The 62,824-nt window shown below is 34.5% G+C and overlaps 1 pseudogene; it reads left to right on the top strand.

The window, feature by feature from the left end:
* Positions 1-8,563: 8,563 nt before the first annotated feature.
* Positions 8,564-62,336, top strand: LOC139859968 (fructose-bisphosphate aldolase 2, chloroplastic-like; annotated as a pseudogene).
* The last annotated feature ends 488 nt before the right edge of the window (positions 62,337-62,824 follow it).

Here is a 62,824-nt window from a genome sequence, read left to right as displayed (position 1 = left end):
CACGAACCATTGTTGTAAATAAAGATGTATATATAAATTTGAAGATAAGTATATACATAATAATGTGAAATAATAAAATACAAATTTAATCATTAAAATAAAAAGATAAGATAATATATAGAATAGTTAAGTTGCTAGTAGAATGAATATATATATATATATATATATATATATATATATATATATATATATATATATATATATATATATATATATATATATATATATATTGTCGTGTGAATACACAGGATTTCTATGCACAATTATTGATTATATGTATATATTAAAATTTATATGTATTAAATAAGCAATTACCTAGTATATATTAGATAATCATCAGATATTACATAATTAATAGAATATAATATTAACAAAGTAAATTTGATTACAAATCAAAATCTAGTTATTAAAATAATAGAATTATTATCTTCACTATTATTATTAATACAAATATCAATGTTTGTATCCTTACTGTTAAAATTGTAAATATTAAAAATATAATAAATTTAAGGTTAGGATTCTCAAAATAAAGATTTTGAAGATAAATATATTAGCATAAGAATGATAAGAATTATAATTTAATTGTAATTCAAATACTATTAGTTATTATTATTAATACCATTGTTCTTATTAATAATATTATTTTTATGATTACTATTCACATAAAAAAATCATTGTTATAATTGTAAGTTATCATTGTTATTAAATTATCATTTACAATACTAGTATCATTTTTTTTATGTAATATTATAATTAGTATTAATATTTATTAAAATCATTATTATAAGTATTGTTAATTATATTAAGATACAACTTATCACTTTTATCATTAGTGTTATTATCAATATCAATTGTTGTTATTATATTATTATTATTATTTTTAATTATAATATTAAAGGTAATATTATTAGTAATATATTTTAATTATTAATATTAATTATATAAAAAAAAGAAAAGAAATCATACAGATTCCAATTCTGTTGTGCATCGCTATCTCCTTTTGTAGAATTGTCTGCTAGATTTAACAGGTTGATTCCATAATCAGTAAAAACCAAAATTTTGTTAGAAATCTCGATCAACTGTTTTATTTATTTATTTTTCTATTTTATTTATTTGGTTCCTGCCAAAAAAATCCTTGTCGATTACAAACTTGATATATATTGATCGAATTCAGTTGATATGGAAAACATTCAACTTACCACTACTTTTATCAATCATACAAAATCATTTACAGCTTTTAAATTTATCAAAATTATCAAATAAAATAAAGGAACACAGGTTCCTGCCCTGCTCGAACAGCTTTTCAACTAAAATTCGAATTCGAAATAATTTTTAGAAAGTAAAAATACAGTTATATTAGGAATTAATTAGTCAATCTTTCTTCAAAGCCTCATCCTCCAATTCTTGCTAATGAATTACAATTTTCGAGTCAAAGTTAAACATTAAAAAGTCAAACGATCGTTCCTCATCAAAATTTGGTTTTGATATTGTGTTTCATATTAAATTGAAGGTTCAGAAAGTTTTTAGGAGAGTATTGAAACCTAAATCATGTAGAAAGTTAGAGCTAAAACGATCTTAAATTTGAAAACTAAGTTTGAGTTCTTATTTTTTTTTTTTAAAACCGAACAACGACTGTGTTGTTCATTTTTTTTTATTTTTCGTGACTATTATTGAATACTACAATTATTATTAGTTGTTGTTTCATAATAAATCCTAACACTAAATAAAGTACGTGATGATAACTTGGTTTGAATCCTCTGGTCGATTGAAGTTATGGAGAAGAAGAAAGGTAAAACAGAAAACGGTTTAAAGGAATTTAAATGGGTTGTAGGTCATGAAAACGAATTGGATCAGTTGGTCTGTTGGAGGAGTAGAGTAACGAGAGGTCGGGGTTTCAATCCTGGGCAAGGGCATTCTTTTTGTTTTAAAGCTATTTTGAGGTAGCTGATTATTTAATTATTTATATATTATCATTGCCATTATTATGATTATTATTGTTAATGTTAGGATTATTATTGTTATAAGTAATTGAATTATAAGTATTATTAGTGTTATTATTATTAGTATAAGAATCACTTATCAATTATTATTATTATTGTTAATACTAATGTCATTATCATTTTAAAATAAAATTGTATCATTTTATTACTAAGTATAAATATTATTATCATTGTTACGATTATGATTATTATTATCATTATTAGTATGAAAATAATTTAATCTATTATTATTTTCATTAATAATAGCATTAGTATTAATCTATGATTATTAATAATAGTATTAATATCAATGTAAGTATTACTATTTTTGACATAAGTAGTAATACTATCATTAGTATTATAAATGTTAATAACAGTATTGTTATTGAAGATCATTATAACTAATATTAAAAATATTATTACTTATTTATCATTTTTATTAAAATTATTATTATTAATATCATTATTAATATTGTTATAAGTATTATTATCATTATTAACCTCATTAATGGAATCATACACATTATTATCATTAATATTAAGTATTAACATTATTATTATTTTATCATTTCAAATATTATTTTAGTATTACTATAAATACTATTTTTAACAAACAAATGATATATATATATATTTATATAAAAATATATTTAAAACATATAACATAATAAAATTACCAGTTTTATATACAAAATAAATATATGAGACGTATATATGTTATTAATAAAGAAAAAAATGATATAAATAGTAAATCATATATACATAAACTTATTCGATTACGATTATATGTTTTAATATACATATATGAATGATATAGGTTCGTGAATCCGAGGCCAACCCTACACTTGTTCAATATTGTTATATGTATTTTTACTACAAAATACATTAGGTGAGTTTCATTTGCTCCCTTTTTAAATGCTTTTGCAATATATATATTTTTGGGACTGAGAATACATGCGCTGCTTTTATAAATGCTTTACGAAATAGACACAAGTGATCGAAACTACATTCTATGGTTGAATTATCAAAGTCGAATATGCCCCTTTTATTTAAGTCTGGTAATCTAAGTATTAGGGAACAGACACCCTAATTGACGCGAATCCTAAAGATAGATCTATTGGGCCTAACAAGCCCCATCCAAAGTACCGGATGCTTTAGTACTTCAAAATTTATATCATGTCCGAAGGAGGATCCCGGAATGATGGGGATATTCTTATATGCATCTTGTTAATGTCGGTTACCAGGTGTTCATCCATATGAATGATATTTTGTCTCTATGCATGGGATGTTATTTATGAGAAAAATGAAAATCTTGTGGTCTATTAAAATGATGGAAATGATTATTTATGTTAAACTAATGAACTCATCAACCTTTTGGTTGACACTTTAAAGCATGTTTATTCTCAGGTATGAAAGAAATCTTCCGCTGTACATTTTCTCATCTTAGAGATATTACTTGGAGTCATTCATGACATATTTCAAAAGACGTTGTATTCGAGTCATTGAGGTCGTCAAGAATAATATCAAGTCATTTATAGTTTAGATATATTATGAAATGGTTTGCATGCCGTCAACTTTCGATGTAAAGAAAGACTGTCTTTTAAAACGAATGAAATGTTTATAAAATGTATCATATAGAGGTCAAGTACCTCGTGATGTAATCAACTGTTGTGAATCGTTTATAATCGATATGGACGCTGTCCGGATGGATTAGGACGGGTCTCTACATAGAGTACTCTTGTAGTTGGGGTTCGAGTTGGTATTCGGATTGAGATTTCCACCGTTGTTGTTTCCTTTGAAACCCTCATGTCGCTTTGCTGGGTTTTGATCATAGGCTCTACCCTTGTTGTTATCCCACTTTCGCTTATCACTACTACCCGCTTCGGACTTAGCCTTTTCCGGTTCATCGATGATGATTTGGTTCATTAAAGTGTGCGCCATGCGCATTGCTTCCGGGACATTGGGTGGCTTAGACGAGGTGACATTTCCCTTAATGGACTTAGGAAGTCCCCACAAATACCTTTCCATACGTTTGAACTCCGGGGTAACCATGGTAGGACACATTAGGGCTAACTCCAGATACCTACGGTTGTAACCATCGAGGTCGTTTCCCACAACCTTCAACTGCATAAACTCAATCTCCATTTTCTGGATCTCGGTCCTAGGGAAATACTCTTCAATCAGGGCCCCTTTGAATTCCTCCCATGGGGTAGCAAATGCCTCATCAATACCCTTTGCTTGTGACAGTGTGTTCCACCAAGTTAGTGCGCCGTCAGACAGCGTACATGATGCAAACTTGGTTTTGTTCACCTCTGAGCAGTTACTAACTCGAAACACAAATTCTAATTTCTCGAACCACCTAGTGAGACCAACTGGCCCCTCCGTTCCACTAAAGTTGTGGGGCTTGTAGCTTTGAAACTCTTTGTATGTACACCCATTACGAATGGGCTGGATAACCGGTGGTGGTGGAGCTTGGGGGTTCATTTCTACTAAAGCTGCGGTGACTCGTTCATTGATCATTTCCTCGATTTGGGCTGTGGTGGGTGTTGATCGTCCGTTGGCCATTGATGTTCTAAACAAAATTTTTGACTCAAGTCAAAATCCAGCATTCAATATATAATAATACAGTATACAACAACCAACATGTAAACAGCACAACACATGTAAATTAAGTAGAGCAACTAGATACATATATCACAAAACCATCGTACAGTAACGTAAATAGAACACTTGTGCAAAAAGTAAACAACACAAAGTTCCATTCATTAATAATAAGTTTCATACATCCGCATAGATTCGTACAATACATAAGTGAAACATGAAACTACAACTAGATTACATAATGAAATCTACTACAAAAGCCCTACGGTGATGGTGGGTGTAGGATGTCCATTACATGGGACATCTGGTCCTCAAGCTCAGTTACCCGAGCACGGAGGATCTCCACCTCCCTCATCAGTTCCTCGACAGAGGGAGATGGTGGGGCAGGCGGTACAGTCAGCACGGGTGGTGCTGGTGGAGCTGGTGGTGCATACGGTCCAGCTCCAGAAGTAAAGGCTGCGAAGCGGTAAGGCTTACGGATGAAGGGATCAGCAGGATACGGCACAAGCTGCTTACGGGCGGTAACCCTACGACGCCGACCATATGCGTCAGTGAATGCTCGACCTCCATTAATCCCTGGAATGACGGTACCATCGAAACGGTACCGCTTCTTTGGCGGGGTGGAGGGTGGCTGTACAGGTGCATCATCAGGGTCCTCATCTGAATCCTCGTCACTAGAGTCGTCAGAGGATGAGTCATCGGATGAAGAATCGGCGGATGATGGGTCGTTTAGATCGGCTGGGGGTGGCTGCACGGGTGGCTCTCCCCATCATCTGTCGGTATCTGGCGGGTCCGATCGGCACGAGACATCCATCAGGAGCGCGTCGGCACCAATGGTTATGCTCATTACGGACTGGACCTTCCCCAAGATCCACAGGAATCACAGCACCACCGGGATGGTGCTGTGGCTCCGAGGGTCCGAGGGCAAGTGGAGCTGGAATCTCCTGGAGGTCCTCGGCTCTGTCAGAGGTAACCACTGGTGCAGGTGCATGACTACTAGCTCCGGAGGATGAAGTGCCGGAGTCACTGGAAGGTGTCGACGACGGCATCTGAGAATCGGCAACAATGGTCGGTGAGGTGGCGGAGTCTGATTCACTGTCCAAAATGATGGCAGGTGGAATATCCGACATCTGAACAAGGAAAAATAACGTTTTCCACTTCAGTAAGTCATAAAGCAAGCACGCATTAGGCAAAGTAACTACGACAGTCTAGATCATGTATAGCAGTAAATAGCATGGCAATAATAATGAATCGTACAGAAGTAGCATGCAATTGAAAGCAAATAATAGCATGCAGTAGTGAAAACAAGTAGCATACATCATATAGCAGTAAAAGTAAGCAGCAACATGCAGTAAGTTCAGCGGAAACAAGTAAACTAGCAAGTTGTAGATTAGTCCTATTAGTGAATCCTACTCGGGTCGGTCTTAGACTCACTAATGCAACCTAATTCCCTACAACCAATGCTCTGATACCAAATGTAATGCCCCGTACTAAATCAACATGTACGTACCATCAACAACAGGATCATTACAAGGTCAAATACTATATGCGTTTTCAAAACAAGTTTGCATTCATGATAAAAGGTGACGTCAAAACTAACGTCGAATGTTTTACATCAAAAGTATGCTTCTATGAATAGAAGCAAAGATAATAGTGCGTGACCCTTAGGTCGTTACAAATCATTTTTTCAGAATTATTAAAGTTTGAATGCAAGATAAAGTGTTTCATGCGGTGACATCTCTAGTAAAGCACAGCGGAAGTCTACGAGGCATGACTAGTACAACAGCGAAAGCAAGCAACCTTAAGCACATGAGAAAAACATGCTTAAAAACGTCAATACAAAGGTTGGTGAGCTATAGTTTAAGTATAACAGTAATGTAAGGTAGGCCACGAGATTTCAGTGCTACAAAGAGCGTTTCAAAACAGTATGATAAAGTATATGTTTAACCTTGGGCACTTGGTAACTAACTTAATGTTTATAACCCCCTGAAAGTACACTTGACTAGTGCGTATGTTTACGAAGTATTAAACACCCGTTAAATGCTAGCGCTACTAGCCCGAGTGGGGATGTCAAACCCTATGGATCCATATCTAATATTCGCATTCACCGGTTCAAAGACCAATGACTAAACGTTACCGAGCTAAGGGGAAAGTTTATGCCGTGGTATAACCCACACATATATAAAGTTTAAGTACTCGTGCCTAGCATCCCTTTTTACTTTAACTATTTTGGGAACTGAGAATACATGCGCATTTTACGTTAGTAGTAGTAAGTTGACTCGGGAAAAGTAAGCAAGTATGTAGGTCCGGAAAGTCCTCAACTTAAGTCAAAAGTTACTAAGTCAGTAAATCGTTCCCGATAGGTTTAAAAGTATGTAAATTAGGTCTTAAGGGTCATCATCATTCATCATCAAACAAAAGTGTAAAGTATGTTTCATTCTAAAAAAGAGTTTAAAACAAAGGCTGATTCGGTCAGTCGCCACGGCCTCTATACCTACTGCAATGAGGTGAGACCAGTGACCATGGCTCCATATATGAGTCCTTTAGTTTCTGTAAAAATTCCAGAAGCAAACTCGTCTTTGTTTGACCGTGGCGACGGTTTAGGTGCGAGTATGTCAGAATTTTCAGCACAACGTTTAAAGGACATAGTGACGTTCGGAGGGCCATAGATCCTAAACCGTAACTCGGATTAAGACGAGTCTTAAACGAAAAATTATCTACTCGAACAGAGATAATTGAAAATCATCTTTTTAGTAACCCAGGTATTATGATCAGTTCCAGAAAACAGTAAACAGTGTGTTCTGGTGGGTTCTTGGTGCTTGATGTTCATCACGGTTCTCATCCTTGATGCATATAGCTTCAAGTGTACAACTTGTTGATGTGTTTACATCATATTTACCAAGTTTTAACCATCATAACACAAGTGTAAGTCTAAGATAAGTAGCACAACTCAATTAAGTGTTGCAAGTAGTTTGATGAACCAAAGTTACATCAAGATCTTAGATCCGACACTTACATGAACTATAAAAGTAATATTGAACTACAAACTTGAAAGTAAACTAACTAATCAAGATCTTAAGTTGTAGAACATAGTTCTTAGTTAGATCTTGAAGATCCTAGACCCAAAAGTCTAGATCTAGAGTTATTAAGTTAGATCCTAAGTTATAACACTTGAATCTTTACTTTAATGAAATCATAAGTTATGAAACTTAGATTTTCATCTTGTAAAGTGTATGTAAGCTTATGAGCTCTTAATTATGACAAAATTAGAAGACCATAAGCTATAGAAACTTAGATCTTTCATAAATATATGAAGTTATAACTAAAAAGTTATACTTCTATATTCTTGAACTTATAAAGTTAACTTTTAGTTTCAAGAAATATGAGATCAAGATTAACTAGTAATACTTGACCAAATTAACATCATTTCAACTTTAAAGTGCATAAAATGAAGAAATAAGTTAAATCTACAAGTAATAAGTTCATGGTTGTTCATACTTTAAAGATTCAAGCCAAAGCTTTGATCTTTAAGAATGTAAACTTTAAGTTTACAAACATGTATCACAAGTATGATTTTAACACTCATGAACTTTAAATCTTTAACAAGTTTTATGGAAGAATCAAAACATAAACTTGATTCTCCTAGGTTCTTTATGTTCTTGAATAAACAAGATGATATGAAGAAACAAACTAGAGAGTTTGATTCTTAATAACTAGTAAGTAAACAACAAACAACAACTAACAAGTAACTTAAACAACAACAAAGAACAAGTATACAACAAGCAAATGATGATGATATTGTAGGTTTATGCTACGGTTTTTAAGCAAGAAAAGAAGAAGAAAAAGCTTGGTTACTTACAATATTTGAGAGAATAAGAAATGAGAGAAAGTTTGAGAGAAAATGGTGTATGTGTGTGTGAAGAAATGGGATGGAAAGTAAGTAAGTGAACAAAATTTGAAAGCAAAACACTTCCCCATGTACTATGGCGGACGGTTTTCAAAGAGGAGGGGGAAGGGAAATGTTCACTAGTTACTTCATGTATTTGGCTCAAAAAAATGGTAATAAGGTTGCATGGTGTTGGAACAAGGTGTAAGTGTGTAGTAACTAGATTCCATATGCACTAATTAATCTAGTTAAGTTCAAATGTAATACTTGCATAATAAGTTGGGCTAATTAGTCCATTAAGATAAGTAGGGTGGGCTCCTAAGTCCACTAACATTAATAAAAGCCCAAGTTCAAGTAATTAACAATTTAATCTAATAAAGCTCAAGTAATTAACTAGTAACCTTAGTTAATTAAAATGATTAATAAAAATTAATCATGAATGTAAATAATATTCAAAAATATTATTCGTGAAAAGTTCGTGTGTCGCAAAGACGTGTCGGGACATGCAAGGTCATGTACGGTGACAAGTAAGTGTAATAAAATACATTCATTAACACGCAAGCATTAATAATAAACATTATTAATTAAAGATGGAAAAACCAGGGTCGTTACAAATACCGTGATCAAGAATTACTAGTTGGAAAGTATTTAGTAGCTAAATATAAATATACAGCTACTAATACTTGGTGTATATCTGAGTTTTCAAGACATCATATGATCCAACTCCATCAGACTATAGCTATTGTATATATGTGAGGGCCGGTTGAATTAAATATGTTACTAATTCTGTTATATTATTTAATGAGTGGTCAATGTGATAAGTTAATTTTTTTTTGTTGGAATAACTGGATTATCTTTCTGTATTTCTGTAGCTTTGTGTTTTGCACTGAGACTTCTTGGGAGCAATGGGATGGCGTAGAAGATTCATTTTAAAGGAATTTGCATACTAAGGCACATGAATCGCTACCAAGTTCAACCAATTCTTGGAATAATTTTTTTGGGATAATTTATTTACTTGACGAAATTTTGCTACAAAGATTTATTTGCAAGTCTGTATCTTGATTGTTTGTTTTGCGCCCAATTAGTTCTACCTATTTTTTTTTATATATTTCAGATAACTCGTGGTCTTTGTCACATGTACTTTCCTGACCTAGAAAAATTGGGTGAACTTTGAAATGTGGGTTTATTAAACAAAATATAGAATCATGTGACCAAATACAGTGAATAAGTTTGGACAATAGCAAAGATCAGAAACTGCTAACCATGAAGAAAGATTCGGTTAAATCAGTTGAAGCTGACAACTTTAAGGCTTGTAGCAACAAATTAGGTGCCCTCGTAAACAAAACTGAAGCAATGTCCTAGCCTTTTATAGCTCATAACTCATTATTTTAGCACACACAGTGATCACCATCTACTATTTTCAGAAGCATTTAACAGCTTTTTGAACCATGAACAGCTACAAATAGTCAATGTACTAATCAAGACATCGAAATTACAATGTATCTGGTAATTATTCACGGCCCTTATTTATTAAATATATATTGATTCTGCCCTTTAATGTTTGCATATAATTATATAATGAATGAATATTCATTGTAGTTTTAGTGATACTATCTGCAGTTCTTTAGCTTTGTATTTTGGTCAAATTGTAGTGTACTTAAATGAGAGACAGAAAAATTCATTTTACAGGCATTTTTGTTACAAGGCATACATGTATTGTAACCACATCCAACCAATTAGGGGTCATTTTTGGGATAATTTATATTTATATACTAGATGAAAATGAAATTTCAAGTTCGAACTAATTATATTTTTGTTATAATTCAGTAGGCTTATAACTACCTTTAATGGTTATAAGAACAAAGAGAGAAAAAGAGAGAAGAAGGAGAGAAGAAATATTGATATTGATATTTCAAGAGAAATGGTGCACTTTAAATGGTTACCATACATGTCTATTTATGGTATAAAATATTACTATGCAAGAAATATAATAATAATAAAATTAACATCCAATCTAGATATTTTATAACACAATCTAGATATTTTATAACACTCCCCCTTGGATGACAATTTTATTAGAGAATAACTATTACTGCCTCGTTAAAAACCTTGCTAAAGAAAACCCATTGGGATAAAACTTTAGCTAAGGGAAAAAGAGTGCAGCATAGAGTTGACTCCCCCTCAAATAGGCAACGCCTGAGTTGTTACATCTTCTGAACATGTCTCATGCCAATATTATGAACGTGTGTTCTGAAAATAGCAGTTGGCAGTGCTTTGGTATAAAGATCAGCAGAGTTGTTAATTGAACGTATCTCATTTTAATCTGGTTGTCTTTTACGAGATCTTGAGTATATGAGAAAAATCTGAGGTTTTCATCTGTAACTGTATCATCTAAATCTTTTATGTACAAGTTTGGCCCTCGTGATTTGTCTACAGTCTCCTTCATGGTTTGTTCAAACCGTTGTTTCAGTTCCTATTCCCTTTCAGTCTTTTTCTGAGCCTTACCAATATACCATTCTTTTCCATCAAACTTATGACCGTTAAGACCGTTTATAGCTTTAGCGCCTCGTCAGCATTTATATTTTGTTCTGTCATTTTTGATACTCTTCTTTCATTTGTATTATGTAAGCTGTATTATCTTCATAGATAGTTGTTACGCTTTTATAGCGTTCTAGTCTACAAGAATCAATAATGATTTGTATCATTGATCTTAACTAAAATCATTCCCGGGTAGCTTCATGTAATGCAATCATTTCGGCATGATTTGATGATGTTGCAACAAGTGTTTGTTTTGAGAACGTCATGATATTGCGGTGCCTCCATTTAGGAATACATATCGAGTTTGAGATTTATCTTTATGAGGATTTGATGAATGACCTGCATATATATAATCAACCAAATCTTGTTTTGAAACGTTATAATAAAATAATTTTAAATCAGCAGTTTCTCAAGGGTATCAAAATATGTGTTTGATCCCGCTCCATTGTCATTTGAGCTGAATCTTGCCAACAAATTAACTTCAAGAGAAATGTCAGGTCTTGTACAATCTATAAGATACATAAGAACCTCAATTGCACTAAAATATGGAACTTCCGATCTGTTAAGATTTTCATGATCTTTCATTTCAAAATAATTCTTTAGAAGTTGAATGATTTCATAGATCTCTTTATTCGTTCATATGATGTTAAGAACATTGACATAAACAACTACGATCACATATCCGAACATTGTTTTTATAAAACATACGTGCAAAATAAGTTTATATTTATACCCTTTTTTTTATCAAGTAGTCATTTAATCGGTTATACCACATACGTCCCGTTTGTATAAACCCACTTAGAAATCTTTGTGATTTAATGGAATATATTCCCTTGGGTTTTACATTAGATGCTTATGATACCTTAACCCTTTAGGTATATTCATATATATCACTATTAAGTGATCCATACAGATAAGTAGTAACAACATTCATGAGATGCATTTAAATAACTACCAGGTTGATTAAGTATCTAATAAGTAATTGTATCCATTACAGGAGGATAATTTTTCCTCCTAATTCATTTCTGGTCTTTGTGGGAAATATTGAGTTACAAGTCTAGTTTTGCCTTGTAACTTCATTTGCACATTTCTTTTCGGATAAAAATTCATTTGTATCCCATACGTTTCACATCTTTAAAAGTGATAACGATTGATCCGAAAACTTTTCTTTTATCGAGCGATTCTAATTCAGCTCTTATTGCTCCTTTCCATTGAGCTCAATCATGTCCATTTTGTATATTCAATGACAGATTTTAGTTCCAGATCATCATCTTTATTCATGATGTCATTGTAACATTATATGAAAATATCTCATAGAGATTTTAGTTTCATTTCGGTTCCATAATATTGCATAATTTATCGCAATTTTAGTATTTACATTTATCAATATCCTCTGCAGAAGGAATATTGATTTGTGGTTCTTCTTGAACACTTTCTCTTACCTCATTATCAGCTGATTTTCTTTTTCGAGGATTTTTATCTTCGGAACCAATTGATCTTCCACGTTTGATGCGTGGCAAAGACTCAACAGTGACATTATTGCCAGCTTTTGGAATTTCAGTTCAAGCTGGAGCATTTATCGCTGGTATATATGATTTAGTCACTTTTTTATATCTGTAAATGCATAAAGTAATTAATTTGCAAGTTCTTGCATATGCATTATTTTTGAACTTTCGTTTCACATTCTTTTGTGCGAGTTCAATATACCTTAATTGATGTTCACATCATGAAGCATCATTTTATTTTTTATTTTTATTTTTCCCCCTAATCTAGGGAACAATGTTTTATTAAAATGACAATCAGCAAAACGTGCTGTAAAAACATCACCCATCATGGGTTCAATATATCTTATGATTGAAGATGTTTTATATCCAAAATATATTATCATCTTTCTTTGAAGAACCATTTTATTGTTTTGTGGTGATACAATTGGAACATACACTGCACAACCAATGTTCTAAGGTGGAAAATATTTGGCTCTTGGCCAAAATCAAGTATTAAGTGAAAATATTTATGACTTCCACATGGTATAATGCGAATTAATGTCGCAGCATGTAAATTTACATGTCCACAAATAAATATTGAGAGATTTGTACTCATTATCAATTGTCTAGTTATTAGCTGCCAGCGTTTATCTATTGATTCAGCTAAACCAATTTTGTGTATGCACATGAGCAACTGGATGTTCAACAACAATCCCTGTAGATATATAATGATCATTAAATGCTTGAGATGTTAACTCACCAGCATTATCAAGTCTCATCCTTTTAATGGTGTAATCAGAATAATGTGTTCTCAATTTAATAATTTGTGCAAGAAACTTTGCAAATGCCATATTACGGCTCGATAACATACAAATATGAGACCATCCGCTAGATGCGTCTATTAGAACCATGAAATATCAAAATGGTTCACATGATGGATGAATTGGTTCATATATCTTACCTTGAATTCTTTCAAGAAACATTTGTGATTCTTTTTCACAATATACTTTTCATTAATCACCATATGTGCCTTTTTTATCATATATCCTTTTCACCATATACGCCTTTAATCATATGCGCTGTGTTTTTCACCATATGCGCTTTTAATCATATGCGCTTTTCATCATATGCGCTGTGCTTTTCATTATATTCGCTTTTTATCATATGCGCTTATCATATGCGATGCGCTTTTTGTAACGACCCGGCTTTTTCGACTTGCTTTTGTGCCTTGTGTTTTTGCGAAACTGCGTATTTGTGCGTACTGTGTTACTTTATACTCTGGAAACTTGATTTACGTGGTTTACTTCCATTTATATGTTAAAACGTGCCTTAGAGTACGTAGGATACATAACTTGATCATTGGAAGCCTTTATAACCGTTAGTGTTATTTGACGTTTCGAATAAACCGCGAACTTGCGCGCACGTTTAACTTTTGTCATAATCGGAATATTATGACTGCGAAATATTAATTATTATTTTATAATAATAATTACCTGGGTTTTTGGATGCTTAATTACACGTAGTAATTTAATTATGCACAATAGTTAGTCTTGTTGGACTTTCTACCTTGTTGGGCTCAAGCCCACCCTACTCTAGCTAGTGACCCAATTAATTAGCCCTTGTCCATGTCATCAATCCTTGTCAAATTCCTTGCTTATAAATACTAGCCCTTGTCCATGTCATCAATCCTTGTCAAATTCCTTGCTTATAAATACTAGCCCTTGTCCATGTCATCAATCCTTGTCAAATTCCTTGCTTATAAATACTAGCCCTTGTCCATGTCATCAATCCTTGTCAAATTCCTTGCTTATAAATACTAGCCCTTGTCCATGTCATCAATCCTTGTCAAATTCCTTGCTTATAAATACTAGCCCTTGTCCATGTCATCAATCCTTGTCAAATTCCTTGCTTATAAATACTAGCCCTTGTCCATGTCATCAATCCTTGTCAAATTCCTTGCTTATAAATACTAGCCCTTGTCCATGTCATCAATCCTTGTCAAATTCCTTGCTTATAAATACTAGCCCTTGTCCATGTCATCAATCCTTGTCAAATTCCTTGCTTATAAATACTAGCCATTTACCTCTCATTCAAATCACTTGCTCATTTTGGTTTTCACACACACTTGTTCTTTCTTTCTTTCCTTTCTAGTATAGCTTGTTGACGACCTTTCGGACCGACTTACTACTTGCGTACTTTCATTACCGACTTTACCGCTTTTATCACTGTGAGTTATAGCATTCCCTTTTTACTTTAACTTATTTTGGGAACTGAGAATACATGCGGATTTTATGTTTTACATACTAGGCACGAGTACTTAAACTTATATATGTGTGGGTTATACAACGGCATAAACATTCCCTTTAGCTCGGTAACGTTTAATCATTGGTTTTTGAACCGTGAACGCGAATCTTAGATATGGATCCATAGGGTTTGACATCCCCACTCGGGCTAGTCGCGCTAGCATTTAACGAGTGTTTAATACTTCGTAAACATACGCACTTGCCAAGTGTACTTTCAGGGGGTGATATATTATTTAAACGTTAAGTTAGTTACCGAGTGCCCACGGTTGAGCATATACTTAAACATACTGATTTGGATTACTATTTTGAAACGCTCGTTGTAGCACTGAAATCTCGTGGCCTACTTACATTACTGTTATACTTAAACTATAGCTCACCAACCTTTGTGTTGACGTTTTTAAGCATGTTTTTCTCAGGTGCTTAAGGTTGCTTCCGCTATTGTACTAGTCTTGCTGTAGACAACCCGCTGCTTTAGAGATGTCCCGCATGAACGTTTACTTTTGCATACAAACTTTATTACAATTATTATTTGCTTCTACTTAGTGAAGCATGCTTTTGGGTTGTAAAACATTCGATGTTGGTTATGACATCACTATTTATATGAATGCAAACTTCTTTTGAAATCGCATATAGTACTTAACCTTGTAATGATCCTGTTGTTGATGGTCCGTACATGATGATTTAGTACGGGGCATCACATTTGGTATCAGAGCATTGGTTGTAGGGAATTAGGTTGCATTAGTGAGTCTAAGACCGACCCGAGTAGGATTCACTAATAGGACTAATCTACAACTTGTTAGTTTACTTGTTTTCGCTGAACTTACTGCATGCTGCTGCTTACTTTTACTGCTATATGCCGTATGCTACTACCTGTTTTCACTACTGCATGCTATTATCTGCTTTCGATTGCATGCAACTGTGTTATATTACTACATGTTACCGTTTACTACTACTGCCTGTCACTGCTTACTTCTACTACTGTATGAACTTACTGCATGCTACCGTTTCCTTTTACTGCTATGTAAACTCGCTGTATGCCTTTGTTTACTCTCGCTACTGCAAACTAGTATCTGCTTTTAACATGTTACCTCGGTATGATACTGTTACTATTTCCATGTTACGTGCTGTCGTAAATGATCTAGGCTGCTGTAGTTGATATGCCTGATTACACTCTTGCTACATGCCTATTGTTCGCTATACCGACTTGGAGAACTCATCCTTCCGAGTTCAGATGTTTTCCCGAACTACTTTCCCACTCGTCTAACCATAAGAACTAATAGTGTAATCGACCTGTTACTACTGCTCCACCGTTCCAGAGATCAAAACATTACTTCACGCGATCTAGAAGATTGTACAGTTGACACATACCCTGTACGCTTTTGTGACCGTCACTTAACTCTTTCATTCCTTACCACAGCTCGACGGTCTAACGACACTTCTGGACTTAGGTCCCTAACACTTCTATATTTAGGCATTGAAGAAGTCGGGAAGGCATTCCCTTTAACGAGGTCATAGTGTCTTCTACTGATGCTCAGCCATACCCACAGACTTGGGAGTCACCTCGAGACATATCGTATCACTACTTGCTACACGTACAACTCGGTACGAGACCCAGATTGAATTTCTAGAAAGGAATCTAACGATGTTACTTGAACCTGAATATTTTGAAGAAATTTCGGAGCACTTAGGCATTGATGCATGACCTGTGGAGCTTACGTATCCACACCGAGAAACCGTGAGATTGATTATGTAGATTTTATTTTAAGACAACACAGGTAAAGCACCGTTAGATGAAATTGAGTAGAACTTGAAGTGATCACGTCACATTGACAATATGAAGTGATATTGGAATGAACATACGATTTAGTACAATATAATGACGCCAGGCCAGCGTGATTATATTGAAGTAAATCATGCAGAAGTTCCAATGTTACTACATGAGGAATATGAGGTGGTCCGGGGAAAATTTTGGCAGGGATCACTTGAGCATACGCATTATAGTCTGTTAAGGGTAGGGAAGGAATAACCACGTAGCCCAGATACTGTACAAGAGGGGCCTTGATTACAGAATTGATAACCCGAAAATTTGTTATAGATATCGACACCCTGGGCATTTAATGAAAAAGTTCTTATATAGGAAAAACTTTAAACTTACCTGCGGTAAAGAAATCATTATGGAAACTTGCATGGATCCTAATTCTTGTTAGGGTACATTTCGGCACAACGTTTTATTGTTTCGAAGTTGTTTAATACTAGAATGATAGAAACCTTACATCTAAGAACCTTAGCATTATCATGAATAGTAAACCATCAACAACAATGGGAATTAAGTATTCTATAGGACACAAGCAAATGGTAAACTGAGGAAGATAGAGGAATAATTTAAGGTAGTACTTTAAGATTAACAGGTGGGTCATTGGAGAAGACCTCGTATTAACCAAACTTGGAAGTTTTAATGTAGTAGTTGAAAAGGGATTAGTTACCTACGTACAGGCATACGCTATTCGAAAATATTGATAGAATTTTTCACAGTAGTACAGTAAGATTTGATTTGGGATGAACTTTAAGCTTAACCTAATACTCATCGAGCCAGGAAGCTTTGATGAAATAGTTGGAACGAACTGACTTTCAAGGAGGAAAGCGGAATTTATTTATAATGGGAAAAATTTATTTGTATACCTCGCAAGAATGGTGAAACTATTATGGGGAGAGATGTAGCCCGAAAACGGAACCTTATTAGTTACATGACAACACCCCGAAATCCCACAATGGAAATGGGAAGAAATTCATCATTAACTACCAGAGACGGTATGCGGATAGGACATCATCTGGGTTATTATTGACCATCTCGCCAAAACTGCTCACTTTCTAGCCATGAAAGAAACCGATACAATGGACAAACTTGCACAGCAATACTTAAAGGAAATTGTATTCTGTCACTTCAGCAATTCAAATTCTATATTGAGGATTACCCAAGAATCTCATTTGATACTCATTCTTACGCAACTCTAAATCCTAATTTATTACGAGGAATTTCTTATTCGATGATAACCACAACCTCATCCTTCTCACTTCAATATTAGTCATACCAGTTCGAAATTTTCCTAAAATCAATGAGTGGTTAACCCTCATCCTCATACTGTCCCATTCGTACCTCACTCATAAGCAACAGCTTCACACTTAGGCATTTTTGGTCAAGGGACTTATGCCCTACTAATAGTTGTCAATCTTATCTAAATTTAATGGTTTTTATTACCTCAAATATCACTCGAAATTTTCAAAAGTCTTTTACTCGATTCTCATCAATCTTTTCCAACTTGTAACCTCCGAAATATGAAAAATTTTGTTTGCCAAAATTTTACACACATTATTTTACTGTGCTATCCTCTCAAAGCTTTATAAAAATAAATTTATTTTATCTGCCATTCATGCAAATTTTTGAAATCGTATCCGTTATGTAAAATAAAGTAAATGATTACTTATTTTTGACAAATACATATGAAACTTTACTTTCACTTTTACAAATCAAATCTTTTATTCAGAAGATATTATACTTTGAACGGTACGTGTTGTACATAACCCTAATTTACTAAGAACTTCATTTCTTCTCTTGCATTGTCACCATAAACAATTTCTATAAAACTTTCGTTGCGTATTATACAAAACTTTTCGTGTTATTCGTATCCAAGTCATCTTAAAAGCTTTATAACCGTCAAAATCGAAAGATTCATGTGTATGTGATAAAGGCACTGACTACCACGTCATGCAAGGCCTTCGGGCATCCGCTAACACTTAAACCATTCAAAACTATTACGTTACCCCATGTATTTATTTCACCACACGTGTTGGAACAATGCTCTTTCTTACATGGCTCTAAGTCCTGACTCATTCCAAGAAATTCTCATTTAGTGGTATTAATACCATCATTATTCCGGCTTTAATACTAGTCATAACCTGTTTGGCACTTTGCAAATTCAAGAAGCAATTAACTTCTCATCCTCGTGCTTTATCCTTCGTACCTCACTTTTAGCAACGGCTTCGCACGTAAATATTTTTGGCCCAAAGACTTGTGTCCTGATAATTACCAAAACTACATTTATGTCATTAGTTTTCATTACCTAGTAACTGGTCACCCGAGGATTCCAAGCTTTTTTTTTTCACTCAATCTTTTTCAACTCGTAACCTTTGAAATACGAAAAACTATGTTTATCAATTTTTTTTATTACACGTTGTTTATTTGTGCTAAAAACTTTTCGGTCACAAGATTTACAGACAATGAAAGTACTAAAAACTTTTCGGTCACTTAAACGATTTATAAAATCATATATGTATAAATTTATACTTACTTAATTTGATACTAAGTTATATCTTCAAAATATTTAAAAAACGCTCCTTTACCGAGTTATTCAACTTAAGTCAAATAGTTTTAAGCAAAATGGTACACGTTGTACCTACTCCTAAATTTACTAGGAACTTCGTTCCGTCTACGTTGTCACAACAAGCGTTTAAAGGTTTTGTTTTTCAAAACCCCCTTAGTTGATTTTATTAAAGGTTTTCATATTAGACTACACCATGTATGGATCACACTTTTCTCGCCCTCCGTTAGAGATGAAACTTACTATTAAGATCTTTGTTAAAAAAAAAAAAAACCCTTGAGCCACTTTGGATGGCGGTTTTATAAAATTTGTGAGAAAATCTTTGCGCCCATAAAATGTTCTTTTAAAAGCTAAACATGACAAAAACGCGGGCCGATAAATCAATTTTTTTTTACACTCATTGGCCACCCTATTGTAGGAAAGGTACTAGGTGGGTTACTGTTCTCAATACTTCACGGCAAATCACAACGCCCTCTTAAACCTCATCTCTATGAATCAGTATGTTGAGACACAAGAATCATATTTGGAGATTCTTTTCACTCGGAGTAAACCATTCGTTAGAACCAAGGGTTCACGTATCTTCTCATCCGCACAACCCCTTAAGTACACGGATAAATTCGGAACAAACCACTCGAAGAGTTCACTCTCGATTCAAAGACCACACCTTTCGTGCGACTTTCCTTCGGAAATGTAATATAAGATACTTTGAGAACCTATGAATCTTGTTATCCCTTGGGAGGGGACTGCTTAAAACATTTACGACACTGATGTGGATACTCTATATGTTCCTTCCTTCATTGGTTGCAACTGTATGTTGCTCTAGTTAACGTTAACCCTACTTCAACATGTAACTGAAAGGATGAAGTTACATTACAGAACTGTGCTTTCATTTCATCCAAGGGTAGGTTCACCTGCAGTATGGTAAACTAGGTGATTTTCCTCATTGTTCGTTCAGACCGTTCTGAAGGCACTATGAATAATTATGGCTTGCAAGTCCGATTGATCACTTTTAGCTAAAATCTCAATTCACTTATTCAAATGAAACGTTCTTAAATATCGAGTTCCTATGCCTATGGCCTCCTTTCGAAACCAAGAGATTGGTAAAATCCGTGGCTAACGCTATCCAGACATCAAATCGCATGGTTGTAATCACTATGTTTTCCATTCTACCGTCAGCTTATATTACGACATTCACGCTCAATGTTTTAGATGAGCTTGGAATCATTCATGATGCATTTCACGCATCCAACTTACCGAAGATGCCTGTAAGCCTAGACACACCATCTTTCTTTTTGTAGATATACATTCAGATGACATACTCAGGTTAATCGGAAATGGAATCGATTTGTTGATCTCTTAGGACAAGAGACTTAATTAATGGCATGTACCCATTCTTACTTTCATACACCGAAATACCTTTCAGGGTAAATAACTTACTTCTGAGCCCACGGGTCTCACGGAACTTTGATACACCCCTCTTAATCGATTACGGTACCATTTTTTTTTCACTCCTCAAATTTCGGGACGAAATTTCCATTAACAGGTGGGTAATGTAACGACCCGGCTTTTTCGACTTGCTTTTGTGCCTTGTGTTTTTGCGAAACTGCGTATTTGTGCGTACTGTGTTACTTTATACTCTGGAAACTTGATTTACGTGGTTTACTTCCATTTATATGTTAAAACGTGCCTTAGAGTACGTAGGATACATAACTTGATCATTGGAAGCCTTTATAACCGTTAGTGTTATTTGACGTTTCGAATAAACCGCGAACTTGCGCGCACGTTTAACTTTTGTCATAATCGGAATATTATGACTGCGAAATATTAATTATTATTTTATAATAATAATTACCTGGGTTTTTGGATGCTTAATTACACGTAGTAATTTAATTATGCACAATAGTTAGTCTTGTTGGACTTTCTACCTTGTTGGGCTCAAGCCCACCCTACTCTAGCTAGTGACCCAATTAATTAGCCCTTGTCCATGTCATCAATCCTTGTCAAATTCCTTGCTTATAAATACTAGCCCTTGTCCATGTCATCAATCCTTGTCAAATTCCTTGCTTATAAATACTAGCCCTTGTCCATGTCATCAATCCTTGTCAAATTCCTTGCTTATAAATACTAGCCCTTGTCCATGTCATCAATCCTTGTCAAATTCCTTGCTTATAAATACTAGCCCTTGTCCATGTCATCAATCCTTGTCAAATTCCTTGCTTATAAATACTAGCCCTTGTCCATGTCATCAATCCTTGTCAAATTCCTTGCTTATAAATACTAGCCCTTGTCCATGTCATCAATCCTTGTCAAATTCCTTGCTTATAAATACTAGCCCTTGTCCATGTCATCAATCCTTGTCAAATTCCTTGCTTATAAATACTAGCCCTTGTCCATGTCATCAATCCTTGTCAAATTCCTTGCTTATAAATACTAGCCATTTACCTCTCATTCAAATCACTTGCTCATTTTGGTTTTCACACACACTTGTTCTTTCTTTCTTTCCTTTCTAGTATTGCTTGTTGACGACCTTTCGGACCGACTTACTACTTGCGTACTTTCATTACCGACTTTACCGCTTTTATCACTGTGAGTTATAGCATTCCCTTTTTACTTTAACTTATTTTGGGAACTGAGAATACATGCGGATTTTATGTTTTACATACTAGGCACGAGTACTTAAACTTATATATGTGTGGGTTATACAACGGCATAAACATTCCCTTTAGCTCGGTAACGTTTAATCATTGGTTTTTGAACCGTGAACGCGAATCTTAGATATGGATCCATAGGGTTTGACATCCCCACTCGGGCTAGTCGCGCTAGCATTTAACGAGTGTTTAATACTTCGTAAACATACGCACTTGCCAAGTGTACTTTCAGGGGGTGATATATTATTTAAACGTTAAGTTAGTTACCGAGTGCCCACGGTTGAGCATATACTTAAACATACTGATTTGGATTACTATTTTGAAACGCTCGTTGTAGCACTGAAATCTCGTGGCCTACTTACATTACTGTTATACTTAAACTATAGCTCACCAACCTTTGTGTTGACGTTTTTAAGCATGTTTTTCTCAGGTGCTTAAGGTTGCTTCCGCTATTGTACTAGTCTTGCTGTAGACAACCCGCTGCTTTAGAGATGTCCCGCATGAACGTTTACTTTTGCATACAAACTTTATTACAATTATTATTTGCTTCTACTTAGTGAAGCATGCTTTTGGGTTGTAAAACATTCGATGTTGGTTATGACATCACTATTTATATGAATGCAAACTTCTTTTGAAATCGCATATAGTACTTAACCTTGTAATGATCCTGTTGTTGATGGTCCGTACATGATGATTTAGTACGGGGCATCACACTTTTCATCATATGCGCTTTTTTATGTGAATAGTAAATTAATTAATTTCGTTTTACTATTCATATGAATTAATTTCGATTTACTATTTTGTTAATTGAGTAATATATATACATCATATACTTGTGACTCCGAAGGCTCAAATGAATTTGACCATATAGTTATATGTTGTACCTTGCACATTAATTTTCAGTAGAAGCTTTAGATGCATATTATTTTCAGTAGAAGCTTTAGATGCACCTTTTTTTTAATCACCAAATACCACAAACACTTTGTTTGCGTTTGTTCATAGTCATCAATGAAAACCATTTTCCTTAATTTTATTTTATACAATAAAATTAACGCATCATTATTCTTTTCAAAAACAATAATCTATTGTTATTGTTCACTTGTGCCATGTTTAACAACAAAAGTCAACAACCTCTGTCTTGTTTGTTGTGGCAACCAAAAACAACCTTTGCTTTTGTTACCGAGAATCCAAGACCAAAAAACAATTAATTTTTAATTAATCTTTTATCAAAACCATAAATGATTTTATTGATCTACGTTGATATGGCCATAAAGAATTGACGGCTGACCTACTTTTGTAAGTGTATTTCGGCTATCATCCCGAAAACGCACAACGACCTTTTTTTTTTTTATGAACTATTTGTTTCATATCTAGCTTAGGCAATTATTGTGAACATTTGGTCCCTATAAGAGCATTTATTTTTTAGACTTTTAGTTGATTTGTACTTGTCACAATTAGGGATAGCACCCGCGGGTCTTGGATGCGGATCCATTGGATCCATCACCCGTACCCGCGGATTTTTTTTTAAGAGACATCCAATTGAACCCTTGTTCGTTGAAACAATTTGACTATATTTTTACTCCTCATTATTAAACGGGCCATTTTGATGCACAATCTTAAAAAAATAATTTGTTTTTTAAGTTTTATTATTCAACCTCCTTTTTTCAACGGTCACGTTTTTAACAAAACATTTGACAAGTTTGGAAAAAAGTTTTTTATTGATTATCATCAAAAGTTTTCTATTGTCACTCTACTGGATGGAATTATGGCATACAACCAAAATTGCAACCCAACACTACATAAGAACAAAAAGGTTGTTTTTAATTAACATATGTATATGTGTTAAACTCGGAATAATAATAACTTATTTTAGAAAATTAACATAAGACATGTTGAAACATTTTTGTCACATTTAGCTCATCAAGTCTAATACTTATCATTGATAGATTTTATCACGTCTAGGAGATGTTTACTTTTTTCTTGTATTAAGTCCTACTTTCATTTACCTTTGTTTGGAAAAAAAGTTTTTTTTTTACTTTGCTTTCCCCCTTTCTGTAAAACTCATTTAAACACTTTCTTTGTTTTTTTTTTTAAAAAAAACTTCCTTTTTTTTACGTTACCCGTAAATTATAAATATATAAAAAAAACTTTTTGTTTAAAAATTTTTTTTCTAGTTTTTAAAAGGCCACTTGACCAATTTTTTAATTCTTTCACAACACCTGATATCGTGATCGTGACCTTTCACCAAAGCAAGAGATATTCTTGATAAACTAAACACGGACTCGTGTTTGAAATTGTCGGCCACAAAAAAATTCATTTGATAAAAGTATATATATTTTTTTTAGTTATAGAAGGAGACCACTTCATTTTCAATACTTCATTTTTGACAAAAAACTATTCCATTTTACCATCCTCTTTTTTTTTTTACTTTAACTTTTAAGATATACTTTTAATAAAAATACAAACTACTTTTTCTTATTTTAACTTTTAAGATTTACTTTTAATAAAAATACAAACTACTTTTTGTATTTTAACTTTTAAGATTTACTTTTAATAAAAGTACAAACTACTTTTTCTTATTTTAACTTTTAAGATTTACTTTTAATAAAAATACAAACTATTTTTTTATTTTAACTTTTAAAATTATAAATTTAAGAATAAACATTAGTATGCATGAAATAAATAATGATTAATTGCATAAGTAATCATAAATGTTAGATAACATATAAAGACCCCGTCGTATTCGTATTGATCGGAATTAATCTCGACCCATGGTACCGTGTTGTCAAATGACGTGTTGCGTACATAAAGTACCGTGTTGTCAAATGACGTGTTGCGTACAATCATGAGGTCTTATTAACATAAATATAAATGTTAGTGAAGTTAATAAGAGTTAGATTACAGAAAATATAATTCAGGTGGTATAACCGACCATATATAACTTAAATAACATAAATATAAATGTTAGTGAAGTTAGTAAAAGTTAGATTACAGAAATATAATTCAGGTGGTATAACCGACCATATATAACTTAAATAACATAAATATAAATGTTAGTGAAGTTAGTAAAAGTTAGATTACAGAAATATAATTCAGGTGGTATAACCGACCATATATAACTTAAATAACATAAATATAAATGTTAGTAGTCCAAAATTTGATATATTCGAGTCTGAAAATTATTAATAATTTCATACCTTGATTAGTGATTTGTGATCGTTTGAGATATCTTTTAATTACACTAAGCTTTTCGTGCTGATAACGTGTTATAATTCAGTAGGCTTATAACTACCTTTAATGGTTATAAGAACAAAGAGAGAAAAAGAGAGAAGAAGGAGAGAAGAAATATTGATATTGATATTTCAAGAGAAATGGTGCACTTTAAATGGTTACCATACATGTCTATTTATGGTATAAAATATTACTATGCAAGAAATATAATAATAATAAAATTAACATCTAATCTAGATATTTTATAACACAATCTAGATATTTTATAACAATTTTGTAATTTTGTACTACCAGCTATGAGCTACTTTTAATTAATCTTGCAATATGCAATGCTCTTATTGAAATGAAAACTTTATGTGATACACAAAAAATAGGTGATAATGACAAAGTGATCAAATCTACTTTTGGTACTTATTGTGAAAGTTGAAGCACCACCGGATTCTGATGCTTCGTAGTCACAAAATTGTATTTCCTTGACCCTCTGTATTGTCTCGTGTGAATTTGACTGATGGGTTTGTGTCCTTATTAAGAGGATTCATGCATTAAGTGACTTGTTGTCCTCGGGGTGTGCAATTTGTCAGTAGATCATGTTTATTGTATTGGTAGGTGGCTTGTTTTTTTCTTTTGGAGCGGATATTCACCCTTTTTGTGTGTAGGAGTTCAGTGGGATATATATATATATATATATATATATATATATATATATATATATATATATATATATATATATAGACCTTGTTCAGAAATACCATAATGAAAGGAAGGTAGGAGTTTTGCGCTAGGTATGACCAAATAAGATCGTCCAGTTCCTATAGAACCTATCACTAAAATACCCCAATTAGACATCCAACCCTTAATCGCAACGACCCAATTGCAAGAGCGGCGCTCTACCAACTGAGCTATATTGTTTCTTTCATTCTTCTATTGGATTTCACCAAATGAAAATGAGTCATTTAATTTTAATAAATTATTATTATTATTATTATTATTATTATATATATATATATATATATATATATATATAGTGGTAGGATCAAGAGGGAAGTAACCAATCAGGGGGAAGCGGGGGGAAGCAAATTTTTTTTCGTTTTTTGAAAAAACTTTGTTTACGAACATTATAGATTGGATGAAAATATTAACATTTAATAAAGACACTTTGTGATAAATGTTTTTATTTTGGCGGAAAAACGCTCGAAGAAGTAATATATAACAATTATCGTGTTTTTCGAGCGTATGTTGAAGTTTTAGATATTAGGGTTTAGATATTAGGGTTTATAGGGTTTAGATATTAGGGTTTAGAAATTTAGGGTTTAGATTTAGATTTAGGGTTTAGATTTAGGGTTTAGATTTAGGATTTAGATTGAGTTTTTAACACGAACGGTTTAGAGTTTAGGGTTTAGGGTTTGGTATTTTGGGTTTATGGAATAAACCCAAAACACCAAACCCTAAACCCTAAACCCTAAACTCTAAATCGGGCTAAATTTTACTTCACAAAACATTAAAAAAAAACGTTAACATTCTTCACGAACAATATTAACTTGAATATTATTTTTGTCGATCGTTTTCCCGCCAACATAATAACATTCATCACGAAGTGTCTTTTCTAAATATTCATATTTTTATCCAATCTATAATGTTCGTGAACAAAGTTTTTTCAAAAAACGAAAATTTTTTTTGCTTCCCCCCGTTTCCCCCCAATTGGTTACTTCACCATTGATCCTGCCCATATATATATAGTTAAGTAAATAAAAATAATGTGTTCAACAAATTTAATTAAAAAAAATAGTAAGTTAACTTATGAGTATTAATCTATATAATTTTAGGGCCTCTTTTTTTCCCCTCTTTTCAAGTCGAGTTCTCAAGCCCACACATCTTTACTCATGTTTATGGGATTTCCGTGTACAAGGGCCCATTTTTATTTTCGCCTTGGGCCTTCGAATTGTTGAGACGGCTCTGCGGATTAGACAACACCGAACCTAACAGACAAGCTTATCGACAACTTCTTATAACCATGCCTGGATTGGGTCAGTAAATCTCTGGTTCGACCCTATTCGAGGAGACCCTTTACCAGTCAACTACAGATGGAAAAAAGATGGTTGACTACTTGCGTGAACAGAACATTGTACCCGGTATCAAAGTTGACAAGGTAGATTTAATATATATTCTTACAACTATGGTAAGTAAATGTTTAATTTTGTTCTTACAAATTTAATCATGTTTTACAGGGTTTAGTGCCACTTCCAGGATCTAACAATGAATCTTGGTGCCAAGGGTTAGATGGGTTAGCTTCTAGATCAGCTGAGTACTACACTCAAAGAGCTCGTTTTTCCAAGTGGTAAGATATACATATCATATCATAAATCATAAATCATAATTAGGGTTATTTTTGAATAATATAAAATGACATTTAGTAAATGTTTTTTCTATGTTATTGTCTAGGCGTACTGTTGTAAGCATTCCTTGCGGTCCTTCTGTGATGACCCGGAAATTTCCGATCAAATTTAAACTTTAATCTTTACGTAGTTTCGACACGATAAACAAAGTCTGTTAGGTTGAGTCTCAAAATCTTGAACTGTTTCATATATTCAATTGACCTTCGACTGTTCCCTACGATTCACGAACAACTATTTGTAAATAGATACATATATATTTAAATATATATATAATAATAATTTGAAATATTATTTGATATAATATATGATTTAATTTTAGGAAATAAATATGTAAAACAATATGCAATGTAATGAAAACTACTATTATAAATATATAGATATGTATATATATGTATATATAAATATTTCTTGTAAATATATAAAATTATAGTAAATCTAATTGTTTAAAAATATATATAATATATTTATTTTAATAGTTAAAACTTGCTATTTAAAAGTGTTTGCATATAGAAAGAGAATATATTGATTTCGAGCCTAATTAGTAAACGTCAGTGACACTCGGTTGACGTTTTATTAGTTTTAATATAGATATAATACATGTTCATAAAATATTAAAATAAAAGTTGAAGTGTAAATCGATTACGAAGATTTTAGATTTGTTAAAAATATTTTTACATTTTTAAGTTTAAATATTAGTACTCCGTATATATAAATTGGAACAGAAAATAAACAATTATCGAACCTTTTTGATCAGGTTTCAAACAGTTAATGGGTGAAATAATAAAATATAATTAAACTAAAAATTCGGGATTTTTAGGAGCACTTTTATATGTTAACTGTCTAGCAACGGACCACGATATAGCATTGTGATGGAAAAGTGTCGGTAGCTAAATGACATTTAAAAGGCTGCTTTACTGTTTTACTATTTGGGTACTGTGTTCTTTTTTGATTGCCATCCACTAAACATATCTTAGTTATATTTATATATACATATAGGTAATATAGACATAGGATATATATTTATACATATACTCGAATTACATTGCAAACCACAATCACCTTAGTTACTTTGATAAACCACAACATTCACCGCCACCCTACACCACCCTAGCCTCTACTATCGGCCACCATCATCCACCAAGAACAACCACCACCGTCGAAATCCGCCATCACTAGACAACCGTCCACCTCTATCTCTCTCTCATCCTCTCTCTTCTAATTCCATCGTGAATCACCACCACCTTAGCCCTCATGATCGGTTACCACCTTCTATCACCTCACCACCTTAAGAACACCACAAAACATCACCAATCACCACTTGTCGAGCTGTTTTTCTGTCGAGACCAAAACCATCACCAACCGAAGCTCCACCACCTCATCACCCCTACAACCTCCGTGAACCACCCACAACCACCATCACCTAAACAGTGGCTGCTATATATTCCTTTTTCTTTGTAAGACCCGTGTAATTATTGTACATAATGTTTGTATGTGTAATTATATGACTAGAGTTGTGGAGTTCATGTTTCATACATTTAAAAGGGGAAATCATTGCTGAACTGGGGTCTGCGCGCCGCGCAGATGAGGCGCGCGCCGCGCAACGCGGCTGCCAGCTATTCCTTGTTTTTATTTAAATTTAAACGTGGGTATTTTGGTAAATTCACATCAAGGCCGAGTTTAATGCTTGGTTCAGTAGTTTGGGAGCTCATTTACTCCCTTGTTCACCAACCTTATCACCTCCCAATTTATTTTAGTGAGAGAGTGAGTTTTAGAGAGGGAAAGCTCACTTTGAAGAGGAAGAAGAGGGTTTCTTGCTAAAGTCCAAGTTCTAAAGTTGTTCATCTCGTCATTCGTTACATTTTGATAGTTGTGGTATGCCTTAACTTTCAATTCTTGTTTTGATTTCGTGTATGGGTTAGGGTTTGTGTGAAGATGAACATTAAGACCCATTTTTGGGTAAATTGGGTGTTCTTGGGTAAATTGGGTCATGTAGGCTCAATAATGGGTTAGCTAGGGTTTTAAAAGTATTAATTGTTGTCATGAAACCCTAATTGGCTAATAATTTGTTAGAACACCTTAAGGAAGAGTAAATGGGTGTGATTTGGGTATAAATGACCCAAAATGGGTGTATTGACTTTTATTGAGTCAAATGGGTCAAAATTGGACCAAGGTTGGTAAATGGTTGTGTTTTGTGATAAAACCTAGTAATCTAATGTGTAGGAAGGCCTTGAGTGCCAAGCGTTAGGGTTTTTGGTGAAAATGACCCAATTTAGGGTTAAGTGTCCAAATGGGTCAAGATGACCTAGGAGGGTGTGGGTTGTAAGATTAGACCAAGTTGATTGATTATATGCTTGTGAAAATAGGTACGTTACCTCGGAACTCAAGCTTGGTTTAATAATCACCGAAGGCATAAGGTGAGTGGAATAATTATGCGTATATGTATATAATGTATTTATTTGTGTCGTATGAATGTGGCATTGTCGCGTTGTTTAAGACACCACATGGTAAAGAAGTGGATGTCGCGTTGTTTAAGACACCACAATGTAATGGAGGGGATGTCGCGTTGTTTAAGACACCATCCATCGTATTGAATGGCATGTGGAATCGTCGCGTTGTTTAAGACGCCACATTGTAAAGGGTGAGTGAGTCGCGTTGTTTAAGACATCACCCGGGGGATTAGTGACTACGCGTTGATTAAGTAGCACTAACGGATGTTATGAACTCCAACGGTCTTGTATGTACCGTTTCCCTTGTTCGAATTGGTTAACCAAGGTTGCGTGAGTTATGTATTGAAAGTATTTATTTATGAATCGTATGCTTTTGTATTATTAGCTACTTGTGGATTTGCGGTTTATGGTATATGCATAATATTGTGCATGATTGTCGAATTGTTGAACCGAGTATGATGTTGTGTAAGTGATGCAAGTAAGTAGATTATATATGTGTATGTATAATTATTGTGCTCACTAAGCTTTGCTTACCCTCTCGTTGTTTACCTTTTTATAGGTTCGTGTGTGGATAAGGGTAAGGGCATTACCTTGGATTGAGTTTTCCCGCTTCGATGATTAAGAAGCGCTTTTGGTTTTGGCTTGGAGTTTGACCGAGACTTGGGTAGTTTAACCCCAAACACCATGCTCGTTGTGTCGTTTGGCAATTAAACTTTTTGTGGTCGAAACTCTAATTTGTATTAAACATTGTATTTTAAACTTAGTGGCGTTTTGGGCACGTGTGGGCCCCACCTTGTAAAACTTGTTCATACCTTAGTTATGTGCTAGTTTTACATATATGAATGTATGGTTAAAAGCGTTTTGGCTAAAAATGTCGAGAACTAGTCAAACATTTTCGTTAAATTGACTTCCGGGGACAGCGGGCTGTCCAGGTGGTTTGGCGCGCCGCGCGGCCACCTGGCGCGCCGCGCAGATGGCCTGCACCAGAAATTTTTTTTTTTGTTTGAAATTTCGTCGTGTTTGGTCGGTTACGGTTTGGGTTGTTACAAGTGGTATCAGAGCATGGTCTAAGGGATTTAGGTGACTTGAGATAGGCGCCTAGACTTAGACTTTTGTGTGTGCATTGTGCGGACTTGTAGGACTTTGGGTCGGACCGGGTCTTGGTTAGCGCATAGGTTTATATGAACTAATCATGCGTTATTGTTTGTGTTGTATAGCAATCATCGAGCGAAATGAACGTTGTACTAGCGAGTTAACACGACGAGCTCGCGTAGTAATGATTAGCTACCCTTACTACGGGTGCAAATCGTGTCAAACAAGCGATGTACGACGATTGTCGAGCGAGATGGAGTGGTATGGTGTATATGTATATATGTGTCATGTCTTTAGTTTCGTTGTTTAATCTTTTCCGTTTTATAGAATGAAGATGAGAAACGGACACGACACCGATATTGGGGGCACGAGCGAGGACCCCGAGTTCACGGCCAAGGTTGAGGCCATCTTTCAACGCCAAAAGGCGGAGTTTCGCGAAGATGTTAAGAAGATGTTTCTCGAGACGATTGACGAACAAGTCGTCACTTTGGTTAAGGAGCAAATTAAGATTGCTCTTCAAGAAGAAAATGGGGGAAGGCGTGACTTTTTCTTCAAGAACTTTAGGGATGCTCAACCTCCTACTTTTGAGGGCGATCGGGACCCACTCAAGAGTGCCCGATTCATCTCCGATATGGAGGGGGCCTTCCGTACTTGTGAGTGTCCACCCGACAAGAAGACTAGGTATGGTTGTAGCATGTTAAGGGGTGACGCGAAATTGTGGTGGGATGCTAAGATCCAACTCTATGGTGAAGAACAATGTATGGACTTCACTTGGGAGGAATTTAAAGCGGAGTTCTTCGATGAGTACCGAACTTCGGCCGATCTTACAAGACTTAAGGACGAGCTACGTACCTTGAGGCAAGGGTCGATGGACTTGAACACTCTCAAATCCGTGTTCTTGTCCAAGACGCAATTTTGCCCGGAGTATGTCGGGAATGATAAAATGTTGAAAGAAGATTTCTATCGAACCTTGAATGATAGTTATCAAGAAAAGATTAGCGTAAATGTGGTGAAGAGCTTCGATGAGTTGTTTAATATGGCGAAAGGGTTTGAAGCGATTGTGTTGAGGAAGAGAAAGTTTGAAGGTTCTAGTCATTCAAATTTTTCAAGCAAGAAGTCAAACTTTTCAAAGAAGGGTGCAACCGAGAGTGTCGGAAGTGTCAAGAAGAGTGCGCCGGGAGAGTTTCGTTATACTTGCCATAATTGTGGGCGAAAGGGACATATGGCCCGTGATTGCACCAATCCCTCTACTACACCCAAGTTTACTTGTTTCAATTGCGATAAAGAAGGGCACAAACGGCCCGAGTGTCCCGAGTTGCGTAATGATAATGCTAAGCGGATAGAGAAGGCGGAGGGTACGGCTAGGGGTCGTAACTACTTGATGTCTAATGAAGAAGCTAAACAATCCAATGAAGTCGTTTCAGGTACTTTCATGGTTAATTCTAATCCGGCTCGGATACTTTTTGATAGTGGTGCTAATTTGTCTTTCGTATCTCCAAGATTTGTGCCTAAGTTAAATAAACCGCTAGTAAAGTTGAGTCGTCCGGTAGAAGTTGAAATAGCGGATGGCAAGACGGCGCTAGTGGTTGATGTGTGTAAAAATTGCAATGTTGTGTTTGGCGCCGAAAGTTTCGAAATTGATCTTATTCCGATGACTTTGGGTGATTTTGATGTTGTCGTTGGTATGGATTGGCTCGATCGTTATAGAGCCGATATTGCATGCCACGACAAGTTTATTCGTGTAAAGACCCCAAGTGGGGGAGAGATGATTATTCATGGTGACAAACGAAGGAGATCGGTGCCGATATGCACTTTTGCTCGGGCACGACGTCACGTTGTTACCGGTGGTATGGCTTTCCTTGCTCATGTTGTCGACACTCGTAATGAGCCACCACCAATTCGTGAAATTCCGGTAGTTAATGAGTTTGAGGATGTCTTTCCGGATGAGTTACCGGGTGTCCCGGCGGAAAGACAAGTCGAATTTCGCATCGAGTTGGTTCCGGGGGCTACCCCCATTGCTAAAACTCCTTATCGTTTAGCACCAACGGAGATGCAAGAGTTATTGAATCAAATTCAAGAATTGCTCGAGAAGGGTTTTATCCGACCGAGTGCTTCGCCATGGGGCGCTCCGGTCTTATTTGTGAAGAAGAAAGACGGTAGTATGCGTATGTGCATTGATTACCGTGAGTTGAATAAAGTGACGATCAAGAATCGTTATCCACTACCTAGGATCGACGATTTGTTTGATCAACTTCAAGGCGCAACGTATTTCTCTAAGATCGACCTACGGTCCGGCTATCACCAAATGCGGGTCCGTGAGGAAGATATTGAGAAAACGGCTTTCCGAACGCGTTACGGGCATTATGAATTTGTAGTTATGCCCTTCGGTCTTACGAATGCACCGGCGGCATTCATGGATCTTATGAACCGGGTGTGCCAACCTATGTTGGACAAGTCGGTTATTGTGTTCATTGACGACATACTAGTCTACTCGAAAAGTATGCACGAACATGAACGTCACTTGCGTGAAGTTTTGAAGACGCTAAGAAAAGAGAAGTTGTATGCAAAGTTCTCTAAATGTGAATTTTGGCTAAGGGAAGTTCAATTCCTTGGTCACATTGTGAACGAAAGCGGTATCCAAGTGGATCCGGGGAAGATTGAGACGGTGAAGAGTTGGGGACGACCGACTACGCCCACGGAGATCCGAAGTTTTCTCGGATTGGTCGGTTATTATCGTCGGTTTATCCAAGACTTTTCTAAGATTGCTTCTCCATTAACAAAGTTGACGAGGAAGAGTGCTAAGTTCAATTGGGAAAACGAGCAAGAAATTGCTTTTCGATTATTGAAAGAGAAGTTGTGTCAAGCTCCGGTGTTAGTGTTACCGGAAGGCGTCGAAGACATGGTGGTTTATTGTGATGCTTCCTTAAATGGGCTCGGGTGCGTTCTTATGCAAAGGGGTAAAGTCATTGCTTATGCCTCTCGGCAATTAAAGGAACACGAAACGAGGTACCCGACTCATGATCTTGAAATGGCGGCGGTTGTGCATGCGTTGAAAATTTGGCGCCACTACTTGTATGGTGTCAAGTGTACGATATATTCGGATCATAAGAATTTGAAACACCTTTTTACCCAAAGGGATTTGAATTATCGTCAACGTAGATGGATGGATGTGGTGAAAGATTATGATTGTGAGATACTTTACCATCCGGGTAAGGCGAATGTGGTCGCGGATGCGTTAAGTCGAAAGACTCAACATCCGGCGATACGTATAACATCGTTACGTTTGATTATCACTAACGACTTTCTTGAAAAGATGGGTGAAGACCAAATAGAGGCTTATGTTCACGATAAGCACACGGAACGAATTGTGGGCCAATCGGAGTTTATTACTATGGGTCCGCGGGGTTTGTTGTCCTTTCAAGGAAGGGTGTGGGTGCCTAAGACGGGTGATTACCGACGGGTGCTACTCGATGAAGCACATAAGTCGAAATATTCCATTCATCCGGGCGCGACGAAAATGTATCATGACTTGAAGAAAGATTATTGGTGGCCGGGCATGAAACGCGATGTTGTAAAATACGTTGAACGATGTGTTACTTGTTTGCAAGTTAAAGCCGAACACAAAAGCCGTATGGTAAGTTGCAACCGTTAGAGATCCCGAAATGGAAATGGGAGCACATTACCATGGACTTCATCACTAAATTACCTAAGACGGCGAGAACTCAGTACGATTCGATTTGGGTTATAGTGGATCGATTGACGAAAAGTGCTTTGTTTCTTCCCATTAAAGAAGCAATATCGTCGGAGGCCTTGGCTAAGTTGTTTATCAAGGAAGTGGTCTCGCGGCATGGCGTTCCTATATCTATTATTTCGGATCGAGATACCCGTTTTACATCTCGATTTTGGGAAAAGTTTCATGAAGATATGGGTACACAATTAAAGTTGAGCACGGCGTATCATCCTCAAACGGACGGTCAAACCGAGCGTACGAATCAAACTTTGGAAGATATGCTACGGGCGTGCATCATTGATTTTGGTGGTAGTTGGGATGAGCATTTACCTTTGGTGGAATTCTCATACAATAATAGTTTTCATACTAGTATCGGGATGCCACCTTACGAGATGCTTTATGGCCGAAGGTGTCGAACTCCCATTTGTTGGGGAGAAGTGGGTCAAAGAGAAATCGGAAGTACCGATTTGGTTTTAGAGACGAATAACAAGATTGATATTATTCGGGAGCATTTGAAGAAGGCTCAAGATAGGCAAAAGTCGTATGCCGATAAACGTAGACGAACGATCGAATTCCAAGAGGGCGACATGGTTATGCTTAAGGTTTCGCCATGGAAGGGTATTATTCGATTTCGAAAACGGGGAAAGTTAGGTCCTCGGTTTATTGGACCGTTTAAAGTTTTAGCTCGTATTGGTGAAGTTGCATATCGATTGGAATTGCCCGAAGAGCTTGCGGGGATCCATAACACGTTTCATGTTTCTCACCTCCGTAAGTGCCTTGCGGATGATTCCTCATGGATGCCTTTAGATGAGATCGAACTAAACAATAAGTTGGAGTATATTGAAGAGCCGATTGCCATACTTGATGAGAAGGTCAAACGATTGAGACATAAGGAGGTTAGGACCTACAAAGTTCAATGGCGACGGAATAAGGGTTCCGAGTTCACTTGGGAACCTGACGAGTTTGTGTTGGTTTATCTTCCCGCTTGTCATGCGGCATGGATTGCGAGGACGCAATCCGAATAAGTGGGGGAGAGTTGTAAGACCCGTGTAATTATTGTACATAATGTTTGTATGTGTAATTATATGACTAGAGTTGTGGAGTTCATGTTTCATACATTTAAAAGGGGAAATCATTGCTGAACTGGCGTCTGCGCGCCGCGCAGATGAGGCGCGCGCCGCGCAACGCGGCTGCCAGCTATTCCTTGTTTTTATTTAAATTTAAACGTGGGTATTTTGGTAAATTCACATCAAGGCCGAGTTTAATGCTTGGTTCAGTAGTTTGGGAGCTCATTTACTCCCTTGTTCACCAACCTTATCACCTCCCAATTTATTTTAGTGAGAGAGTGAGTTTTAGAGAGGGAAAGCTCACTTTGAAGAGGAAGAAGAGGGTTTCTTGCTAAAGTCCAAGTTCTAAAGTTGTTCATCTCGTCATTCGTTACATTTTGATAATTGTGGTATGCCTTAACTTTCAATTCTTGTTTTGATTTCGTGTATGGGTTAGGGTTTGTGTGAAGATGAACATTAAGACCCATTTTTGGGTAAATTGGGTGTTCTTGGGTAAATTGGGTCATGTAGGCTCAATAATGGGTTAGCTAGGGTTTTAAAAGTATTAATTGTTGTCATGAAACCCTAATTGGCTAATAATTTGTTAGAACACCTTAAGGAAGAGTAAATGGGTGTGATTTGGGTATAAATGACCCAAAATGGGTGTATTGACTTTTATTGAGTCAAATGGGTCAAAATTGGACCAAGGTTGGTAAATGGTTGTGTTTTGTGATAAAACCTAGTAATCTAATGTGTAGGAAGGCCTTGAGTGCCAAGCGTTAGGGTTTTTGGTGAAAATGACCCAATTTAGGGTTAAGTGTCCAAATGGGTCAAGATGACCTAGGAGGGTGTGGGTTGTAAGATTAGACCAAGTTGATTGATTATATGCTTGTGAAAATAGGTACGTTACCTCGGAACTCAAGCTTGGTTTAATAATCACCGAAGGCATAAGGTGAGTGGAATAATTATGCGTATGTGTATATAATGTATTTATTTGTGTCGTATGAATGTGGCATTGTCGCGTTGTTTAAGACACCACATGGTAAAGAAGTGGATGTCGTGTTGTTTAAGACACCACAATGTAATGGAGGGGATGTCGCGTTGTTTAAGACACCATCCATCGTATTGAATGGCATGTGGAATCGTCGCGTTGTTTAAGACGCCACATTGTAAAGGGTGAGTGAGTCGCGTTGTTTAAGACATCACCCGGGGGATTAGTGACTACGCGTTGATTAAGTAGCACTAACGGATGTTATGAACTCCAACGGTCTTGTATGTACCGTTTCCCTTGTTCGAATTGGTTAACCAAGGTTGCGTGAGTTATGTATTGAAAGTATTTATTTATGAATCGTATGCTTTTGTATTATTAGCTACTTGTGGATTTGCGGTTTATGGTATATGCATAATATTGTGCATGATTGTCGAATTGTTGAACCGAGTATGATGTTGTGTAAGTGATGCAAGTAAGTAGATTATATATGTGTATGTATAATTATTGTGCTCACTAAGCTTTGCTTACCCTCTCGTTGTTTACCTTTTTATAGGTTCGTGTGTGGATAAGGGTAAGGGCATTACCTTGGATTGAGTTTTCCCGCTTCGATGATTAAGAAGCGCTTTTGGTTTTGGCTTGGAGTTTGACCGAGACTTGGGTAGTTTAACCCCAAACACCATGCTCGTTGTGTCGTTTGGAAATTAAACTTTTTGTGGTCGAAACTCTAATTTGTATTAAACATTGTATTTTAAACTTAGTGGCGTTTTGGGCACGTGTGGGCCCCACCTTGTAAAACTTGTTCATACCTTAGTTATGTGCTAGTTTTACATATATGAATGTATGGTTAAAAGCGTTTTGGCTAAAAATGTCGAGAACTAGTCAAACATTTTCGTTAAATTGACTTCCGGGGACAGCGGGCTGTCCAGGTGGTTTGGCGTGCCGCGCGGCCACCTGGCGCGCCGCGCAGATGGCCTGCACCAGAAATTTTTTTTTTTTGTTTGAAATTTCGTCGTGTTTGGTCGGTTACGGTTTGGGTTGTTACATTCTTTCAACTGCAGCTTCTATTGTTTTTGTGGGAAACTAACGACGAAGAAGAAGACGAGGTGATGGAGGTCGATAACATGATGAGGATGATGGATGATCGTGATGGTTATGATGTAATGATGAAGATGATAATGATCACGATATAGATACTGATGCTCGATGATGATAGTGAAGAATGATGATGCAAGTTATGATGATGATCGTGGTTTTCGGTGAGTGTTACTGTTTCGATTTACGATCGGACTGCACAACTTATATGTGTCTTTGCTACTGTTAAACGATGATGATGATAAGGGATCGTATATGATGATGGATGATGAAGAAACGAGAAGACGATGATGATGATGAATATTTTCTGTGACGACATCATGATGATGATTGAAATGTCCCGTTCTTATTGATTAAAAATGTTCCATATTAATTGATTTCGTTGCGAGGTTTTGACCTCTATATGAGATGTTTTTCAAAGACTGCATTCATTTTTAAAACAAACCATAACCTTTATTTCATAAATAAAGGTTTAAAAAGCTTTACGTAGATTATCAAATAATGATAATCTAAAATATCCTGTTTACACACGACCATTACATAATGGTTTACAATACAAATATGTTACATCGAAATCAGTTTCTTGAATGCAGTTTTTACACAATATCATACAAACATGGACTCCAAATCTTGTCCTTATTTTAGTATGCAACAGAGGAAGCTCTTAATATTCATCTGAGAATAAACATGCTTTAAACGTCAACAAAAATGTTGGTGAGTTATAGGTTTAACCTATATATATCAAATCGTAACAATAGACCACAAGATTTCATATTTCAATACACATCCCATACATAGAGATAAAAATCATTCATATGGTGAACACCTGGTAACCGACATTAACAAGATGCATATATAAGAATTTCCCCATCATTCCGGGACACCCTTCGGATATGATATAAATTTCGAAGTACTAAAGCATCCGGTACTTTGGATGGGGTTTGTTAGGCCCAATAGATCTATCTTTAGGATTCGCGTCAATTAGGGTGTCTGTTCCCTAATTCTTAGATTACCAGACTTAATAAAAAGGGGCATATTCGATTTCGATAATTCAACCATAGAATGTAGTTTCACGTACTTGTGTCTATTTTGTAAATCATTTATAAAATCTGCATGTATTCTCATCCCAAAAATATTAGATTTTAAAAGTGGGACTATAACTCACTTTCACAGATTTTTACTTCGTCGGGAAGTAAGACTTGGCCACTGGTTGATTCACGAACCTATAACAATATATACATATATATCAAAGTATGTTCAAAATATATTTACAACACTTTTAATATATTTTGATGTTTTAAGTTTCTTAAGTCAGCTGTCCTCGTTAGTAACCTACAACTAGTTGTCCACAGTTAGATGTACAGAAATAAATCGATAAATATTATCTTGAATCAATCCACGACCCAGTGTATACGTATCTCAGTATTGATCACAACTCAAACTATATATATTTTGGAATCAACCTCAACCCTGTATAGCTAACTCCAACATTCACATATAGAGTGTCTATGGTTGTTCCGAAATATATATAGATGTGTCGACATGATAGGTCGAAACATTGTATACGTGTCTATGGTATCTCAAGATTACATAATATACAATACAAGTTGATTAAGTTATGGTTGGAATAGATTTGTTACCAATTTTCACGTAGCTAAAATGAGAAAAATTATCCAATCTTGTTTTACCCATAACTTCTTCATTTTAAATCCGTTTTGAGTGAATCAAATTGCTATGGTTTCATATTGAACTCTATTTTATGAATATAAACAGAAAAAGTATAGGTTTATAGTCGGAAAAATAAGTTACAAGTCGTTTTTGTAAAGGTAGTCATTTCAGTCGAAAGAACGACGTCTAGATGACCATTTTAGAAAACATACTTCCACTTTGAGTTTAACCATAATTTTTGGATATAGTTTCATGTTCATAATAAAAATCATTTTCTCAGAATAACAACTTTTAAATCAAAGTTTATCATAGTTTTTAATTAACTAACCCAAAACAGCCCGCGGTGTTACTACGACGGCGTAAATCCGGTTTTACGGTGTTTTTCGTGTTTTCAGGTTTTAAATCATTAAGTTAGCATATCATATAGATATAGAACATGTTTTTAGTTGATTTTAAAAGTCAAGTTAGAAGGATTAACTTTTGTTTGCGAACAAGTTTAGAATTAACTAAACTATGTTCTAGTGATTACAAGTTTAAACCTTCGAATAAGATAGCTTTATACGTATGAATCGAATGATGTTATGAACATCATTACTACCTTAATTTCCTTGGATAAACCTACTGGAAAAGAGAAAAATGGATCTAGCTTCAATGGATCCTTGGATGGCTCGAAGTTCTTGAAGCAGAATCATGACACGAAAATAAGTTCAAGTAAGATCATCACTTGAAATAAGATTGTTATAGTTATAGAAATTGAACCAAAGTTTGAATATGATTATTACCTTGTATTAGAATGATAATCTACTGTAAGAAACAAAGATTTCTTGAGGTTGGATGATCACCTTACAAGATTGGAAGTGAGCTAGCAAACTTGAAAGTATTCTTGATTTTATGTAACTAGAACTTGTAGAATATATGAAGAACACTTAGAACTTGAAGATAGAACTTGAGAGAGATCAATTAGATGAAGAAAATTGAAGAATGAAAGTGTTTGTAGGTGTTTTTGGTCGTTGGTGTATGGATTAGATATAAAGGATATGTAATTTTGTTTTCATGTAAATAAGTCATGAATGATTACTCATATTTTTGTAATTTTATGAGATATTTCATGCTAGTTGCCAAATGATGGTTCCCACATGTGTTAGGTAACTCACATGGGCTGCTAAGAGCTGATCATTGGAGTGTATATACCAATAGTACATACATCTAAAAGCTGTGTATTGTACGAGTACGAATACGGGTGCATACGAGTAGAATTGTTGATGAAACTGAACGAGGATGTAATTGTAAGCATTTTTGTTAAGTAGAAGTATTTTGATAAGTGTATTGAAGTCTTTCAAAAGTGTATAAATACATATTAAAACACTACATGTATATACATTTTAACTGAGTCGTTAAGTCATCGTTAGTCGTTACATGTAAGTGTTGTTTTTAAACCTTTAGGTTAACGGTCTTGTTAAATGTTGTTAACCCAATGTTTATAATATTAAATGAGATTTTAAATTATTATATTATCATGATATTATCATGTATGAATATCTCTTAATATGATATATATACATTAAATGTCTTTACAACGATAATCGTTACATATATGTCTCGTTTAAAAATCATTAAGTTAGTAGTCTTGTTTTTACATATGTAGTTCATTGTTAATATACTTAATGATATGTTTACTTATCATAGTATCATGTTAACTATATATATATATCCATATATATGTCATCATATAGTTTTTACAAGTTTTAACGTTCGTGAATCACCGGTCAACTTGGGTGGTCAATTGTCTATATGAAACATATTTCAATTAATCAAGTCTTAACAAGTTTGATTGCTTAACATGTTGGAAACATTTAATCATGTAAATATCAATCTCAATTAATATATATAAACATGGAAAAGTTCGGGTCACTACAGTACCTACACGTTAAATAAATTTCGTCCCGAAATTTTAAGTTGTTGAAGGTGTTGACGAATCTTCTGGAAATAGATGCGGGTATTTCTTCTTCATCTGATCTTCACGCTCCCAGGTGAACTCGGGTCCTCTACGAGCATTCCATCGAACCTTAACAATTGGTATCTTGTTTTGCTTAAGTCTTTTAACCTCACGATCCATTATTTCGACGGGTTCTTCGATGAATTGAAGTTTTTCGTTGATTAAGATTTCATCTAACGGAATAGTGAGATCTTCTTTAGCAAAACATTTCTTTAAATTCGAGACGTGGAAAGTGTTATGTACAGCCGCGAGTTGTTGAGGTAACTCTAGTCGGTAAGCTACTGGTCCGATACGATCAATAATCTTGAATGGTCCAATATACCTTGGATTTAATTTCCCTCGTTTACCAAATCGAACAACGCCTTTCCAAGGTGCAACTTTAAGCATGAACATCTCTCCAATTTCAAATTCTATATCTTTTCTTTTAATGTCAGCGTAGCTCTTTTGTCGACTTTGGGCGGTTTTCAACCGTTGTTGAATTTGGATGATCTTCTCGGTAGTTTCTTGTATAATCTCCGGACCCGTAATCTGTCTATCCCCCACTTCACTCCAACAAATCGGAGACCTGCACTTTCTACCATAAAGTGCTTCAAACGGCGCCATCTCAATGCTTGAATGGTAGCTGTTGTTGTAGGAAAATTCTGCTAACGGTAGATGTCGATCCCAACTGTTTCTGAAATCAATAACACATGCTCGTAGCATGTCTTCAAGCGTTTGTATCGTCCTTTCGCTCTGCCCATCAGTTTGTGGATGATAGGCAGTACTCATGTCTAGACGAGTTCCTAATGCTTGCTGTAATGTCTGCCAGAATCTTGAAATAAATCTGCCATCCCTATCAGAGATAATAGAGATTGGTATTCCATGTCTGGAGACGACTTCCTTCAAATACAGTCGTGCTAACTTCTCCATCTTGTCATCTTCTCTTATTGGTAGGAAGTGTGCTGATTTGGTGAGACGATCAACTATTACCCAAATAGTATCAAAACCACTTGCAGTCCTTGGCAATTTAGTGATGAAATCCATTGTAATGTTTTCCCATTTCCATTCCGGGATTTCGGGTTGTTGAAGTAGACCTGATGGTTTCTGATGCTCAGCTTTGACCTTAGAACACGTCAAACATTCTCCTACGTATTTAGCAACATCGGCTTTCATACCCGGCCACCAAAAATGTTTCTTGAGATCCTTGTACATCTTCCCCGTTCCAGGATGTATTGAGTATCTGGTTTTATGAGCTTCTCTAAGTACCATTTCTCTCATATCTCCAAATTTTGGTACCCAAATCCTTTCAGCCCTATACCGGGTTCCGTCTTCCCAAATATTAAGATGCTTCTCCGATCCTTTGGGTATTTCATCCTTTAAATTTCCCTCTTTTAAAACTCCTTGTTGCGCCTCCTTTATTTGAGTAGTAAGGTTATTATGAATCATTATATTCATAGATTTTACTCGAATGGGTTCTCTGTCCTTCCTGCTCAAGGCATCGGCTACCACATTTGCCTTCCCCGTGTGGTAACGAATCTCAAAGTCGTAATCATTCAACAATTCAATCCACCTACGCTGCCTCATATTCAGTTGTTTCTGATTAAATATGTGTTGAAGACTTTTGTGGTCAGTATATATAATACTTTTGACCCCATATAAGTAGTGCCTCCAAGTCTTTAATGCAAAAACAACCGCGCCTAATTCCAAATCATGCGTCGTATAATTTTGCTCGTGAATCTTCAATTGTCTAGATGCATAAGCAATCACCTTCGTTCGTTGCATTAATACACAACCGAGACCTTGCTTTGATGCATCACAATAAATCACAAAATCATCATTCCCTTCAGGCAATGACAATATAGGTGCCGTAGTTAGCTTTTTCTTCAATAACTGAAACGCTTTCTCTTGTTCATCATTCCATTCAAATTTCTTCCCTTTATGCGTTAATGCAGTCAAGGGTTTTGCTATTCTGGAAAAGTCTTGGATGAACCTTCTGTAGTAACCAGCTAGTCCTAAAAACTGGCGTATGTGTTTTGGAGTTTTCAGGGTTTCCCACTTTTCAACAGTTTCTATCTTTGCCGGATCCACCTTAATACCTTCTTTGTTCACTATGTGACCGAGGAATTGAACTTCTTCCAACCAAAATGCACACTTTGAAAACTTAGCGTACAATTCTTCCTTCCTCAATACTTCTAACACCTTTCTCAAATGTTCACCGTGTTCTTGGTCATTCTTTGAGTAAATAAGTATGTCATCAATGAAAACAATGACAAACTTGTCAAGGTATGGTCCACACACTCGGTTCATAAGGTCCATGAACACAGCTGGTGCATTAGTTAAACCAAACGGCATGACCATAAACTCGTAATGACCGTAACGTGTTCTGAAAGCAGTCTTTGGAATATCATCTTCTTTCACCCGCATTTGATGATACCCGGAACGTAAGTCAATCTTTAAATAAACAGACGAGCCTTGTAGTTGATCAAATAAGTCATCGATTCTCGGTAGTGGGTAGCGGTTCTTGATGGTAAGTTTGTTCAACTCTCGGTAGTCGATACACAACCTGAATGTACCATCTTTCTTCTTGACAAACAAAACAGGAGCTCCCCACGGTGATGTGCTTGGTCGAATGAAACCACACTCTAAAAGTTCTTGTAATTGGCTTTGTAGTTCTTTCATCTCGCTGGGTGCGAGTCTGTAAGGAGCACGAGCTATTGGTGCAGCTCCTGGTACAAGATCTATTTGAAATTCAACGGATCGATGTGGGGGTAATCCCGGTAATTCTTTCGGAAATACATCGGGAAATTCTTTTGCGATGGGAACATCATTGATGCTCTTTTCTTCAGTTTGTACTTTCTCGACGTGTGCTAGAACAGCATAGCAACCTTTTCTTATTAGTTTTTGTGCCTTCAAATTACTAATAAGATGTAGCTTCGTGTTGCCCTTTTCTCCGTACACCATTAAGGGTTTTCCTTTTTCTCGTATAATGCGAATTGCATTTTTGTAACAAACGATCTCTGCTTTCACTTCTTTCAACCAGTCCATACCGATTATCACATCAAAACTCCCTAACTCTACTGGTATCAAATCAATCTTAAATGTTTCGCTAACCAGTTTAATTTCTCGATTCCGACATATATTATCTGCTGAAATTAATTTACCATTTGCTAATTCGAGTAAAAATTTACTATCCAAAGGCGTCAATGGACAACTTAATTTAGCACAAAAATCTCTACTCATATAGCTTCTATCCGCACCCGAATCAAATAAAACGTAAGCAGATTTATTGTCAATAAGAAACGTACCCGTAACAAGCTCCGGGTCTTCCTGTGCCTCTGCCGCATTAATATTGAAAACTCTTCCGCGGCCTTGTCCATTCGTGTTCTCCTGGTTCGGGCAATTTCTAATAATGTGGCCCGGTTTTCCACATTTATAACAAACTACATTGGCATAACTTGCTCCGACACTACTTGCTCCGCCATTACTCGTTCCGGCACCATTTGTTCCTTTCGTTCTGTTAACCCCTGGTCCGTAGACATCACACTTCGCCGCGCTATGACCATTTCTTTTACACTTGTTGCAAAATTTGGTGCAGAACCCCGAGTGATACTTTTCACACCTTTGGCATAGCTGCTTCTGATTGTTGTTGTTGTTGCGGTTATTATTGTTGTTGGAATGATTGTTGTAGCTGTTGTTGTTGTTGTTGTTGTTGTTGTTGTGGTTGTTGTTGTTGGGCCGTTTGTTGTAGTTGCGATTGATGTTGCGATTGTTGGGATAATTGTTGCGATTATTGTTGTAATTACTGTTGTTGTTGTATTGGTGATTCTTATCACCGTTTTCCTCCCACTTTCTTTTGACTTGCTTCACATTGGCCTCTTCAGCAGTCTGTTCTTTAATTCTTTCTTCAATCTGGTTCACTAGTTTGTGAGCCATTCTACATGCCTGTTGTATGGAGACGGGCTCGTGTGAACTTATATCTTCTTGGATTCTTTCCGGTAATCCTTTCACAAACGCGTCGATCTTCTCTTCCTCATCTTCGAATGCTCCCGGACACAATAGGCACAATTCTGTGAATCGTCTTTCGTACGTGGTAATATCAAATCCTTGGGTTCGTAACCCTCTAAGTTCTGTCTTGAGCTTATTGACCTCGGTTCTGGGACGGTACTTCTCGTTCATCAAGTGCTTGAATGCTGACCACGGTAGTGCATACGCATCGTCTTGTCCCACTTGCTCTAGATAGGTATTCCACCATGTTAACGCAGAACCTGTGAAGGTATGCGTAGCGTACTTCACTTTGTCCTCTTCAGTACACTTACTTATGGCAAACACCGATTCAACCTTCTCGGTCCACCGTTTCAATCCGATCGGTCCTTCGGTTCCATCAAATTCCAAAGGTTTGCAGGCAGTGAATTCTTTGTAGGTGCATCCTACACGATTTCCTGTACTGCTAGATCCAAGGTTATTGTTGGTATGTAGCGCAGCCTGTACTGCGGCTATGTTTGAAGCTAGAAAAGTACGGAATTCCTCTTCATTCATATTCACGGTGTGTCGAGTAGTCGGTGCCATTTCCTTCAAAATAGTTAAATGGAACAAGTTAATCATACAGAATATTAAGAGTAGTTAATAGTATTTCGTAGCATAATATGAACTCATTTATAAAAGCTTTTTCTTCATATTAGCGTTTTATAAGTTTAAATTCGGGTAGTACCTACCCGTTAAGTTCATACTTAGTAGCTAATATACAATTCAACTACTACAATTCTATATGAAAAACTGATTATAATAATATTTCGCGTTCAAACTTTTATACAATATTTTACAAACTTACAATACCGCTTATTTTACATAAAGCATGAAATATAGCACACAATAACTTTGATACAAGATAGTTGTGAAGATAATTCTAGCTAGTACACAAGTCGTTCAGCAAAGGCAATAAAGACACGTAATTCATACGTCCAGAAACAAGTCATGCATTCTGGTTTTACTAGGACTACTTCCCATCCTTGGTCTTGTGCAACATAACCGTTATGGCCGTTGATAAGATAGCGTGTTGTAACGTCGTCAAAAGGACGAGGGTTACGTAATGTCCAACAGTCCCGTAACAATCTAAAAACCTCATTTCTTACCCCAATTACCGACTCCGTCACTTGTGAGAACGTTTTGTTTAATAGTTGTAGCCCGATGTTCTTGTTCTCACTTTGGTGAGAAGCGAACATTACTAATCCGTAAGCATAACATGCTTCTTTATGTTGCATGTTAGCCGCTTTTTCTAAATCACGAAGTCCAATATTCGGATATATTGAGTCAAAATAATTTCTTAACCCGTTGCGTAAAATAGCATTTGGGTTCCCCGCAATATATGCGTCAAAGTAAACACATCGTAACTTATGGGTTTCCCAATGTGATATCCCCCATCTTTCAAACGAAAGTCTCTTATAAACCAAGACATTCTTGGAACGTTCTTCGAATGTCTTACAAACTGATCTCGCCTTAAATAGTTGTGCCGAGGAATTCTGACCGACTCTAGACAAGATTTCATCAATCATGTCTCCGGGTAGGTCTCTTAAAATATTGGGTTGTCTATCCATTTTGCATTTTTATACTGTAAAATAGACAAGAGTTAGATTCATAAAAAAAATACTTATTAATACAAGCAATTTTTACATATATCATAAAGCATAAGCACACTACATTACATATATTACACCACATGAATACAACTATCTTATTCCGACTCGCTTGTTTCTTCTTCTTCGGTTTTGGTTCGTTTTGCCAAGTTTCTAGGGATATATGATTTTCCCCTAATACGAGCCGTCGTTATCCACATTGGTTTAGAAAAACCTGGTGGTTTAGAGGTTCCCGGGTCATTGTTACAACTTAAGGACTTCGGGCGTTGACGATACATATAAAGTTCATCGGGGTTGGAATTAGATTTCTCTATTTTTATGCCCTTTCCCTTATTATTTTCTTTTGCCTTTTTAAATTCAGTTGGGGTAATTTCTATAACATCATCGGAATTCTCATCGGAATCCGATTCATCGGAGAATTGGTAATCCTCCCAATATTTTGCTTCCTTGGCGGAAACACCATTGACCATAATTAACCTTGGTCGGTTGGTTGAGGATTTTCTTTTACTTAACCGTTTTATTATTTCCCCCACCTGTTCTATTTCTTCATCCGGTTCCGATTCTTCTTCCGGTTCCGATTCTTCTTCCGGTTTCGACTCTTCTTCCGGTTCCTCTTCGGGAACTTGTGAATCAGTCCACGAATCATTCCAATTTACATTTGACTCTTCATTATTATTAGGTGAGTCAATGGGACTTGTTCTAGAGGTAGACATCTATCACATAATATCAAACGCGTTAAGAGATTAATATATCACATAATATTCACATGTTAAAAATATATAGTTTCCAACAAAATTTGTTAAGCAATCATTTTTCAAGTAAACACGGTCGAAGTCCAGACTCACTAATGCATCCTAACAAACTCGATAAGACACACTAATGAAAAATTCTGGTTCTCTAAGACCAACGCTCGGATACCAACTGAAATGTCCCGTTCTTATTGATTAAAAACGTTCCATATTAATTGATTTCGTTGCGAGGTTTTGACCTCTATATGAGACGTTTTTCAAAGACTGCATTCATTTTTAAAACAAACCATAACCTTTATTTCATAAATAAAGGTTTAAAAAGCTTTACGTAGATTATCAAATAATGATAATCTAAAATATCCTGTTTACACACGACCATTACATAATGGTTTACAATACAAATATGTTACATTGAAATCAGTTTCTTGAATGCAGTTTTTACACAATATCATACAAACATGGACTCCAAATCTTGTCCTTATTTTAGTATGCAACAGCGGAAGCTCTTAATATTCACCTGAGAATAAACATGCTTTAAACGTCAACAAAAATGTTGGTGAGTTATAGGTTTAACCTATATATATCAAATCGTAACAATAGACCACAAGATTTCATATTTCAATACACATCCCATACATAGAGATAAAAATCATTCATATGGTGAACACCTGGTAACCGACATTAACAAGATGCATATATAAGAATATCCCCATCATTCCGGGACACCCTTCGGATATGATATAAATTTCGAAGTACTAAAGCATCCGGTACTTTGGATGGGGTTTGTTAGGCCCAATAGATCTATCTTTAGGATTCGCGTCAATTAGGGTGTCTGTTCCCTAATTCTTAGATTACCAGACTTAATAAAAAGGGGCATATTCGATTTCGATAATTCAACCATAGAATGTAGTTTCACGTACTTGTGTCTATTTTGTAAATCATTTATAAAACCTGCATGTATTCTCATCCCAAAAATATTAGATTTTAAAAGTGGGACTATAACTCACTTTCACAGATTTTTACTTCGTCGGGAAGTAAGACTTGGCCACTGGTTGATTCATGAACCTATAACAATATATACATATATATCAAAGTATGTTCAAAATATATTTACAACACTTTTAATATATTTTGATGTTTTAAGTTTCTTAAGTCAGCTGTCCTCGTTAGTAACCTACAACTAGTTGTCCACAGTTAGATGTACAGAAATAAATCGATAAATATTATCTTGAATCAATCCACGACCCAGTGTATACGTATCTCAGTATTGATCACAACTCAAACTATATATATTTTGGAATCAACCTCAACCCTGTATAGCTAACTCCAACATTCACATATAGAGTGTCTATGGTTGTTCCGAAATATATATATAGATGTGTCGACATGATAGGTCGAAACATTGTATACGTGTCTATGGTATCTCAAGATTACATAATATACAATACAAGTTGATTAAGTTATGGTTGGAATAGATTTGTTACCAATTTTCACGTAGCTAAAATGAGAAAAATTATCCAATCTTGTTTTACCCATAACTTCTTCATTTTAAATCCGTTTTGAGTGAATCAAATTGCTATGGTTTCATATTGAACTCTATTTTATGAATATAAACAGAAAAAGTATAGGTTTATAGTCGGAAAAATAAGTTACAAGTCGTTTTTGTAAAGGTAGTCATTTCAGTCGAAAGAACGACGTCTAGATGACCATTTTAGAAAACATACTTCCACTTTGAGTTTAACCATAATTTTTGGATATAGTTTCATGTTCATAATAAAAATCATTTTCTAAGAATAACAACTTTTAAATCAAAGTTTATCATAGTTTTTAATTAACTAACCCAAAACAGCCCGCGGTGTTACTACGACGGCGTAAATCCGGTTTTACGGTGTTTTTCGTGTTTTCAGGTTTTAAATCATTAAGTTAGCATATCATATAGATATAGAACATGTTTTTAGTTGATTTTAAAAGTCAAGTTAGAAGGATTAACTTTTGTTTGCGAACAAGTTTAGAATTAACTAAACTATGTTCTAGTGATTACAAGTTTAAACCTTCGAATAAGATAGCTTTATACGTATGAATCGAATGATGTTATGAACATCATTACTACCTTAATTTCCTTGGATAAACCTACTGGAAAAGAGAAAAATGGATCTAGCTTCAATGGATCCTTGGATGGCTCGAAGTTCTTGAAGCAGAATCATGACACGAAAATAAGTTCAAGTAAGATCATCACTTGAAATAAGATTGTTATAGTTATAGAAATTGAACCAAAGTTTGAATATGATTATTACCTTGTATTAGAATGATAACCTACTGTAAGAAACAAAGATTTCTTGAGGTTGGATGATCACCTTACAAGATTGGAAGTGAGCTAGCAAACTTGAAAGTATTCTTGATTTTATGTAACTAGAACTTGTAGAATATATGAAGAACACTTAGAACTTGAAGATAGAACTTGAGAGAGATCAATTAGATGAAGAAAATTGAAGAATGAAAGTGTTTGTAGGTGTTTTTGGTCGTTGGTGTATGGATTAGATATAAAGGATATGTAATTTTGTTTTCATGTAAATAAGTCATGAATGATTACTCATATTTTTGTAATTTTATGAGATATTTCATGCTAGTTGCCAAATGATGGTTCCCACATGTGTTAGGTAACTCACATGGGCTGCTAAGAGCTGATCATTGGAGTGTATATACCAATAGTACATACATCTAAAAGCTGTGTATTGTACGAGTACGAATACGGGTGCATACGAGTAGAATTGTTGATGAAACTGAACGAGGATGTAATTGTAAGCATTTTTGTTAAGTAGAAGTATTTTGATAAGTGTATTGAAGTCTTTCAAAAGTGTATAAATACATATTAAAACACTACATGTATATACATTTTAACTGAGTCGTTAAGTCATCGTTAGTCGTTACATGTAAGTGTTGTTTTTAAACCTTTAGGTTAACGGTCTTGTTAAATGTTGTTAACCCAATGTTTATAATATCAAATGAGATTTTAAATTATTATATTATCATGATATTATCATGTATGAATATCTCTTAATATGATATATATACATTAAATGTCTTTACAACGATAATCGTTACATATATGTCTCGTTTAAAAATCATTAAGTTAGTAGTCTTGTTTTTACATATGTAGTTCATTGTTAATATACTTAATGATATGTTTACTTATCATAGTATCATGTTAACTATATATATATCCATATATATGTCATCATATAGTTTTTACAAGTTTTAACGTTCGTGAATCACCGGTCAACTTGGGTGGTCAATTGTCTATATGAAACATATTTCAATTAATTAAGTCTTAACAAGTTTGATTGCTTAACATGTTAGAAACATTTAATCATGTAAATATCAATCTCAATTAATATATATAAACATGGAAAAGTTCGGGTCACTACAATGATGGTGTTAAACAAAAGTGATCGCTGTTGATGATGACGAACAGTGATGGATACGATTATGGTATCAATATTATGATTTCATGTACGATAATAATATTGATGGTATTGCAATGAATTGATGAGTGTATGATTAAAACAATGTTCATAAAGAAGGTAGAAGAGGAAATAGAAAGAATATAGTTAAATATATATTCGTTATTAGTTTAGACAGAAAAACAAGTTGGATGGGATGGTTATGGGCTGTGTAATCAGAAGGTCATGGGTTCGAAACCTGGATGCTGCATAATAAATTTTTTTTTTCATAAAAGCCACCTTAAGAGTGTGGTCTGTTGGGCCCTGCTGCTGTTGGGCCGAAATCATTATTGTGCATACAGACTCTGTATTCCTAATGTGTGGTTGGGCCGGAAAGGAAAATTAGTTGTTGGGCTGAGACAAAATTCTGCTGTTGGGTTTCATTAGTTGATTCATGGACTATGAATATGATTAACGGATATAATCAGGTTATATATATATATATATATATATATATATATATATATATATATATATATATATATATATTTGGGCCGTGTAAAAAAAAATCAGAAAAGTTGAACTGGTCAAGTGGTGTCGAGTGTTTGTGGGTGAGTGAGAGGTCGCGGGTTCGAGCCCGGGCGTGGGCAGTTTTCTTTGGATCTTTTTCTTTGTGAGGTAGTTTCTTATTTTTATTTATTTATTATTATTATTATTAATATCATTATTATTATTATGGTTATTATTATTATTATTATTATTATTATTATTATTGATATTGTTAGTGTTATAATTATTATTATTACTAGTATCATATTTATAGTTATATTTATAAATATTCTAAACATTATGATCATTAGTATTTTTATAAGTATTTTTATAAGTATTATTATTATTATTATAAAGTTTATCATTTAAGCATTATTACTATTATGATTATTTTTACTAAATTTTATACTTTGTTTTCCGTAAAACTATCAATATTATCAATATTATATATATATCACTACGTTTATAAAAATAAAAGTTTGAAGATATTATTAAGGTTATAAGTACGTTTTAACCATATTATCATTTTTTTTATAAATATTCATATATATAGCAAGTTAAGATGTTTATTAAAGTACTAACTACATATATATATATATATATATATATATATATATATATATATATATATATATATATATATATATATATATATATATATATATATATATATATATTAATATAACTATGTCAATATTAAACATTTTAAATATAACTATATATATATATATATATATATACACAAATTAAATATATAATATATAATGTAAGGTGTAATATATAAATTGTTCAAGTACGATTATACATTTTAATATATATATATATATAAATGATATAGGTTCGTGAATCCGAGGCCAACCCTACTTTTGTGCAATGTCGCCATATGTATTTTTACTACAAAATACAGTATTGTGAGTTTTCATTACTCCTTTTTTATTTATATTTTTGGGACTGAGAATACATGCGCTGCTTTTATAAATGCTTTACGAGATAGACACAAGTAATCGAAACTACATTCTATGGTTGGATTATCTAATCGAATATGCCCTTTTTATATAGTCTGGTAATCTAATAATTAGGGAACAGACACCCTAATTGACGCGAATCCTAAAGATAGATCTATCGGGCCCAACAAGCCCCATCCAAAGTACCGGATGTTTTAGTACTTCGAAATTTATATCATGTCCGAAGGAGGATCCCGGAATGATGGGGATATTCTATATGCATATTGTTAATGTCGGTTACCAGGTGTTCAATCCATATGAATGATATTTTTGTCTCTATGCATGGGACGTATGTTTATGAGAAATGGAAATATGAAATCTTGTGGTCTATTAAAATTATGAAATGATTATTTATGTTAAACTAATGAACTCACCAACCTTTTGGTTGACACTTTAAAGCATGTTTATTCTCAGGTACGAAATAAATCTTCCGCTGTGTAATTGCTCATTTTAAAGATATTACTTGGAGTCATTCATGACATATTTCAAAAGACGTTGCATTCGAGTCATTGAGATCATCAAGATTATTATTAAATCAGTCATAGTTAGATATATTATAAAATGGTATGCATGCCGTCAACTTTGGTTGTAATGAAAGATTGTCTTTTCAAAAACGAATGCAATGTTTGTAAAATGTATCATATAGAGGTCAAATACCTCGCGATGTAATCAACTGTTGTGAATCGTTTATAATCATTATGGACTTCGTCCGGATGGATTAGGACGGGTCTTTACAGTTGGTATCAGAGCAGAGGTCTTAGCGAACCAGGTCTGCATTAGTGTGTCTAACTGATAAGTCGTTAGGATGCATTAGTGAGTCTGGACTTCGACCGTGTCTGCATGTCAAAAGTTTTGCTTATCATTTCGTGTCAAAAATTACCTGCTTATCATTCTTAGAGAATCACTTGCTTATCATTCTTAGTCTAGACACGTTTTACTGCATTGACTGCATAAATAGTGTATAGACAAAATTCATATCTTAGCGTATCTGTTACTGTAGATCTTGCCTGATATCTTCCGTAAATTTCTCCGTAATTTAAGGGAACCTGGTACTATATATCTATGCATATTATGCATTGAGAATACCATCCAACTATCAATTGCTGTCACTAAACTTTTCATACCAAATTTTTTTTCTGAGATCGCGTAAGATGGCCTCTACGAACCAACCAAGTTCATCTGACTCCGAAGATAGCGTGACAGGAGCTCACCAACCAATCAACTACCGTGATTACTGGAGAAAATGGGGGTGGGTTCGCGACATACTCACCCTATGGAGAAGGGAAGAAGGTACTCCATATCATGAACCGAATCTACCACCTAACCTTGGAGTACTTGACCCGCTCACCGGCGAACCCGTTTGCAACACTGTTTATACCCTTTTTGCAAGAATTTTTCGTCTTGAGGCTACCATTTACGGAACTAGTGAAGATATCCGATCTCTACCTCACACTGATAACCAACCAGGGTTAGTAGAAGAAGTTAAAGAACTTCGAGCTCGAGTGTTAACTTTAGAGAGCATGGTACACAATTTGCAAGCACCATCAGTATCACCAACACCAGTAACATCACCAACCTTAGCACCAACATCATTAGTACCACCAACAACAACATCCGCACCACCAGCTTCAACATCTCATTCTGTACCTCGAGTATAATCATCGTTCTACGTATGGTTCTATCTATTTTATTTTCGTTCGACATGGTGATTATGTAATCTCTAATATGTTAGAGATTATATATTCTTGTTCAAACGATAAATCAAATGAGTTTAATATCATATTGACTCATTAAATCCGTGATTACATATAAAGAAAATATATATGTATATATGTTTTCAACAAGATTGTAATTAAAAATTCTTTTGTACAAACTGTTAATGGTGAAGATATTTTAACGGGTAGGTAATACCCGAGGAATATTTAAATTTCACATTAATAAGTTACACTGTATATTCTTTGAATCTGATTCAACAGTTATTCACTATCTTATTTACAACCACCGAGATACGTATCCGTTCACCAAAGAATAACTATTTTCATTCAGATTCAATTTCATATTTGAATTTTGACCTATCAGAATCCAACAAGTGGCATAATGAAGAAATAATGGACACAATAAAAATTGATTAGAAACAGACTAATTAACAATATTAAATTTTATTAAGAAACCACGCTAACAAAATCCTAGCTAACCGTTAGTTCCGTATTACATTTTATTTATCGCAATTTAATTATCGCAATTTATATTCTCGCAATTTTATTTAATGTCATTTAATTTTTGTTATTTACTTTACACACTTTATTTATCGTCATTTAATTTCTGTATTTATTTTACGCACTTTAAATATCGAGACACGTATACAAGGTTTTGACATATCATATCGACGCATCTATATATATTATTTGGAATCACCATAGACACTCTATATGCAGTAATGATCGAGTTCTCTATACAGGGTTGAGGTTGATTCTACAATAATATATATAGTTTGAGTTGTGATCGAGTCTGAGACGTATACGGGTCACGACATGTATTAATTAAATCGAGTATTATATATTAAACTATATATGAATTATTGGACTGTCAACTGTGGACTATCGACTGTGGACTAATAACATTGGAAAAATTAAAATGAGTTAAAATATTGATTATAACATATGAAACTAAATAATTCTTCAAGTTGCCACATGATTTCATCTTAAACCTCATTTGTATCTTGACGATTACAATCTGCGTTCAAACCTTTCATGATTTTTGAAAACACCTCAATCGATAGGATGAATCAACTGCACTTCATTAATGGAAGGAAAGATTTATGCATATAGTTATGCACCTGAGAAACTCTCGGCAACTGAGTAAAAGTTTAACACGTAGCCGCTTCAGATCCTTTGGCATTTATTAGCAAAAATAACTTTGCGATCTCTTTTCAAAGTAGCAAATTTTGTCACAGCTTCAGCAAATCAACTTCGACTTTTCGTTCGAAACAACCTTATTATCACCTTGATTATTATGTATGTTCTTTTATTGTTACCGGGGAACCTTTCATATTTTACCATATTACTAGCAGACGAACCAGCAACCTCGTTGCTTCTTGGTTTAAATCTCTCCGATAAATCATTATATTTCTTCATTGAAACCCCATCATATACTCATCCGCATATTGTAACGAGAACTGCCATATCAATTACTGGGAATCAGCTATCAGTACTTTGAAAACTCACAGCATATCTACATCAACAGTTATATATATGACATTTATCACTTGGAATTATGATCTCTCATTCTGAAATTCTGAAAAGCACTCAGTCACAAATCAATACTCTGAATGTTGAAAAAGCTGAATGAAGCAGCAGAAACTGTAGATAACCGTAAACGACCATAATCATCGAAAGTTTGATGATAAAGATTAGTATGTTAGAAAAGATCAGAAAAGTTAAAACTGGAAAGCGGATTGAGCTAACCATAAAGGAAACCAAGGAGAAATACAAGTAACATACCCTAAATTCATAGAACCCAGATAAATCTAGATCCGTTGAAATCTTTAGAGAATATCTTACTCCGAAGTCATGTTAAAATCTTGCGGAAAATCTTTCTCCGTCAACCATCGAACTTAGAAATTCCAAAATATCATCATCAATATCTTCGATATTTCTGAGGATATTTTCATAAATATTCTCGTTCGAAATTATAAACCTCTTCGTGCTTTCTGTGTATCATTATATTGGAAACATTCAATAGAAAATTTAGTACCGAAAAGCAGATTATGCGAGACCATGAAGAACGTCGTGGACAAATCGCAAAGAATAAGTTTGACTTCAAAGAATCCAAATGATTCTGTTTCTGATGAAACCTTTAGCGAATACCTTGCTTCCAAATCTAAACCCTTACGGATAAATCTTCTTCATCATACTTCGATATTAGAAATTCCAAGATATCATCGTATCTTTCATTATAAATATTCTCCATATTTCTGAAGATATTTTTATAATTATTCCTATCTGAAATTATTAATCTCTTCGTGCTATCAGTGTTACATCATATAGAAACTGTTAGTTTCTATATTCTGTAAACTTTCGAGCTTAAAACATGAATGTTATTGAAGTAATGTTGGGAACTGATGCATGAGTTAGTATAATATAATGACACTTGATCAACGTGATTATATTACAGTAAGTCATGCTGAGTTTCTAAATGGAACATGATGATTCACAGATTATAACGTCATCATGTGCCATGTTACATAACACTTTCATTCTGCTTAACTTCTGAACATATCAAGAAAATATATTCTTGATAGTTCTATTCTCAGTGATACAGGTAATTTGACAAAACAAATCATGCTACTACCTTTTCTTTCTACCTTGTATATTATGATAATTCGAAACTCCATACCTATGAATTCTGGAATTCAACCCTGACTCTGTCAAAAGTTAAGATGAATCTTTGCTTTCCTATTTCACTTTTTGGTGATAGCTTCATTCGTACTCTTCGAATAATCGTCAGGAAAACATATTTATCAGCTCATATTCGTCAGGAAAACATATTTATTATTAGCCAAGACGACCTCACTCAAATTTCGGGACGAAATTTCTTTAATGGGTAGGTACTGTGATGACCCGGAAATTTCCGATCAAATTTAAACTTTAATCTTTACGTAGTTTCGACACGATAAACAAAGTCTGTTAGGTTGAGTCTCAAAATCTTGAACTGTTTCATATATTCAATTGACCTTCGACTGTTCCCTACGATTCACGAACAACTATTTGTAAATAGATACATATATATTTAAATATATATATAATAATAATTTGAAATATTATTTGATATAATATATGATTTAATTTTAGGAAATAAATATGTAAAACAATATGCGATGTAATGAAAACTACTATTATAAATATATAGATATGTATATATATGTATATATAAATATTTCTTGTAAATATATAAAATTATAGTAAATCTAATTGTTTAAAAATATATATAATATATTTATTTTAATAGTTAAAACTTGCTATTTAAAAGTGTTTGCATATAGAAAGAGAATATATTGATTTCGAGCCTAATTAGTAAACGTCAGTGACACTCGGTTGACGTTTTATTAGTTTTAATATAGATATAATACATGTTCATAAAATATTAAAATAAAAGTTGAAGTGTAAATCGATTACGAAGATTTTAGATTTGTTAAAAATATTTTTACATTTTTAAGTTTAAATATTAGTACTCCGTATATATAAATTAGAATAGAAAATAAACAATTATCGAACCTTTTTGATCAGGTTTCAAACAGTTAATGGGTGAAATAATAAAATATAATTAAACTAAAAATTCGGGATTTTTAGGAGCACTTTTATATGTTAACTGTCTAGCAACGGACCACGATATAGCATTGTGATGGAAAAGTGTCGGTAGCTAAATGACATTTAAAAGGCTGCTTTACTGTTTTACTATTTGGGTACTGTGTTCTTTTTTGATTGCCATCCACTAAACATATCTTAGTTATATTTATATATACATATAGGTAATATAGACATAGGATATATATTTATACATATACTCGAATTACATTGCAAACCACAATCACCTTAGTTACTTTGATAAACCACAACATTCACCGCCACCCTACACCACCCTAGCCTCTACTATCGGCCACCATCATCCACCAAGAACAACCACCACCGTCAAAATCCGCCATCACTAGACAACCGTCCACCTCTATCTCTCTCTCATCCTCTCTCTTCTAATTCCATCGTGAATCACCACCACCTTAGCCCTCATGATCGGTTACCACCTTCTATCACCTCACCACCTTAAGAACACCACAAAACATCACCAATCACCACTTGTCGAGCTGTTTTTCTGTCGAGACCAAAACCATCACCAACCGAAGCTCCACCACCTCATCACCCCTACAACCTCCGTGAACCACCCACAACCACCATCACCTAAACAGTGGCTGCTATATATTCCTTTTTCTTTCAACTGCAGCTTCTATTGTTTTTGTTGGAAACTAACGACGAAGAAGAAGACGAGGTGATGGAGGTCGATAACATGATGAGGATGATGGATGATCGTGATGGTTATGATGTAATGATGAAGATGATAATGATCACGATATAGATACTGATGCTCGATGATGATAGTGAAGAATGATGATGCAAGTTATGATGATGATCGTGGTTTTCGGTGAGTGTTACTGTTTCGATTTACGATCGGACTGCACAACTTATATGTGTCTTTGCTACTGTTAAACGATGATGATGATAAGGGATCGTATATGATGATGGATGATGAAGAAACGAGAAGACGATGATGATGATGAATATTTTCTGTGACGACATCATGATGATGATGGTGTTAAACAAAAGTGATCGCTGTTGATGATGACGAACAGTGATGGATACGATTATGGTATCAATATTATGATTTCATGTACGATAATAATATTGATGGTATTGCAATGAATTGATGAGTGTATGATTAAAACGATGTTCATAAAGAAGGTAGAAGAGGAAATAGAAAGAATATAGTTAAATATATATTCGTTATTAGTTTAGACAGAAAAACAAGTTGGATGGGATGGTTATGGGCTGTGTAATCAGAAGGTCATGGGTTTGAAACCTGGATGCTGCATAATAATTTTTTTTTTTCATAAAAGCCACCTTAAGAGTGTGGTCTGTTGGGCCCTGCTGCTGTTGGGCCGAAATCATTATTGTGCATACAGACTCTGTATTCCTAATGTGTGGTTGGGCCGGGAAGGCAAATTAGTTGTTGGGCTGAGACAAAATTCTGCTGTTGGGTTTCATTAGTTGATTCATGGACTATGAATATGATTAACGGATATAATCAGGTTATATATATATATATATATATATATATATATATATTTGGGCCGTGTAAAAAAAAAAATCAGAAAAGTTGAACTGGTCAAGTGGTGTCGAGTGTTTGTGGGTGAGTGAGAGGTCGCGGGTTCGAGCCCGGGCGTGGGCAGTTTTCTTTGGATCTTTTTCTTTGTGAGGTAGTTTCTTATTTTTATTTATTTATTATTATTATTATTATTAATATCATTATTATTATTATGGTTATTATTATTATTATTATTATTATTATTATTATTATTATTATTATTATTATTATTGATATTGTTAGTGTTATAATTATTATTATTACTAGTATCATATTTATAGTTATATTTATAAATATTCTAAACATTATGATCATTAGTATTTTTATAAGTATTATTATTATTATTATAAAGTTTATCATTTAAGCATTATTACTATTATGATTATTTTTACTAAATTAAATACTTTGTTTTCCGTAAAACTATCAATATTATCAGTATTATATATATATATCACTACGTTTATGAAAATAAAAGTTTGAAGATATTATTAAGGTTATAAGTACATTTTAACCATATTATCATATTTTTTTTTATAAATATTCATATATATAGCAAGTTAAGATGTTTATTAAAGTACTAACTACATATATATATATATATATATATATATATATATATATATATATATATATATATATATATATATATATATATATATATATATATATATATATATATATATATATATATATATATATTAATATAACTATGTCAATATTAAACATTTTAAATATATATATATATATATATACACAAATTAAATATATAATATATAATGTAAGGTGTAATATATAAATTGTTCAAGTACGATTATACATTTTAATATATATATATAAATGATATAGGTTCGTGAATCCGAGGCCAACCCTACTTTTGTGCAATGTCGCCATATGTATTTTTACTACAAAATACAGTATTGTGAGTTTTCATTACTCCCTTTTTATTTATATTTTTGGGACTGAGAATACATGCGCTGCTTTTATAAATGCTTTACGAGATAGACACAAGTAATCGAAACTACATTCTATGGTTGGATTATCTAATCGAATATGCCCTTTTTATATAGTCTGGTAATCTAAGAATTAGGGAACAGACACCCTAATTGACGCGAATCCTAAAGATAGATCTATCGGGCCCAACAAGCCCCATCCAAAGTACCGGATGTTTTAGTACTTCGAAATTTATATCATGTCCGAAGGAGGATCCCGGAATGATGGGGATATTCTATATGCATATTGTTAATGTCGGTTACCAGGTGTTCAATCCATATGAATGATATTTTTGTCTCTATGCATGGGACGTATGTTTATGAGAAATGGAAATATGAAATCTTGTGGTCTATTAAAATTATGAAATGATTATTTATGTTAAAATAATGAACTCACCAACCTTTTGGTTGACACTTTAAAGCATGTTTATTCTCAGGTACGAAAGAAATCTTCCGCTGTGTAATTGCTCATTTTAAAGATATTACTTGGAGTCATTCATGACATATTTCAAAAGACGTTGCATTCGAGTCGTTGAGATCATCAAGATTATTATTAAATCAGTTATAGTTAGATATATTATAAAATGGTATGCATGCCGTCAACTTTGGTTGTAATGAAAGATTGTCTTTTCAAAAACGAATGCAATGTTTGTAAAATGTATCATATAGAGGTCAAATACCTCGCGATGTAATCAACTGTTGTGAATCGTTTATAATCATTATGGACTTCATCCGGATGGATTAGGACGGGTCTTTACACCTTCTGCTTTGGCCGTGAAAGAAGCTGGATAGGGACTTGCACGTTATGCTGCTATTTCTCAGGTTTGAATTTTTAATTTTATTTTTTTTATTTTTACCAATTGACCTTTTTTTGAATCATTTGTGATCTGGAATTTATTATAATCTTCATCATGTTATGTAGGATAACGGGTTGGTGCCAATAGTGGAGCCCGAGATCCTTCTTGATGGGGACCACTCAATTGACACAACGCTTGAAGTTGCTGAAAGAGTTTGGTCCGAGGTTTTCTATTACTTGGCAGAAAACAACGTTATGTTTGAGGGAATTTTGCTCAAGCCCAGTATGGTTACACCAGGGGCCGACCACAAGGAAAAGGCTGACGCTGAGACCATTGCTAAATACACACTCACCATGCTTAAGAGGAGGAGGGTCCCACCTGCAGTTCCCAGTATCATGGTGTGTATGCATAACCATTTATCATACTCTCTTTTTAGTTTTAGTTAATTATTATAATAATCATGTTATTTTGTAACTGATGAAAATTTTGGGTATGTAGTTTTTATCAGGAGGACAATCTGAAATGGAAGCAACATTAAACTTACATGCAATGAACCAAAGTCCTAACCCATGACACGTGTCGTTTTCATATGCACGTGCGCTTCAAAACTCGGTGCTCAAGGCATGGCAAGGTAGGCCCGAGAACGTTGAAGCGGGTTAGAGAGCACTTTTGACCCGTGCGAAAGCAAACTCGTTGGCTCAGCTAGGAAAGTATTCAGATGAAGGTGAAAGTGAGGATGCTAAGAAATGAATGTTTGTTAAGGGATACACATACTGAGAGGATCTATCAGATTTAGGGTTTAGATTTAGGATTTATGGTTTAGATTTTAGGGTTTAGGGTTTAAATTTAAGGTCTAGAATGAGTTTTTTACACGAACGGTTTAGAATTTAGAGCTTAGGGTTTTGGGTTTACGGAGTAAACCCAAAACCCAAAACCCAAAACCCAAAACCCAAAACCCAAAACTCTAAATCGGGCTAAATAAAAAAAGTTGATGTTGATTTTGAACGTGTGAAATTCGAACAAAAATGATGAAATTCGGACTAATTTGGAGAAATTTGAACTTATTTATGTTCTACAAAATTATAATTAGAAGAAAATCAGGTCCAATTTGAAAAAAATTTGAAAATTCGAACATGTTCTACATTTTTCTGTTATATCTTATGTGTTCTACATGCATGTTCTGCATTTTCACCAGCCAAAAAATTGCTCGACGATGAAAGTTTTTGTTCGGCCGCGTATGTGTTTTTGCTCGACTATGAGTTCTCAGGTTCTCA

This window comes from Rutidosis leptorrhynchoides, chromosome 7 (assembly GCF_046630445.1).
Source record: "Rutidosis leptorrhynchoides isolate AG116_Rl617_1_P2 chromosome 7, CSIRO_AGI_Rlap_v1, whole genome shotgun sequence".
NCBI classification, from domain to species: Eukaryota; Viridiplantae; Streptophyta; class Magnoliopsida; order Asterales; family Asteraceae; genus Rutidosis; species Rutidosis leptorrhynchoides.
The sequence above is the reverse complement of the archived record's forward strand: the minus strand, read 5'-3'. Positions and strand labels throughout refer to the sequence as shown.